The sequence below is a fragment of the Kogia breviceps genome, chromosome 10 (genome assembly GCF_026419965.1).
Source record: "Kogia breviceps isolate mKogBre1 chromosome 10, mKogBre1 haplotype 1, whole genome shotgun sequence".
NCBI lineage: Eukaryota > Metazoa > Chordata > Mammalia > Artiodactyla > Physeteridae > Kogia > Kogia breviceps.
The window spans coordinates 59,934,582-59,995,665 of NC_081319.1; the positions used below are offsets into that span (position 1 = coordinate 59,934,582).

A 61,084-nucleotide genomic window follows, 5' to 3' on the forward strand; every position below is an offset into this window, starting at 1 on the left:
CAAAGGATTCCATAGAGTAAATATTTAACTATTAATTCATTTATTCCAATGTGTATTACAATATGAGTGATTTTCAGATTGTATCTATTGAGAATAGCACTGGTATATAAATTCTAGAACTTGAGCTTTGGTGGTGGGTGTATAAATTATTGTTCAGTATACATGTAGTAGTAAAATTTTCGAGTCATAGCTTTCATGTGTTTATCTTTTTAGGTATTTGTAAATATTTTCAAAACACTTGTATGATTTTTCATCCTCAGCAACAGTGAATGAGATTCAAGGATTATACACATTCTTGTCAAACTTGATAATACCTGTCGTTTTCATTTGGACTTTCTGGTTGGTGAGTGATAATATCAGGTATCAGTTTTTTGCATTTAATTGACTACTAAAAAGCCAAGCATCTTTTGATATGTTTACTTAACATTCTGTACTCTCTTATTTGAAATACCTTTTGGTATATTTTCTGCATTTTTGCTATTACACTGTCTTCTTATTGAGGACTTCTTTTTTTTAACATCTGAAGACTTCTTATTTAGGAGTTTTTAATATATGCTTGCTATGAGTTCTTCTCTTTCTGTCTTTCCTTCTCTTTCTTTAGATGAGTGTCAGTTTTTAATGTTAATAACATCTAATTTGTTATTTTCCTCTTTATTTGTTTAGTCTTATTTCTATTTTTATGTAGTCTTCTTATCTGTAACAGAAGACATTATTTATTCTAAACCACAAAGATGTTTTCATTTCTTCAGTAAATCTAATTATTAAGCTTTAAACTTATGTTAACTTTCTAAACTAAATATGTTGTGTCATAATGAGTATTAATTTTTCTATGACAGCTGAAAGGTTACATTTATTCAGAAAATCTTGTATTCGGCTTTCTTTTCATTTGCTCCTACTTCTTATTGATTCACAGATGTAAACATCTCTTCATCCATGGATCTGACTTTTCTCTGATTTCTCATGGCCATTCTCACGAATTTGTCTTGCCTCCTGAAATGTTTAGCAATCCCATTATTCCAGAGAAGCAAAAACCTTCCTTGGGCCTTTTTCCTCAGAAGATTGATTATCCCACATGTTAAATGGGAGATTGCAATACCTTAGGAGTAAATGCCACAAGGGTCTCTCTTTTTTTTCACATCTTGTATCAGCCTCTGCTTGCACTCTGTGTTCAAAGAATTTTGTACAACACACTGATGGAAGATGCCAGTTGTTTGTCTCCTTGGGGCAAAAGACAGATTAATTACCTGACCAATAAAATAAAGACAGTGTCTTGCTCTGTTCAAATATTGGACAGGATTGCTTGCATCTTAATTTAAAATTTTCAGGTAACTGAAGCTTAAGATTCCTAAGCTTTAATGCATACTTGCACCATGCACAGCACCGAACAGGACTGCTTTACATAACCCCATGAGACTTTTGTGCACAAGTGGAACAGATAAAAATATAAAATTATTGCTTTCTTTGTGTGTCATAAAAATGATTTTTTGTCTCATTAAAATTTTTTTTTCTAAAATCCAAAAATGTGTCAGGCTAAAATATTGGAATTTCAAATATGGTAAAATCTAAGACCCTTCAAATTTCTTACCAGTTTTGTTGATGATGGGATCCCATCAGAGATATGACTTCATTAAACACAATAGGTAAGATTCCTTCATAGGCCTGATTGGGGAATATGAAAATAATCCCCGGAAAAGTCTGGACATTTTCTAGTTCTCAAGTATTGGTTAAGATGGTAGAAATTGCCCTTCATTGTGCTATATGTGCATGCAGATCAGTTGTGAGAGGTGGGGATAAAACAAGCAGCCTAAATATCCTTTCTGTTTGTTGTACTGCTAGTAGAAAGAGGAAGGGTCAACATGTCACCATGGTTGATATAGCAAACAATCTGCTTGAAACTATACAGAAATGTACCTGCTTGTATTTTCTGTGCAGTTACCCTCTCTTTTGGTGTGCCCTGATACCTCCCACAACTTATGTACCAACTCCAGAAGCATTAAGCAGTAATCCAAAGAAATGTATTCTTTGGAATTATGAGGAAGGGAAGAGTCGAAAATTTTATAGCATGCTCTATACAAGTATACACGTCACTATCCTTACCTGTGTCATGCCATGCATGGGGAGGGTCAGTAGGTTCAGGGGATTCTGGAAGCACCAAGGTCTGTGTGGTTAATCACAGCTGCATTCATGGGCAGTAAAAGCGAAGGGCCTTATCTTGGTCACGTTCTCAATGCTAGTAACTACAAAAAGAAGAGGACAGCAGACAGCTTAGGGAGAAGAGCCAACATTAAATGAAATGTCCTAATTACTCTAGGCAACCTCTCATGATAGCCTCCCATATAGCTCCTTGAATCCCTACATACTTGCACAAGGGATCGTGTAATATTCCTGGAGCATGTGACTGCAGATTAACATTATTTTTGTTGAAAAAAATTAAAGTTGGTTCAAGCGATAGGGTTTGCAAATGGTTCACAGTGCGAAGAAAACTACTCTAACAATGTGGACAGAACCCTTTGGATGGATTCATCATCTTTTCTGTGTGTGTGTGTGTCTTTGTGTCTGTGTGTGTGTGTGTGTGTGTGTGTGTGTGTGTGCTGCTTTAGAATCTGTGATAGAGATTGGTGTGTTTCATGATGCATTCCCGCTTCTTATAAGTTTTAGATGGAATACCCCATTAGGAAGAAGTGCACGTAAACAGATTAGTGAGTCAATCTCCTCTGCCCTCTGTCAGCAGTGGGTGCAAATGTATTTAAACCAAGTACTTTGATCCTTTGATGTGCAAAGTTTTCACTATATGAATGATGTTTTGTTTGTTTGCAGGTCAGGAGCCTTGGTCTCAATATCCCTGTTTAAAATGTGTTATCACATGTCTGCCAGAAAGAATTGCTGATGGTACTGGAAAAAATTGAGAGTTATCCTTAACAATTAACGGTTTTGTAGCAACATGGATGAACCTAGAGATTGTTAAACTGAGTGAAGAAATTCAGACACAGAAAGACAGATATATGATATTGCTTATATGAGGAATCTAAAAAAGAAAGAAGATACAAATGAACTTATTCACAGAACAGAAATAGAGTCATGGATATAGAAAACAAACTTACGGTTACCAGGGGATAAGTGGGGAAGGGATACATTGGGAGATTGGGACTGACATATACACACTAGTATATACAAAATACATAAGTATTGATAAGGACCTGCTTTATAGCACAGGAAACTCTACTCAATGGTGTGTACTGGTGTATATGGGAAAAGAATCTTTAAAAAAACCAAGGGTTTGGGGATTATATAATAAATATAAATGTGCAAACCTTTAATATGAAAGGAAAAATCAGTTAACTCTGGTCCCTGTTATGGTGTAAACATTTTGTACCTCTAATTTAAAAATTTTGAAACCCAGCTCCCATGTTGATGGTATTAGGAGGTGAGGCTTTTGGGAGGTGCTTAGGTCATGAGGCCAGAGACCCCAAACATGGGAGTAATGGCCTAATAAATGTAGCACACAGAAGATCTAATGCCCATTACATGATTTCATTGCCGAGCAAGAAGACCCAAATTATGAACCAGATATTTGTCCCTTACCAGACAGTAAGTCAGCTGTCAACTTGTTCTTTTTAAAAAAAAAATAATTAATTAATTTTTTGGCTGTGTTGGCTCTTTGTTGCGGTGTGCCGGCTTCTCACTGGGTGGCCTCTCTTGTTGCAGAGCATGGTCTCTAGCCGTGCGGGTTTCAGTTGTTGTGGCACACGGGCTCAGTAGTTCTGGCCTGTGGGCTCTAGAGCACAGGCTCAGTATTTGTGGTGAACGGGCTTAGTCGTTCCATGGCATGTGGGATCTTCCCAGACCAGGGCTCGAACCTGTGTCCCCTTTATTGGTAGGCAGATTCTTAACCACTGTGCCACCAGGGAAGCCCCTGGTAACTTGTTCTTGAGCTTTTCAGCCTCAGCAATTATGAGAAAACAGAAATATTCTGTTGTTTATAAAATACCAAGTCTCTCGTATTTTGTTTTAGCAGTCAAAGAGCCGGCTGAGGAGAAATATCTGTGAGCTTGAAGACATATCAAGAGAAACCTTTAAATCTCAAAAGAAAAGAGAAAATGGGCAGGAAAGAAATCAACAGAACAGAGTAGTCCATAATTGTGGAACAATGAAACTGCTGTGAACTATACATAATGGGTATAGCAGAAGGAAAATACAGATAACAGAACAGAAAGTATTTTTTTAAAATGACTGAGAATCTCCCCAAATGGATGTCTCACACTAAATCCACAACATCGAAACTTAGAGGAACATATGAATAGTAAAGAAAGCTGACCAATATCTCTCAGGAACCTCAATGCAAAAATCGCCAACAAAGTATTAACACATCAAATCCAACAATATTTTGAGAGAATTTTATATCATGAATGAGAGGGAATAATCCCAGTTAAGCAAGGCTGGTTCAACATTCTAAAATCAAATAATTATATCCATCATATCAACACCCTAAAGACAACATTAGCATATCACTAGATTCAGAAGACCTTTGAAAAAAACCTAAAACCCATTTTTCATAAAAACTCTCAGTTAAAGAAATAGACTGGAGGTTTCTCAAGTTGATAATAAAGATCTACAGGAAACTTTTATCTTACATCATGATTAATGGTGAAAAACATGAAGCTTTTTCACTAAGTTCAGGTAAAAGCAAGGATGTCCCCTTTCATGACTCCTTTTCCATATTTTACTCCAAGTCCTTACTAATGCAATAAGGTATGAAAATAAATAAAACAATACAGATTGTTTAGAAAAAAATGAAAGCAGCCTAAATAAAATGTGGACCAATACACTTTATGGGCACTTCACCAAAGAAAATAGACACTAGGCATATAAGTATACAGAAGAATAATCCAGATTACATGCTGCCATAAAAACAAATTAAAAATACAATTACATACCACTATGTAACACTTAGAATGGCTAAAATGTGAACAATGACAAGAACAAATTCCATAGGGGATGTGGATCATTAGGAAATGTCATTTGTTTATTGGTGGAAATGAAAAATAATACAGCTCCTTTGGTAGTCTGATTGACACTTGCTATAATATTGAACATTCCCTTACTGTACAGTCCAGCAAGTGTTCTCATGGACATTAACTGAAAGTAGTTTAAAACTTACTTCCAAATGAAAACCTGCATATGGATATTTATAGCACCTAATTCAATATTGCCAAAATGTGAATGAAACTGAGGTATCCTCCAATAGGTGAGTGAAATGATATAGTATTAATATATTCTGGGAGTGGGATAATATTGAGCACTAAGAAAGTAAGCTATCAAGCCATAAAAATATATGGGAATTCTTTTTTTTTCTTTTGAAATATAGGTGATTTTCTTTATTTTGTAATTTAATTTTTATTGGAGTATAGTTGATTTACAATGTTGTGTTCATTTCAGCTGCACAGCAAGTGATTCAGTTACACATATGCATATATTCATTCTTTTTCAGACTCTTTTCTGATAAAGGTATTCCCAGAATATTGAATAGAGTTCCCTGTGCTATACAGTAGATCCTTGTTGCTTATCTATATTATATATAGTAGTATTCATATGTTTACCCCAAGTTCCTGATTTATCCCTACCCCCCACCTTTCCCCTTTGGTAACCATAAGTCTGTTTTCCAAGTCTGTGAGTCTGCCTCTGTTTCGTAAGTTAGTTCACTTGCATCAATTTTTAGTTTCCACCTAGAAGTGATATCATACGATATTTGTCTTACTCTATCTGACTGACTTCACTTAGTACAGTCATATCTAGGTCCATCCATGTTACTGTAATCGGCATTATTTTCTTCTATTTTTTTTTTTTTTTTTGCGGTACACAGGCCTCTCACTGTCGTGGCCTCTCCCATTGTGGGGCACAGGCTCAGGATGCACGGGCTCCGGACATGCAGGTTCAGTGGCCATGACTCACGGGCCTAGTCGCTCCATGGCATGTGGGATCTTCCGGGACCCGGGCACGAACCCGTATCCCCTGCATCGGCAGGCAGACTCTCAACCACTGCGCCACCAGGGAAGCCCCTATTTTCTTCTCTTTTATGGCTGAGTCATATGCCATTATATATATATATGTATCACATATTCTTTACCTATATTCGTATGTTGATGGACATTTTGGTTGCTTCCATGTCTTCGCTTTTGTAAAGAGTGTTGCAGTGAACATTGGGGAAGATGTGTCTTTTCGATTTATGCTTCCCTCCAGATATGCGCACAGGAGTGAACTTGCTGGATCATCTGGTAGCTCTATTTTATTTTATTTTATTTCATTTCACTTTCAATTTTCTTGGAGTATAGTTCATTTTACAATGTTGTGTTACTTTCTGCTGCACAGCAGTGTGAAGCAGTTATACATATATCCAATCCTTTTTGGATTCCTTTCCCATACAAGTCATTACAGAGTATTGAGTAGAGTTCCTCAAGTGCTATAGAGTAGGTCCTTATTTGTTATCTTTTTTTATATATAGTGGTGTGTATATGTCAATCCCGATTTATCCCTCCCACCTCCCCTTACTCTGGTAACCTCCATTCTGTGCTCCATAGTGGCTGTTACCAATTGGCATTGCCACCAATAGTGTGTAGTATTGGTTGCGCAGCGGTTAAGAATCTGCCTGCCAGTGCAGGGGACACAGGTTCGAGCCCTGGCCCAGGAGGATCCCACACTCCTCAGAGCAACTAAGCCTGTGCGCCACCACTACTGAGTCTGCACTCTAGAGCCCACGAGCCACAACTACTGAGCTCACGTGCCACAACTACTGAAGCCTGTGTGCCTAGAGCCTGTGCTCCACAACAAGAGAAGCCACTGCAAAGAGAAAGCTGCGTACCACAACGATGAGTAGCGCCCACTTGCTGCAACTATAAAAAAGCTGCGTGCAGCAACGGGGACCCAAAGCAGATTAAAAAATAAGAATAAGTAGTAGATTTCTCTTTTTTCCACACCTTCTGAAGAATTTCTTGTTTCTAGACATTGTGAGGATGGGTATTCAGAGTGGTTCTAGGTGATACTTCTTTGTACATCTGATTTGCATTTGTCTAACATAAAGCAATGGTGAGCATCTTCATATGTGCTTTTTGTTTGAACAGTGTGAGTAAAATTTACCCCTTGAAAAAGGGTTATTGTAAGGTTGCCTTGTTTTGAAGTCTATTTCGATGACCTACCCCAAGACTTTTTTTTTTTTCTTTGCGGTACACGTGCCTCACTGCCGTGGCCTCTCCCATTGCAGAGCACAGGCTCCAGACGCACAGGCTCAGCGGCCATGGCCCACAGGCCCAGCCGCTCCACAGCATGTGGGATCCTCACGGACCAGGGCACGAACCCGTGTCCCCTGCATTGGCAGGCGTACTCTCAACCACTGTGCCACCAGGGAACCCCCCAAGACATTTTTTGAGGGCTATTGTCACAGCTCCCCAGGCATTGTGAATATGAAGTGCCTATAGGGTCCAGTTTTAGAATTTTTGTCATGGGAAAGAGAAGGTGGCAGGATTTCTCCTGCCCCTCTCTGGTTACTGACACAACCTTAGCTGTAGGGGAAGTCCTGTTCCTGGGTTTTAACTTAGAGTGGGATGTGCCTGACCGAACACGTAAGGGCTTCCGTCCCATTCCTCCTTCCCCCTTACCCTTCATCCCCCAGACAAGCATAAACCTCTGCAAAGTCACCTGTTGAGGGAGCTGTCTTGTAGAGTGCGATGACCCTAACAAAGGAGTCGGGAGGTCGGAACCCAAACACCGGGATATGTTGAGACCAGGTGAATTTCCAAATGGTGTCAGAGGGTTGGTTTAGTAGTATGAGGGCACACTTAGGTCTGGAGATTGTGATCCCAGGCAGAGGGGACCAGGTACTACATGTTCAAGGGGGGCGAATTAGCTGGCATATCCTCCCGAGGTCCTCAGGCCCACAGCAGTCCAGCCTTGGGACCAAATTGGGTCTGTGTCCAGGGATGTGACACTAGCACTTTCACCGTGACTAAACGAATTTAGTGATCATTTCTCTTTTCTATAATTTTAAATTTAGAATGGAGTATAGTGGATTTACCATGTTGTGTTCGTTTTTGCTATACACCAACATGATTCATTTATACAGAGATGACTATATATTCTTTTTGGAATTATTTTCCCATTGAGGTTACTAAAGGGTGTTGAGAAGAGTTCCAAGTGCTCTACAGCAGGTCCAGTTTGATTACAAGTTTCCTGTCTGTAAATATGTATATACTAACTCCAACCTCATGATTTATGCCTCCAACACACCTTTCCAGCTTGGTAACCATAAGTTTGTGTTCTAAGTCTGGGACTCTGTTTCTGTGTTGTAAGATAGTACCTTTGTATCAATTTTTAGATTCCACCAATAAGTAATATCATATGATAGTTATCATTGTCTGATTTACGCCACTTAGTATGAATGTATCTAGGTCTTTCCGAGTGGCTGCAAATGGCCTTATTTCATTCATTGTATGGCTGAGTAATATTCCATTGTACATATCTACCATAATTTCTTTATCCAGTCTTCTTTCCAAGGATGTTTAGGTACCTTCCAAGTAGAGGCTCTTGTAAACAGGGCTGCATAAATTTCGGAGTTCCCGGGTACTGTCAATTTACCTTTTTTTTTTCCAAGATACAGGCCCAGGAGTGGAAGCACAATATGCTCTGAAGCTGTTGTTTAGATTTGTAAGGAATCCCCACCCACTTCTCCAGAGTGCCTATTAGCAATTTACATTCCCACCATCAGCTTGTCAGGGTTCCCTTTTATCCACGCCCTGTCCTGCCTTTCAGGTTTTACACTTTGTGAGGTTGGCCATTCTGACTGGTGCGAAGCGATACCTCTTCCAAACTCTTCCCGAACAGACGGTGTACCATCCTCTGGATGTCCCATTCATGTTTTAGCTGTAGGAAGGGTCCTCTGCACCTGGAGGTATGGGACCCATGGAACGGGGGCCAGGCAGTGTTACTCTAAAAGTGCTGCATTTGCTGTCCCATCCTCAGCAAGCCTCTCAGACCCACGAGTGTAGAGCCTTAGGTCCCATCCAGCTGTGTGTCTAGATGTGATCAGCCCAGGTTGCATCACAGCCCTTGAACACATTTGGTAAGAATTTCTCTCCCTCTCACTGTCTTTTTTTTGGTTCTTGTTATTTAATTTTATAATGGGGTATAGCTGATTTTCAATGCTATGATTCTTCCTGCACTACATCTATCCACTTGATTCACTTAAGGAGAGACATCAATAAATTCTTTTACAGATTCTTACAGTCTTATATATGCTTTTCCGGTGACAGCAGTGTGCTGAGTCCAGCTGTTTGAGCTATACAGCAAGTCCTGTTGATTACGTATTTTGTTTATGGAACCGTATCTATGCTAATTCCAACCTCCTGGTTTATGCATCACCCCACCCCACCTTTCTCTTTTAGCAGTCATAAGTGTGTTTTCTAAATGTGTGACTGTGTTCCTGTTTTGTAATTGAGTTCATGTGTAGTCATTTTTACATACCACCTATAAGTGATACCTTATGATAAGTCTCTAGAATGTCTGACTTATGTCACTTAGAATGATCATACCTCAGTCTCCACGAGTTGCTGCAACTGGCCTTATTTCACTGATTTAATTGCTCAGGAATATTCCAGTGTACATAAGTACCACATCTTCTTTATCCATTTCTTCCTTACAAGGACATGTATGTTGTACCCAAGTCGAGGCATTTCTAAGCAGAGCAGCACTAAACGTAGGGGTGCCTGTGTCCTGTAGATTTTTGGTTTTACCAAGATATACGCCCAAGATTGGAAGTGCCGTATGGTCTGTAGCTCTAGTTTTTAGAACTTTTAGGAAACACCACACACTTCTCCAGAGTGGCCGTTGGCTATTTACATCCCCCCCCCCATCAGGGTAACAAGGCTTCCTTTTCTCCGTGGTCTGAGCTGCATTTCTGGTTTTACACTTTTCCAAGATAGCCCTTTGGACGAATGCGAAGTCAGAATTCTTTGTAGCACTGATTTTCATTTCGCGGTTGTTTGGTTCGCCAAAGGGCCTATGTGTTTTTCCTCAATATATTTATTTTTATAATGGGGTTTAGCTGATTTTAACTGCTGTGGTTATGTCGCTTTACACTAACGTGATTCACTTCCACAGGGATATCAATAAATACTTTTTACTATTCGTACTACTCAGATATATTCTTCTGCAGTGATTAGGGTGCGTTGAGTCCAGATCATTGACCAATGAGTAGGTCTTGACGATTCCATATTTGGTTTATGGAACGGCATCTGTGCTAATTTCAAACTCTTGTTTTATGCATCATCCCACCTCACCTTTCCCCTTAAGCAAGCATCAGTGTGTTTTCTAAATGTGTGACTCTCTTCTGTTTTGTAATTCAGTTGATCTGTAGCGATTTTTACAGCGATGTTTCCTGCAATTGTGCCTTGCTTTCAAATCCTCTTCGTTGCCTAACATCAATATATTTTTGGACGATAGTTATCATTTAGAACGCTGCAGGTATGTGAAGTGCAGACTCTGACGCTGCCCCTACCTGAAGCCCTGACACAGGTCCTAACTTCGGCCCTGATTCTCTAAGTAACTAAGGTTTTGACACTAATCCTAGGTCATTACTTGACACTAGCACTAGACCTTAACCTAAGGTTACATGGTATTCTTAGGTCTGCTTAGGAAATGGAGCCGTTTTCAGCTGACAGGGCATTTGCACTTAGAAATGTGAAGATATAAAACTATCTCTTGGGCAGCTCTATGCCCAACTCTGGAGCTCCTTTAAGCAGCGCACTTAATCCCCTCTCCTGGCGCACCCCAAAACAATGGTCTCTTCCCTCTTCCAGGGCTACAGACTTCTCCCAGACTCCCTCCCAGCTAGCCGTGGTGCACTCACCCCTTCAGGCTGTGTTCACTCTGCCAACCCAAGTCCTCTCGCTGGGATCCCATTGAAGCCCTAGGCTCAGCTCCCAGCCCCCGCCCGCCCTGGCAGGTGAGCAGACAAGCCTCTGGGGCTGGTGACTGCAGGTCAGCATGGATCCTCTCTGCGGCAGTCTCTCTGCTTTGCCCTCCGCACCCCTGTGGCTGCGCTCTCCTCCGCGGCTCCGAAGCTTCCCCCCTCCGCCACTGGCAGTTTCCACCTGGGAAGGGGATCCTAGTGTGTGGAAACCTTTGCTCCTTCACAGCTCCCTCCCACTGGTGCAGGTCCCGTCCCTATTCTTTTGTCTCTGTTTATTCTTTTTTCTTTTGCCCTACCCAGGTACGTGGGGGTGTTTCTTGCCTTTTGGGAGGTCTGAGGTCTTCTGCCAGCATTCAGTGGGTGTTCTATAGGAGAAGTTCCACGTATAGATATATTTCGGATGTATCTGTGGGGAGCAAGGTGAACTCCGCGTCTTACACCTCTGCCATCTTCCAAACTGAGTCGAGACCCACGTTTAATCGGGTGTCCTAGGTGTCGTTTCACAACCTTGCCCGCGGAGCCTAGGCATGGGCGCCCTCTCAGCAGAGGCAGCAGTGGAATCCTCTCTCTCCTGGAGGCTCAGTTCCATTTTCAGGGTTTTCAGTGATGAAGTTGGACCCCTTGGACTAAACCAGTCCTCTCACTTGGGATGTTAATTTCGTTGGTAAAATCCCTGCCCATTTGGCCCATAAGGGGACCTGCTTGTGGTGTGAAATCCCATTGTGTTCAGAAGTGTGCAGCGTGCGTCCCGGGGTCCCCTTAGAGATCTGCCTATCGTGCGTGGCATGAAGGGCAGTTAAGAACTTGAGTGCCTTACTAGGGGAGGTAGATTTGTGTGTTTTGGATAAAGAAAGGTACATTTTTATTCATAATTTTTCATACATGATTAAAAGCAGTAATCTCGGTACTCTAAATAGTTAGGTTACAAAGTGTCATACCCACCAAAGTGGGTGAGTACATTGAAGCCGTGTGTGATCCTGCAGGTCGTAGAGGCGCCTGGTGCCGCCAGATGCATTGACCCCGGGCACTCGAGCGTGACGCAGCCCGCCTCTGTCTACTGCCGCAGCGACCGTATCCTGAAACACGTCACGGCCACCAAGCACTTCCAGAGCGCAGGGAAAGGGCAGAAAGCAAAACCTAAAGAGAAACCCAAGACAAAGGCGGAAAAAATCATTCTTCGGAAATGTAGCGTTCAGGTAAGTTGACTGAGACCAACCATTTGTGTAGTTGAAACCAAAAGTGCCTGGAGGTTACAGCCTCGGTGGGTTGATGTGGAGTGTAGGGCACACAGGCCCAGACGGGATGCAGGCACCTTCACACTGCCCTCCGCCTTGCCCACCAGTGTTCTCCTCAGAATTACAAGCAGGCGCGTGTTCTCATGTTTTCCTTCTCCGCCTCTAGCTGAGGGATTAATTGCTAGAAACGTGGGAACCAGCTGCTGCATGGAATATCTCTACACCCACCCACCAGCCCCGCTAGGAGGAGAGCGGTCCCCGTTGGAGTCTGTATGGGGAGTTGACGCACAGGCAGCGGGTGGCTAGTGGGTTCTGGGGGTGCCGCACTGAGGACTTGGTGGGGTTCAGGGATGTCATTTGTATGCCTGTCCTTTCTCCACGCGCTACTGTGTATGCAGTTCCTGCCTGTCAGTGTTGCTTGGGCGTGTTCTCACACGAGGCCCCAGCGCACCGTGATCTCCACCTTGCTTCACTGCCTCACTCCATGGCCCCTCGGTTATTCTGGAGGCCTAGCACCTCATCAGGATGCTAGGATGACGGGTGATTCTGTCAGGGACCTTCTCATCGCTCGGATGTTGATGCGTGCCTGCTGGATGTGGGGGAGTAGCCCAGGCCTCTGGTGAGCAGATGCAGTGTATTGGGCTTAGGATGGGCCAGGAGCTGATTGCGTCGTGACCCTCACTGCAGAGTGAAATGAGCAAATTAATTTTGGAAATACATATCCCACATGAGCAAGTGTTCTTTGGGGTCCTCAATTTTTAAGGGTATAAAGGGACCTCGACAGCAAAAAGTTGGAGAGCTGCCTGGGAGGTGGTGGGCTGCTTCCTGTCCTTGGGTGGCCTGGGGGAACCTAAGGTTTCAAGGTATTCAGAGGTCTGCTTAGGAACTGGAGCTGTTTTCAGCTGAGAGGGCATTTGCACTTAGAAATGTAAAGATATAAAACTATGTCAGTGCATCATGTTCTCCTCCAGGTTTTCTTTTCCCCAGTTTCACGGTTGCCCACCCACCATTCTTTCCCTGTGGGGAAAAGTTGTTACCAGTACGGTGTGACCACTGTTTGGTGACCTGCTGTTGTGTGTGGACCCACATTTTAAGTTGTGTTAGGAACATAACACAATTTTTCTTTTTTAACTTTTGCCTTGATCATAGGGGTTTGTTTTTGTTTCATGACCTGAAATTTTACGTTAGAATTTCTGGAAAGAAATTATGAAAGCGATTTTGGAAATGTAAAATCAAAAAAAAAGAACCAAAATGAACCAGATTATATAAAATGATACGATCTATTCTGAATAAAGTACTTCATTCCACTTGACAGAAATAACTGGATTTTCCCTTTCTGATTATTCAGAACTCACATCCAGAGGCATGGGGTTTTGCAGGGGGCGGGGTTCAGAGTAACATAAATTTTAAAAACTTTTTAATTCCTGAGAACATCATAATTTCTTTGCTTTTATGAATGTTCACTGGGCTTCCCTGGTGGCACAGTGGTTGATCGTCCGCCTGCCATTGCAGGGGACGTGGGTTCCTGCCCTGGTCTGGGAGGATCCCACATGCCCTAGAGCGGCTGGGCCCATGAGCCATGGCAACGGCACCTGCGCGTCCGGAGCCTGCGCTCCACAAAGGGAGAGGCCACAGTGGTGAGAGGCCCGCATATCGCAAAAAAAAAAAAAAAAAATGTTCACTGTTGTGAACAGGTTCTCCTTAGATGTTTCTCATTTTGAGATGGGTTGACCACATGTGAGAGAGGTGGAGGCCATGGGGTGGGGGGCTGGGGTGACCAGAGTGAGATGGTGGCTGTCTCTTTAAAAGGAGGTGGGACAGAATGTTTGCTCTGAGGTCACCAAGGAGACCACAATTACAGGGGAGGCAGTTGGTGTGAGGTGAGGAAGAGGTAAGGTGCCCGTAGGGAGTCTTGGGTCTAGAAAGTGAAATGTGTTAAACTGTTAACACCGAGGACTTACCTAGAAACAGAGACACTTTGTGGAACGAACTAGGTATCGTGATTGAATGAGGGCACCGGAAGAGAAATGTTGTTTAAATGTGTAAATACACTTAGATGAGCTGTACCACAGTGATGGTCAATAGTCATAACGTTAGTCCTCTGAATTATTTCCTAGATTTTTTAACATCTTTATTTGAGTGTAACTGTTTTACAATAATGTGTTAGTTTCTCCTTTACAACAAAGTGAATCAGTTATACATATACATATGTTCCCATGTCTCTTCCCTCTTGCATCACCCTCCGTCCCACCCTCCCTATCCCACCCCTCTAGGTGGTCACAAAGCACAGAGGTGAACTCCCTGTGCTATGCGGCAGCTTCCCACTAGCTATCTAATTTACTTTTGGTAGTGTGTATATGTCCCTGCCACTCTCTCCCATCGTCACCGCTTACCCTTCCCCTTCCCCATATCCTCAAGTGCATGCTCTAATAGGTCTGTGTTTTATTCCCGTCCTACCACTAATCTCTTCATGACATTTTTTTCCTTAGATTCCATATATATGTGTTAGCATATGGTATTTATTTTTCTCCTTCTGACTTACTTCACTCTGTATGACAGACTCCAGGTCTATCCACCTCATTACAAATAACTCAGTTTCATTTCTTTTTATGGCTGAGTAATACTCCATTGTTTTTTTTTTAAATGTTTTATTTTTTTATTTTTTATTTTTTAACATCTTTATTTGAGTATAACTGTTTTACAATAGTGTGTTAGTTTCTCCTTTACAACAAAGTGAATCAGTTATACATATACATATGTTCCCATGTCTCTTCCCTCTTGCATCACCCTCCGTCCCACCCTCCCTATCCCACCCCTCTAGGTGGTCACAAAGCACAGAGGTGAACTTCCTGTGCTATGCGGCAGCTTCCCACTAGCTATCTAATTTACTTTTGGTAGTGTGTATATGTCCCTGCCACTCTCTCACATTGTCACAACTTACCCTTCCCCCTCCCCATATCCTCAAGTCCATGCTCTAGTAGGGCTGAGTTTTAATCCCCATCCTACCACTAACCTCTTCATGACATTTTTTTTTTTAGATTCCATATATATGTGTTAGCATACGGTATTTGTTTTTATCCTTCTGACTTAATTCACTCTGAATGACAGACTCCAGGTCTATCCACCTCATTACAAATAACTCAGTTTCATTTCTTTTTATGGCTGAGAAATATTCGATTGTATATATGTGCCACATCTTCCTTATCCATTCATCTATTGATGGACACTTAGGTTGCTTCCATGTCCTGGCTATCGTAAATAGAGCTGCAATAAACATTTTGGTACATGACTCTTTTTGAATTATGGTTTTCTCAGGGTATATGCCTAGTAGTGGGATTGTGGGGTCACATGGTAGTTCTAGCTGTAGTTTTTTAAGGAACCTACATAACTGTTCTCCATAGTGGCTGTATCAATTTACATTCCCACCAGCAGTGCAAGAGGGTTCCCTTTTCTCCACACCCTCTCCAGCATTTATTGTTTCTAGAGTTTTTGATGATGGCCAATCTGACCAGTGTGAGGTGATATCTCATTGTAATTTTGATTTGCATTTCTCTAGTGATTAATGATGTTGAGCATTCTTTCATGTGTTTGTTAGCAATCTGTATATCTTCTTTGGAGAAATGTCTCTTTAGTTCTTCTGCCCATTTTCGGACTGGGTTGTTTGTTTTTTGTTATTGAGCTGCCTGAGTTGCTTATAAATTTTGGATATTAATCCTTTGTCACTTGCTTCATTTGCAAATATTTTCTCCCATTCTGAGGGTTATCTTTTGGTCTTGTTTATGGTATCCTTTGCTGTGCAAAAGCTTTTAAGTTTCATTAGATCCCATTTGTTTATTTTTGTTTTTATTTCCATTTCTCTAGGAGATGGGTCAAAAAGGATCTTGCTGTGATTTATGTCATAGAGTGTTCTGCCTATGTTTTCCTCTAAGAGTCTGATAGTATCTGGCCTTACATTTAGGTCTTTAACCCATTTTGAGTTTATTTTTGTGTATGGTGTTAGGGAGTTTTCTAATTTCATACTTCTACAGGTAGCTGTCCAGTTTTCCCAGCACCACTTATTGAAGAGGCTGTCTTTTCTCCACTGTGTTTCCTTCCCTCTTTTATCAAAGATAAGGTCACCATATGTGTGTGGGTTTATCTCTGGGCTTTCTATCCTATTCCATTGATTTATATTTCTGTTTTGTGCCAGTACCATACTGTCTTGATTACTGTAGCCTTGTAGTATAGTCTGAAGTCAGGGAGCCTGATTCCTCCAGCTCCATTTTTCATTCTCAATATTGCTTTGGCTATTCGGGGACTTTTGTATTTCCATACAAATTGTGAAATTTTTTGTTCTAGTTCTGTAAAAAATGCCAGTGATAGTTTCATAGGGATTGCATTGAATCTGTAGATTGCTTTGGGTAGTAGAGTCATTTTCACAATGTTGATTCTTCCAATCCAAGAACATGGTATATCTCTCCACCTATTTGTATAATCTTTAATTTCTTTCATCAGTGTCTTATAGTTTTCTGCATACCAGTCTTTTGTCTCCTTAGGTAGGTTTATTCCTAGATACTTTATTCTTTTTGTTGCAATGGTAAATGGGAATGTTGTTTTAATTTCACTCTCAGATTTTTATCATTAGTGTATAAGAATGCCAGAGATTTCTGTGCATTAATTTTGTATCCTGCTACTTTACCAAATTCATTGATTAGCTCTAGTAGTTTTCTGGTAGCATCCTTAGGATTCTCTATGTATAGTATCATGTCATCTGCAAACAGTGTCAGCTTTACTTCTTCTTTTCCTATTTGGATTCCTTTTATTTCTTTTCCTTCTCTGATTGCTGTGGCTGGAACTTCCAAAACTAGGTTGAATAAGAGTGGTGAGAGTGGGCAACCTTGTCTTGTTCCTGATCTTAGTGGAAATGGTTTCAGTTTTTCACAATTGAGAACAATGCTGGCTGTGGGTTTGTCATATATGGCCTTTATTGTGTTGAGGAAAGTTCCCTCTATGCCTACTTTCTTCAGGGTTTTTTATCAAAAATGGGTGTTGAATTTTGTCAAAGACTTTCTCTGCATCTATTGAGATGATCATATGATTTTTCTCCTTCAGTTTGTTGATATGGTGTATCACGTTGATTGATTTGCGTATATTGAAGAATCCTTGCATTCCTGGAATAAACCCCACTTGATCATGGTGTATGATGCTTTTAATGTACCGTTGGATTCTGTTGGCTAGTATTTTGTTGAGGATTTTTGCATCTATGTTCATCAGTGGTATTGGCCTGTAGTTTTGTTTCTTTGTGACATCTTTGTCTGGTTTTGGTATCCGGGTGATGGTGGCCTCATAGAATGAGTTTGGGAGTGTTCCTCCCTCTGCTATCTTTTGGAAGAGTTTGAGAAGGAAAGGTGTTAGCTCTTCTCTAAATGTTTGATAGAATTCACCTGTGAAGCCATCTGGTCCTGGGCTTTTGTTTGTTGGAAGATTTTTAATCACAGTTTCCATTTCAGTGCTTGTGATTGGTCTGTTCATATTTTCTATTTCTTCCTGGTTCAGTCACGGCAGCTTGTGCATTTCTAAGAATTTGTCCATTTCTTCCAGGTTGTCCATTTTATTGACATAGAGTTGCTTGTAGTAATCTCTAATAATCTTTTGAATTTCTGCAGTGTCAGTAGTTACATCTCCTTTTTCATTTCTAATTCTATTGATTTGAGTCTTCTCCCTTTTTTTCTTGATGAGTCTGGCTAATGGTTTATCAATTTTATTTATCTTCTCAAAGAACCAGCTTTTAGTTTGATTGATCTTTGCTATTGTTTCGTTCATTTCTTTTTCATTTATTTCTGATCTCTGATCTTTATGATTTCTTTCCTTCTGCTAAATTTGGGGGTTTTTTGTTCTTCCTTTTCTAATTGCTTTAGGTGCAAAGTTAGGTTGTTTATTGGAGATGTTTCCTGTTTTTTAAGGTGGGATTGTATTGCTCTAAACTTCCCTCTTAGAACTGCTTTTGCTGTATCCCATAGGTTTTGGGTTGTTGTGTCTCCATTGTCATTTGTTTCTAAGTACTTTTTGATATCCTCTTGGATTTCTTCAGTGATCTCTTCGTTATTAAGTAGTGTATTGTTTAGCCTCCATGTGTTTGTATTTTTTACAGATCTTTTCCTGTAATTGATATCTAGTCTCATAGCGTTGTGGTCAGAAAAGATACTTGATACGATTTCAATTTTCTTAATTTTGCCAAGGCTAGATTTGTGACCCAAGATATGATCTATCCTGGAGAATGTTCCATGAGCACTTGAGAAAAATGTGTATTCTGTTGTTTTTGGGTGGAATGCCCTATAAATATCAAGTAAATCCATCTTTTGCAATGTATCATTTAAAGCTTGTGTTTCCTTATTTATTTTCATTTTGGATGATCTGTCCATTGGTGACAGTGGGGTGTTAAAGTCCCCTACTATGATTGTGTTACTGTCGATTTCCCCTTTTATGGCTGTTAGTATTTGCCTTATGTATTGAGGTGCTCCTATGTTGGGTGCATAAATATTTACAATTGTTATATCTTCTTCATGGATCGATCCCTTGATCATTATGTAGTGTCCTTCTTTGTCTCTTGTAATAGTTTTTATTTTAAAGTCTATTTTTTCTGATATGAGAATTGCTAGTGCAGCTTTCTTCTGATTTCTGTTTGCATGGAATATCTTTTTCCATCCCCTCACTTTCAGCCTGTAAGTGTCCCTAGGTCTGAAGTGGGTCTCTTGTAGACAGCATATATATGGGTCTTGTTTTTGTATCCATTCAGCCAGTCTGTGTCTTTTGGTGGGAGTATTTAATCCATTTACATTTAAGGTAATTATCGACATGTACGCTCCTGTTACCATTTAGTTAATTGTTTGGGGTTTGTTCTTGTAGTTCTTTTCCTTCTCTTGTGTTTCTTGCCTGGAGAAGTTCCTTCAGCATTTGTTGTAAAGCTGGTTTGGTCGTGCTGAACTGTCTCAGCTTTTGCTTGTCTGTAAAGGTTTTAATTTCTCCATCAAATCTGAATGAGATCCTTGCTGGGTAGAGTAGTCTTGGTTGTGGGTTTTTTTCCTTCATCACTTTAAATATGTCCTGCCACTCCCTTCTGGCTTGTAGAGTTTCTGCTGAAAGATCAGATGTTAACCTTATGGGGATTCCCTTGTGTGTTATTTGTTGTTTTTCCCTTGCTGCTTTTAATATGTTTTCTTTGTATTTAATTTTTGACAGTGTGATCATTATGTGTCCTGGCGTGTTTATACTTGGGTTTATCCTGTATGGGACTCTCTGTGCTTCCTGGAATTGATTGACTATTTCCTTTCCTATATTAGGGAAGTATTCAACTATAATCTCTTCAAATATTTTCTCAGTCCCTTTCTTGTTCTCTTCTTCTTCTGGGACCCCTATAATTCGAATGTTGGTGCGTTTAATGTTGTCCCAGAGGTCTCTGAGACTGTCCTCAGTTCTTTTCATTCTTTTTTCTTTCTTCTGCTCTGCAGTAGTTATTGCCACTCTTTTATCTTCCAGGTCACTTATCCATCCTTCTGCCTCAGTTATTCTGCTATTGATCCCATCTAGAGTATTTTTCATTTCATTTATTGTGTTACTCATCGTTACTTGCTTCCTCTTTATTTCTTCTAGGTCCTTGTTAACTGTTTCTTGCAATTTGTCTATTCTATTTCCAAGATTTTGAATCATCTTTACTATCATTATTCTGAATTCTTTTTCAGGTAGACTGGCTATTACCTCTTCATTTGTTAGGTCTGGTGTGTTTTTATCTTGCTCCTTCATCTGCTGTGTGTTTTTCTGTCTTCTCATTTTGCTTATCTTCCTGTGTTTGGGATCTCCTTTTTGCAGGCTGCAGATTCGTAGTTCCCTCTGTTTTTGGTGGCTGTCCCCAGTGGCTGAGGTTGCTTCAGTGGTTTGAACAGGTTTCCTGGTTGGGAGGACCAGTGCCTCTGTTCTGGTGGATGAGGTTGGATCTTGTCTTTCTTGTGGGCAGGTCCACATCTGGTGGTGTGTACTGGGATGTTGGTAGCCTTATTATGATTTTAAGTCAGCACCGATCATCTGTGGAATCTCTCTGCTTTGCCCTCCACACCCTGTTGCTGCGTTCGCCTTGGCGTCTCCGAAGCTTCCCCCTCTGCCACCCACAGTCTCCGCCTGCGAAGGGGCTCCTAGTGTGTGGAAACCTTTCCTCCTTCACAACTCCCTCCCACTGGTGCAGGTCCCGTCCCTATTCTTTTGTCTCTGTTTATTCTTTTTTCTTTTGCCCTACCCAGGTACATGGGCAGTTTCTTGCCTTTGGGGAGGTCTGAGGGCTTCTGCCAGCGTTCAGTGGATGTTTTATAGGAGAAGTTCCACGTGTAGATGTATTTCTGATGTATCTGTGAGGAGGAAGGTGATCCCCGCACCTTACTCTTCCGCCATCTTCCTAGATTCTATTTCCTAGATTTTTAACTAAAAGGGTGACATAGGTATAGTGTTCTAGGCTTCCCTGGTGGCACAGAGGTGAAGAATCCGCCTGCCAAGGCAGGGGACACGGGTTCGATCCCTGGTCAGGGAACGTAAGATCCCACATGCAGCGGAGCAACTAAACCCATGTGCGACAACTACTGAGCCTGTGCTCTAGAGCCCATGAGCCACAGCTACTGAGCCCACGTGCCACAACTACTGAAGCCATGTGCCTAGACCCCGTGCTCCACAACAAGAGAAGCCACCACAATGGGAACCCCCTGCTCGCTGCAACTAGAGAAAACCCATGCACAGCAACAAAGACCAACGTAGCCAAAAATTAAATAGATTTAAAAAGAAGAGTTTCTAAATAATGACTTTCATGTGTAATTTTTCTGTTCTTTTCATGGTTTCTTCCTTTCTCTCTGTCTCTGGTGTTTTATTGACCTGGGTCCATCTCAAGAGTAGGATTGTAATTGGAAAGCAGCTTGTACCAGTGATCAGTTTTGAAACCCTCTTTCCCACTGAGGCCTCTGCCCGCCGCCCACCAGCTTCCTCCCCACCAGTGTGCCAGCCGTAGCCTGTGCAGCCCCCTGCTTTCAGAGTGTAGTGGAAGTATCTTCCCTTCTTTCAAAGTCCTTAAGGAAGCGGGGCACTTTGTTTTGTGGATTTTGTTTGTCGACTCGCCGAATGTCTTTGTAGGTCACGTAATGTACATTCAAATAAGAGGTTGTTTGGAAAGCTTCATGCCTTTTTTCTCTTAAACATGATTTTAGTTATAGTTGCTTTAAATCTTTAAACTGTTTTGTTGTTTTCTTTTAGGAGCTTACTCCGTGGTGACAGTCTCGAGATAATCTGCATTGTCATCTGTGAATAGTGACCAGCAGCAGCAGAGTGGTTTGGGGCTTGGTGATTCCCTTGGACCCGCAGTTGCATCGGCCAGGTTTTGGTTGTTTTTAGGAAGTCGGAAGAAGCGCCCAAGATTCTGTTTGGGGCAGGTAACATGGCAACAGTGTTAAAGGCCAGCAACACAAGTTTAAGTTTTGATGTCATGTTTTCTATTTCAAAAGTGGCATTGTATGTAAATAAACTGATGTAATGTTAGTATTTGTTTGAAATGGTTTAAGCTTTAGCCCAAGATTTCTTGAAGAATGTCTAATTGTGTGTTAAGAATTTGATTCAGAACATTCGTTTATTGTTACATGGGTGGGTTTTTTAGTGCATTTACGATGACGTTGTATATTCTCTCTGGTGAGAACTGTATTTTGTAGAGGAGAGTCCTTCCTGCAGAAAGCCTTGGGTGACCAGGACAGTGGCATGGTCCTTTGTGGCACAGGTGCTGATGTCACAGCTACTCCTGCAAGCTTCCAAGTGGCCTGGGACAGTGTGGGCCTAGGCCCAGGGTCGGGGAGTTGCAGAGCTGGACATGGAAATGGGAGGTGGGAACCAAACGTAGTGGGAACCAAAAAGAGAATTCAGTTGTGTGTGATTTTGAATTTTGTGTATTTTCTGTTTGAAGGTTCTCATTCTGTACTAGTCCTTCCCCTGGGATGGAACATGGCATAAAACCTGAGTCATCGTTAGCATTTAAATGTAATTGAAGCCTGCACAGCTTGGAAACAAATTCTCAAGGTATATACTATCCTTTTGAGGCCTTTTCATTTTAAACAGGAGTGAAGTCTTCACAAACACGACCCTTTAAACAGTCTGTTAGAAAGAGGAGAGAAGAAATATACACCAAAGGTGCTGTGTGGTCAGTATTTTCTCAGTGTCCCAATCGTCTGCTGCTGCAGACCCTGCACGCAGAGCTGGATGGGCCCATCTTGTGTCAACACAGTCGTGGCTTGGGAATCTGGGCAGGGTTCAGCGGGGGCTGGGTGTGGGTGTTCAGGGTCCGAACCCCCCATCTCCACGTGATCCCTGCAGGAGCGTGGTCAGATGTCTTACACGCAGCTCGGGGCTTCCAAGCTCTAGGCCCAGAGCCAGCACGGCGCTCTGTCCACCGAGCTCTGCGGGGAGAGCCCAAGGCCCCCGCCACCCTGTCCTGTCCTGTCCGCGCTGCTGCTCACTTCCTCTTTCCACGCTACCTCTTGTACAAATCCTCGTCCTCAGCAGTTGACAAATTCACAGATTTGGTTTGCTAGCTGTGTTTTCCTACTGAACGTTAGATACAAAACTGTTACAGTTTTCTTCAAGAATCCCTTTGAATCCTCTCAGCGCACTTTAGGAAACGCCTTCAGTTTTTGTAGGTGGAGAATTGTTGCGATTCACCGTGTCTGGGTTTCCTCCATGCGGGTGGTGCCCCTTCTCGTGTGCTCTCGTGGCTGGTGGGTGCCGGTCGTGGGCCTGGACCACGGCCCTGGCTGATGCCTGGCGTGGTTTGGTTGCATTCCCCTGTTAGGTATGGACGAAAAGGGTGACCCGAGTGGTGAGGACGCACCCAAGGCCATCAAGCCCACCAGTAAAGAGTTCAGGAAGACGCAGGTGTTGCAGAGGACTGCCATCGCGAAGCGCGAGGGCGCCAGGGATGTGGAGGTGGATGCCCTGGAGCCGCTGCCCCGGCAGCAGCAGAGCCCGTCGCTGCGACACAGCGGAAGGCCGCCGAAGCGGACTGAGCGGGTGGAGGAGTCCCTGACCACGGTATGGTGCCGGGGCCGGAGGGGTACCCCCATGTCCCTAGAGGACTGGGCGGAGCCGGCGTCCTGTCCGGTGACAGATGAGGGGAGCATGGAAAGCACCTCAGACGGGAAGAGCGGTGCCGGGTCTGGCTCCACAGGTGGTAAGGAACGAATGGCCTCCTGGGCAGAGGTCAGAGGGCGTGGTGACGAGGATGACACCTCCCATAGTGACAGTGACTGGTCAGCGGTACAGGTGAGTGTGGAGCTGTCATCGGCCGTTGGCAGAAACCTCAAGACAGAAGCGTTTGTCTTCTGAGATAAGTGAGCTTTTCCCAGGAGTGGCATTGTGTGCAGGTCTGGGCTCCACCAGCTCCCAGGTCCATGCACCTGCTCGAGGCTGGCAGGCCTATCTCTTCTTTCTCTGTGTTTGTTAATCATATCTATCTCTTATGCTGTTATTATTGACTTAACATTTTCCATCAGTGGGCTCACTTTTTAAAGTCTTCCCGTAAGTTTTCTCATGAATGGATCCTGAGTTTGAAGTACATATGTGAGCAAACAAAATTATTTTTGAGTCACGGGGGCACGTGTGCACCTATATTGCCCGTCACTGCCTTGAGAGAACCCGTGGTCTTGTCCCTGCCTCGCAGCAAGGTGCCAAGGCCAGCGGTGGTGACCGCACGGCTCCCCAGGATGACAAGACAGCTGCGGCTGGCGTGCCCTCTGTGATGGTGTTCTCCCGCTCACCAGTGCTCGTGCAGCTCGATTTTCTCCTTTCCCATCTCTGGTCACTCGTGTCCCCTGCCCAAGGGCCATGATTCTTTGTCATGGTTTCCGTGCATCTTGAGAGCCGTCTCAGGCTCTCATGATTGTCCTACTCAGAGCACGTTTTCACCCCAGGCCTTCCTTGAATTGGGGCCCATGCCGCCCCCACAGCCCATTCTCTAGCCAGTGTTGGGCATGCAGATGGCTTTGCCGTGGCCGTGTCATAGCTCCCCACCATCTCTCCCTTGCACTGAGGTAGCCTCGCGGGCTGGACCGTTTAAATTTTACCTGCCGTGGGGGTATGAGGAGGCACCGAGTGGAAGTATGATAACTGGTAAGGAAGAAGAATTAATGGAAATGTAAGTCAGTAGGAAACGTCATGTTATTGCTGATGGATTTGAGACTACACATAAACTTAAGTATTTCTCTGAGTAAACCTTGGATTCTGCGGAGGAAATACAATTAAGTGCATAATTATATATATATATGTATATATATATATATTTGTTTTTTTTTGCGGTACACGGGCCTCTCACTGCTGTGGTCTCTCCCGTTGCGGAGCGCAGGCTCAGCGGCCATGGCTCATGGGCCTAGACGCTCCGCGTCATGTGGGATCTTCCCGGGCCAGGGCACGAACCCGTGTCCCCTGCATCGGCAGGCGGACTCTCAACCACTGCGCCACCAGGGAAGCCCTTAAGTGCATAATTTGAGATATAAGATTTTGCTTAAGTACATTCGAGGGGTATGTTCACGTATGTTATTAGTCTCGACCATCAAAACATTCTCTAGAGATCATGGACAGCTGTGTGTAGCCCTTGTAGTGAACCAGGTTCTTACTGCATGGCAGGCAACCACAGACTTGTTTAGCAGCTTAAACAAAACACACGTATTAGCTCAGAAATCCGGGCCTGGCTTAGCTGGGCCCTCTCTGCTCTGGGTCTTACAAGACTGCCCTCTAGGTGTCGGTGGGGGCTGAGGTCCCATCAGAGGCACAGCTGGGGAAAGATCCACTTCCAAAAGCTCTAATTTGATTTAGCATGTAAAATATGTCCCAGGCAATTTTTGTGGCATGGTAATTACGAAAAAGTTACCTGTTGTTTCTGAGACCCACGTTTTTTTTTGTTTTCTTCTTGTTGTGTTTTGTTTTGTTTTTAACATCTTTACTGGAGTAAAACTGTTTTACAATGGTGTGTTAGTTTCTGCTTTACAACAAAGTGAATCAGTCATACATATACATATGTTCCCATATCACTTCCCTCTTGCATCACCCTCCCTCCCACCCTCCCTATCCCACCCCTCTAGGTGGTCACAAAGCACAGAAGTGAACTCCCTGTGCTATGCAGCTGCTTCCAACTAGCCATCTATTTTACATGTGGTAGTGTATATATGTCCATGCCACTCCCTTACTTCGTCACAGCTTACCCTTCCCCCTCCCCATATCCTCAAGTCCATGCTCTAGTAGATCTGTGTTTTATTCCCATCCTACCACTAATCTCTTCATTACATTTTTTCTTAGATTCTATATATATGTGTTAGCATACGGTATTTGTTTTTCTCCTTCTGACTTCACTTTGTATGATAGACTCCAGGTCTATCCAACTCATTACAAATAACTCAGTTTCATTTCTTTTTATGGCTGAGTAATATTCCATTGTATATATGTGCCACATCTTCGTTATCCATTCATCTGTTGATGGACATTTAGGTTGCTTCCATGTCCTCGCTATCGCAAATAGAGCTGCAATGAACATTTTGGTACATGACTCTTTTTGAATTATGGTTTTCTCAGGGTGTATGCCCAGTAGTGGGACTGCGGGGTCGTATGGTAGTTCTAGCTGTAGTTTTTTAAGGAACCTCCATACTGTTCTCCATAGTGGCTGTATCAATTTACATTCCCACCAGCAGTGCAAGGAGGGTTCCCTTTTCTCCACACCCTCTCCAGCATTTATTGTCTCTAGAGTTTTTGATGATGACCATTCTGACCGGTGTGAGATGATATCTCATTGTAGTTTTGATTTGCATCTCTCTAATGATTAATGATGTTGAGCATTCTTTCATGTGTTTGTTGGCAATCTGTATATCTTCTTTGGAGAAATGTCTATTTAGTTCGTCTGCCCATTTTTGGATTGGGTTGTTTGTTTTTTTGTTATTGAGCTGCCTGAGTTGCTTATAAATTTTGGAGATTAATCCTTTCTCAGTTGCTTCATTAGCAAATACTTTCTCCCATTCTGAGGGTTGTCTTTTGGTCATGTTTATGGTATCCTTTGCTGTGCAAAAGCTTTTAAGTTTCATTAGGTCCCATTTGTTTATTTTTGTTTTTATTTCCATTTCTCTAGGAGGTGGGTCAAAAAGGATCTTACTGTGATTTATGTCTTAGAGTGTTCTGCCTATGTTTTCCTCTTAAGAGTTTGATAGTATCTGGCCTTACATTTAGGTCTTTAACCCATTTTGAGTTTATTTTTGTGTGTGGTGTTAGGGAGTGTTCTAATTTCATACTTTTACATGTAGCTGTCCAGTTTTCCCAGCACCACTTATTGAAGAGGCTGTCTTTTCTCCACTGTATATCCTTCCCTTCCTTTATCAAAGATAAGGTGACCATATGTGTGTGGATTTATCTCTGGGCTTTCTATCCTGTTCCATTGATCTATATTTCTGTTTTTGTGCCAGTACCATACTGTCTTGATTACTTTGGCCTTGTAGTAGAGTCTGAAGTCAGGGAGCCTGATTCCTCTAGCTCCATTTTTCATTCTCAATATTGCTTTGGCTATTCGGGGACTTTTGTATTTCCATACAAATTGTGAAATTTTTTGTTCTAGTTCTGTAAAAAATGCCAGTGGTAGTTTCATAGGGATTGCATTGAATCTGTAGATTGCTTTGGGTAGTAGAGTCATTTTCACAATGTTGATTCTTCCAATCCAAGAACATGGTATATTTCTCCACCTATTTGTATCATCTTTAATTTCTTTCATCAGTGTCTTACAGTTTTCTGCATACAAGTCTCTTGTCTCCTTCGGTAGGTTTATTCCTAGATATTTTATTCTTTTTGTTGCAATGGTAAATGGGAGTGTTTTCTTAATTTTACTCTCAGATTTTTCATCATTAGTGTATAAGAATGCCAGAGATTTCTGTGCATTAATTTTGTATCCTGCTACTTTACCAAATTCATTGATTAGCTCTAGTAGTTTTCTGGTAGCATCCTTACGATTCTCTATGTATAGTATCATGTCATCTGCAGACAGTGACAGCTTTACTTCTTCTTTCCCTATTTGGATTCCTTCTATTTCTTTTCCTTCTCTGATTGCTGTGGCTGGAACTTCCAAAACTAAGTTGAATAAGAGTGGTGAGAGTGGGCAACCTTGTCTTGTTCCTGATCTTAGTGGAAATGGTTTCAGTTTTTCACGATTGAGAACAATGCTGGCTGTGGGTTTGTCATATATGGCCTTTATTGTGTTGAGGAAAGTTCCCTCTATGCCTACTTTCTGCAGGGTTTTTATCATAAATGGGTGTTGAATTTTGTCAAAAGCTTTCTCTGCATCTATTGAGATGATCATATGGTTTTCCTCCTTCAGTTTGTTGATATGGTGTATCACGTTGATTGATTTGCGTATATTGAAGAATCCTTGCATTCCTGGAATAAACCCCACTTGATCATGGTGTATGATCCTTTTAATGTGCTGTTGGATTCTCTTTGCTAGTATTTTGTTGAGGATTTTTGCATCTATATTCATCAGTGATACTGGCCTGTAGTTTTCTTTCTTTGTGACGTCTTTGTCTGGTTTTGGTATCAGTGTGATGGTGGCCTCATAGAATGAGTTCGGGAGTGTTCCTCCCTCTGCTATCCTTTGGAAGAGTTTGAGAAGGATAGTTGTTAGCTCTTCTCTAAAGGTTTGTTAGAATGCTCCTGTGAAGCCATCTGGTCCTGGGCTTTTGTTTGTTGGAAGATTTTTAATCACAGTTTCCATTTCAGTGCTTGTGATTGGTCTGTTCATATTTTCTATTTCTTCCTGGTTCAGTCTCGGCAGCTTGTGCATTTCTAAGAATTTGTCTGTTTCTTCCAGGTTGTCCTTTTTATTGGCATAGAGTTGCTTGTAGTAATCTCTAATAATCTTTTGTATTTCTGCGTGTCAGTTGTTATGTCTCCTTCATTTCTGATTCTGTTGATTTGAGTCTTCTCCCTTTTTTTCTTGAAGAGTGTGGCTAATGGTTTATCCATTTTATTTATCTTCTCAAAGAACCAGCTTTTAATTTGATTGATCTTTGCTGTTGTTTCCTTCATTTCTTTTTCATTTATATCTGATATGATCTTTATGATTTCTTTCCTTCTGCTAAATTTGGGGGGTTGTTTGTTCTTCTTTCTCTAACTGCTTTAGGTGCAAAGTTAGGTTGTTTATTCGAGATATTTCCTGTTTCTTAAGGTGGGATTGTATTGCTATAAACGTCCCTCTTAGAACTGCTTTTGCTGTATCCCATAGATTTTGGGTCATCGTGGCTCCATTGTCATTTATTTCTAAGTATTTTTTGATATCCTCTTGGATTTCTTCAGTGATCACTTCGTTATTAAGTAGTGTATTGTTTAGCCTCCATGTGTCTGTATTTTTTACAGATCTTTTCCTGTAATTGATACCTAGTCTCATAGCGTTGTGGTCAGAAAAGATACTTGAAATGATTTCAATTTTCTTAAATTTACCAAGGCTAGTTTTGTGACCCAAGATATTATCTATCCTGGAGAACGTTCCATGAGCACTTGAGAAAAATGTGTATTCTGTTGTTTTTGGATGGCATGTCCTATAAATATCAATTAAGTGCATCTTGTGTAATGTATCATTTAAAGCTTGTGTTTCCTTTTTTATTTTCATTTTGGATGATTTGTCCATTGGTGAAAGTGAGGTGTTAACGTCCCCTACTATGATTGTGTTACTATCGATTTCCCCTTTTATGACTGTTAGTATTTGCCTTATGTATTGAGGTGCTCCTATGTTGGGTGCATAAGTATTTACAATTGTTATATCTTCTTCATGGATCGATCCCTTGATCATTATGTAGTGTCCTTCTTTGTCTCTTGTAATAGTTTTTATTTTAAAGTCTATTTTTTCTGATATGAGAATTGCTAGTGCAGCTTTCTTCTGATTTCTGTTTGCATGGAATATCTTTTTCCATCCCCTCACTTTCAGCCTGTAAGTGTCCCTAGGTCTGAAGTGGGTCTCTTGTAGACAGCATATATATGGGTCTTGTTTTTGTATCCATTCAGCCAGTCTGTGTCTTTTGGTGGGAGTATTTAATCCATTTACATTTAAGGTAATTATCGACATGTACGCTCCTGTTACCATTTAGTTAATTGTTTGGGGTTTGTTCTTGTAGTTCTTTTCCTTCTCTTGTGTTTCTTGCCTGGAGAAGTTCCTTCAGCATTTGTTGTAAAGCTGGTTTGGTCGTGCTGAACTGTCTCAGCTTTTGCTTGTCTGTAAAGGTTTTAATTTCTCCATCAAATCTGAATGAGATCCTTGCTGGGTAGAGTAGTCTTGGTTGTGGGTTTTTTTCCTTCATCACTTTAAATATGTCCTGCCACTCCCTTCTGGCTTGTAGAGTTTCTGCTGAAAGATCAGATGTTAACCTTATGGGGATTCCCTTGTGTGTTATTTGTTGTTTTTCCCTTGCTGCTTTTAATATGTTTTCTTTGTATTTAATTTTTGACAGTGTGATCATTATGTGTCTTGGCGTTTTTATCCTTGGGTTTATCCTGTATGGGACTCTCTGTGCTTCCTGGAATTGATTGACTATTTCCTTTCCTATATTAGGGAAGTATTCAACTATAATCTCTTCAAATATTTTCTCAGTTCCTTTCTTTTTCTCTTCTTCTTCTGGGACCCCTATAATTCGAATGTTGGTGCGTTTAATGTTGTCCCGGAGGTCTCTGAGACTTTCCTCAGTTCTTTTCATTCTTTTTTTCTTTATTCTGCTCTGCAGTAGTTATTGCCACTATTTTATCTTCCAGGTCACTTATCCGTTCTTCTGCCTCAGTTATTCAGCTATTGATCCCATCTAGAGTATTTTTCATTTCATTTATTGTGTTACTCATCGTTACTTGCTTCCTCTTTATTTCTTCTACGTCCTTGTTAAATGTTTTTTGCTATTTGTCTATTCTATTTCCAAGATTTTTGGATCATCTTTACTATGATTACTCTGAATTCATTTTCAGGTAGCCTGTCTATTTCCTCTTCATTTGTTAGGTCTGGTGGGTTTTTATCTTGCTCCTTCATCTGCTGTGCGCTTCTCTGTCTTTTCGTTTTGCTTATCTTACTGTGTTTGGGGTCCTTTTTGCAGGTTGCAGGTTTGTAGTTGCCGTTGTTTTTAGCGGCTGTCCCCAGTGGCTAAGGTTGGTTCAGTGGGTTGTGTCGGCTTCCTGGTTGGGAGGACTAGTGCCTATGTTCTGGTGGATGAGGTTGGATCTTGTCTTTCTGGTGGGCAGGTCCACGTCTGGTGGTGTGTTTGGGGATGTTAGTAGCCTTATTATGATTTTAGGCAGGCTCTTTACTAATGGATGGCACTGTAGTCCTGTCTTTCTAGTTGTTGGGCATAGGGTGTCCAGCACTGTAGCTTGCTGGCCGTTGAGTGAAGCTGGGTCTTGGTGTTGAGATGGAGATCTCTGGGAGATTTTCGCCATTTGATGATATTGCGTGGAGCTGGGAGGTCTCTTGTGGACCAGTGTCCTGAGGTTGTTTCTCCCACCTCAGAGACACAGCCCTGATGCCTGGCTGGAGAGGCAAGAGCCTTTAATCCACACGGCTCAGAATAAAAGGGAGAAAAAATAGAAAGGAAAGGAAAGGAAGGAAGGAGGGAAGGAAGGACGAAATGAAGGACAGAAGAAGGCAAGGAAGGAAGGAAGAGAGGAAGAAAGGGAGCAAGGAAGGAAGGAAGGGAGGAAGGAATAGAGGAAAGGGAGGGAAGAAGGAAGGAAGGAAGGGAGGGAGAAAGGAAGGGCAGAAGGAAGAGAGGAAGAAAGGGAGGAAGGAAGGAAGGAAGGAAGAAAGGAAGAACGAGGGAAGAAAGGAAGGAAGAAGGAAAGGAAGAAGACAAAATAAAGTAGGATAAAATATAGTTATTAAAATAAAAAATAATTATAAAGAAGTAAATTTCACTTAAAAAAAAACAAAAAAAAATGCGTCGGTCTAACCCTAGGGCAAATGGTGAAAGCAAAGCTATACAGACAAAATCTCACACAGCAGCACACACATACACACTCCCAAAAAGAGAGAAAAGGGGAAAATAATAGTATATCTTGCTCCCAAAGTCCACCTCCTCAGCTTGGGATATTTCGCTGTCTATTCAGGTATTCCACCGATGCAGGGCCCATCAGGTTGATTGTGGGGCTTTAATCCGCTGCTTCTGAGGCTGCTGGGAGAGACCTCCCCCTTTCCTCTTTGTTCGCACAGCTCCTAGGGTTCAGCTTTGGAGTTGGCCCTGCTTCTGCACGTAGGTCGCCCGAGGGCCTCTGCTCTTTGCTCAGACAGGACGGGGTTAAAGGAGCATCTGATTCGGGGGCTCTGGCACAGGCCGGGGGGAGGGAGGGGCACGGACATGGGGCGAGCCTTCGGCGGCAGAGGCCGGCATGATGCTTCCCCGGCCCGAGGTGCGCCACACGTTCTCCCGGGAAAGCTGTCCCTGGATCCCGGGACCCAGGCAGTGGCGGGCTGCACAGGCTCCCTGGAGGGGCAGTGTGGAGAGTGACCTGTGCTCGCACACAGGCTTCTTGGTGGCGGCAGCAGCAACCCTAGCTTCCCACGCCCGTCTCTGGTGTCGGCGCCGACAACCCGGCTCGCGCCCTTCTCTGGAGCTCCTTTAAGCGGCACGGTTAATCCCCTCTCCTCTTGCACCAGGAACCAAAGAGGCAAGAAAAAGTCTCCTGTCTCTTCGGCAGCTCTGCGCCCATCTCTGGAGCTCCGTTAAGTGGCACGCTTAAACTCCTCTCCTCACGCACCCCAGAGAAATGGTCTCTTGCCTCTTCGGCAGTTGCAGACTTCTCCCGGACACCCTCCCGGCTAGCGGTGGTGCACTCACCTGTTCAGGCTGTGTTCACTCTGCCAACCCCAGTCCTCTCCCTGGGATCCCATTGAAGCCCTAGGCTCAGCTCCCAGCCCCCGCCCGCCCCGGCGGGTGAGCAGACGAGCCTCTCGGACAGGTGAGTGCAGGTGGGCACTGATCCTCTGCGGGAATCTCTCTGCTTTGCCCTCCGCACCCCTGTGGCTGCGCTCTCCTCCATGGCTCCGAAGCTTCCGCCATTCGCCACCCGCAGTCTACACCAGCGAAGGGGCTCCTGCTGTGTGGAAACCTCTGCTCCTTCACAGCTCCCTCCCACTGCTGCGGGTCCCATCCTTATTCTTTTGACTCTATTTATTCGTTTTTCTTTTGCCCTACCCAGGTACGTGGGGTGTTTCTTGCCTTTTGGGAGGTCTGAGGTCTTCTGCCAGCGTTCAGTGGGTGTTCTATAGGAGCAGTTCCACGTGTAGATATATTTCTGATGTATCTGTGGGGAGCGAGGTGATCTCCGCGTCTTACACTTCTGCCATCTTCCAAACTGAGTCGAGACCCACGTTTAATCGGGTGTCCTAGGTGTCGTTTCACAACCTTGCCCGCGGAGCCTAGGCATGGGCGCCCTCTCAGCAGAGGCAGCAGTGGAATCCTCTCTCTCCTGGAGGCTCAGTTCCATTTTCAGGGTTTTCAGTTGATGAAGTTGGACCCCTTGGACTAAACCAGAGTCCTGTCACTTGGGATGTTAATTTCGTTGGTAAAATCCCTGCCCATTTGGCCCATAAGGGGACCTGCTTGTGGTGTGAAATCCCATTGTGTTCAGAAGTGTGCAGCGTGCGTCCCGGGGTCCCCTTAGAGATCTGCCTATCGTGCGTGGCATGAAGGGCAGTTAAGAACTTGAGTGCCTTACTCAGGGGAGGTAGATTTGTGTGTTTTGGATAAAGAAAGGTACATTTTTATTCATAATTTTTCATACATGATTAAAAGCAGTAATCTCGGTACTCTAAATAGTTAGGTTACAAAGTGCCATACCCACCAAAGTGGGTGAGTATATTGAAGCCCTGTGTGATCCTGCAGGTCATAGAGGCACCTGGTGTCGCCAGATCAATCGGCCCTGGGCGCTCAAGCGTGGCGCAACCCGCCTCTGTCTACTGCCGCAGCGACCGTATCCTGAAACACGCTAAGGCCAGCAAGCACTTCCAGAGCGCAGGGAAAGGGGAGAAAGCAAAACCTAAAGAGAAACGCAAGACAAAGGCGGAAAAACTCATTCTTCAGAAATGTAGCGTTCAGGTAAGTTGACTGAGACCAACCATTTGTGTAGTTGAAACCAAAAGTGCCTGGAGGTTACAGCCTCGGTGGGTTGATGTGGAGTGTAGGGCACACAGGCCCAGACGGGATGCAGGCACCTTCACACTGCCCTCCGCCTTGCCCACCAGTGTTCTCGTCAGAATTACAAGCAGGCACGTGTTCTCATGTTTTCCTTCTCTGCCTGTAGCCGAGGGATTAATTGCTAGAAACGTGGGAACCGGCTGCTGCATGGAATATCTCTCCACCCACACACCAGCCCCGCTGGGAGGAGAGTGGTCCCTGTTGGAGTCTGTGTGGGGAGTTCACGCACAGGCAGCGGGTGGCAAGTGGGTTCTGGGGGTGCCACACTGAGTGCCTGGTGGGGTTCAGGGATGTCGTTTGTACGTGTGTCCTTTCTCCACGCGCTACTGTGTATGCAGTTCCTGCCTGTCAGTGTTGCTTGGGCGTGTTCTCACACGGGGCCCCAGCGCACCGTGCTCTCCGCCTTGCTTCACTGCCTCACTCCATGGCCCCTCGGTTATGCTGGCAGCCTAGCACCTCATCAGGATGCTAGGATGGCGGATGATTCTGTCAGGGACCTTCTCATCGCTCGGATGTTGATGCGTGCCTGCTGGATGTAGGGGAGTAGCCAAGGCCTCTGCCGAGCAGATGCAGTGTATTGGGATTAGGATGGGCCAGGAGCTGATTGTGTCGTGACCCTCACTGCAGAGTGAAATGAGCAAAGGTTAATTTCTGACCTCGTTAATGATTGGGGCTTTACTGATTATCCAGGCAGGCGTTAACATCTCTTCTGTGCACAAGAGACTGGCTTCAGAGAAGAAGGAGAACACAGTGAAGTAGATGGTGGTGGTCCGTCCGAGGAGTGAGGTCCTTGCTAAGGAGCCGACCTGTGAGAGCAGCACGCCATCCTGGGCCAGCGACCCCAATTACAATGCAGTAAAGCCAGAAAAGACTGCTGCCCCCTGGCCGCCACTGTTGTATAAATGTATGTATCACCCGGGGGGAGCTCTGGATGCTTCCCGGTCTTTCCGGAAGGAAAGAAATGGTGAGGTCGGAGAGACATCTTTTATCAGCTCCATGAGCTGTTTTTATCTGTCTCTTCCAGATCTTTAGTGGCAAAACAATGTGGGTGGGACAAAGCAGCCTTGTACATCTCACCATTCTCCTCCCCCCATTTGGAGAGAGAACCAAAACTTGTCCTGATAAGGATTTACCTTGACAGCTGTTTTTAAAGTTATCCACATAGCTGGAATTTTCTTGATCATTCGACATTCTCTCATATTTTTAAGTGTTTTACTTTTTACAGGTTTTTTTAAAATAGCCAACTGTTCAGAAAATTAGTGCAGGGACGGTTTCGCATGTACATGTACTTTTTCTGACAGAGACCCTCAGATGTACCCTGGCTGCCGCCCTTAGTTCTTGTGCTTTAGCGGGGGTGGGGGTGGGTAGAAGTTTCTTGCAGGATTGGTCCTGCTCACCTCACCTGCACTTTGGCCTTCGTGTGGCCTCTGGGGCTCTGCATCTCCTATGGCACTGCTCACAGACGGTCCCGCGGCAGAGTCCCTTAGGTGGCATCGAGTCCCAAGGGTTCTTTCTGAAGGTGCAGCTGTAAGCCTCCCACACGGTGGAGGAGTCTCAGGTGTATTTGAAGCTGTAAAGTAATGTTTTTGATTTTGTGCGCGTTGCACATGACCGTGCACGTAGTCAGTCTCACCTTCTGAAAGCTAACGAAGTAAACCTGGAAGATCGGTAAGAAGGGTTTCCACTTTGATTTCTGTCAAAGAAGGTCGGGGCGTTGCCGTGCACCTGGAGGCGTCCACAAGACAGCACAAAGGTAACGGCCGCTTAACCCGCTGTGGTCAGCAGGTGCCGCAGGCTATGAGCCCCAGAGTCTTAACACACCCCCGGCCCCCTCATGTTGCTTGAAGTAGCAGATGATGCAGGCACAGACAACTGTTAAAGTTGAACCTTGTCAAAGTGGTGAAAGTGCCTGTTGGCGGGTTTTGGAGGTGAGGGAAAGCAGCAACTCTACTTCCAGCTGAGTCTCAGATCTGGTGGCCAGTCCCCTCCAGTCCAGTTGGCGTAGACAGGAGATTGGAACGCCTGCCTCACACACAGCCTCGGCCCCGTTTCCTTCTCGTGGTTCATGCTGAGGGATGATGTGACCATTTTTTTCATATATTACCAGTCCAACATGAATTGGGTTTTGGTTTTCAAAAGCTGAAACTCAAAACAAGGAAGGGTCCATTTGCCTCCAGAGGTGTACTTGGTTTTTTGCAAGCTTGTTATGGCCAATTCTCTGCACCTCTCTCTTGAGGTGTAAGTCGCTCAAATACTGCACATCAGTAAGAAAAAAGTCAGTCTGGACAAGCTTTGTGTAGCCCCAGATCATGGCAGTTTGGCTTTGGACCCACATACAGACCCCTAGCGATAGAGAGCAGCTGGTGCGAGGGCCCCAGAGATGGAGATCAGGCCTCCCGAGTCTTTGATGGGGATTCTCTCTGTTTCTGTATAAGCATAACTTTACATGTATAGGAATAATTCAGTGCAGAATATTTAAGCAAAGGCACAAAAGCAAAATGGTTCTCTTTTGCTACTTGGATTTTCACACTAGGACAAGTCTTGACAGCCAAGAAACAAAGTTGAAATGAGAAACGTCCTCGTACACGTGTCAGGCTAAGCTGAAAATAGAGCTGATGTCACAATGAGCAGAGCCCACTCCCCCCAACCCCTGCTGCTGCTCCACTGTGTCCTCTGAGCCCTGAATGGTCCCCTTAACGTGACCCGGACCTTGTGGTGGTAGCTGCCTCAGCCTCACCCGAGCCTGGGTGGATCTGGGGCCCTGTGGGAATGGTAGGGGGAGGGGACGCTCCGACCTGCACCACGTGGCCTTGCTTGGCGCCTGGTCACATGGGAAGCTCTTTGATTCCTTTGGCATTTACAGCCAATCATTCTGAGTAGTGTCTCCCCCACTAGCCCCTACCGTGTCAGTGTGACAAAGCCCCATATCTGGGGCTTTTCAGGGTAAATTGGCACCTCTTTGGCACAGGACAAAAGGTATAAAGCAGTGACCGTCCCTCAGGGTTTCTCACTGGTCCCTGTGAGGGGCCGCCCCGGCAATGGCTGTCACTCAGCTGTCACTGGGCTGGGGCCGCGCAATGCCCTGCGACTGGGCTTCTGGCCCGGCGCTGGTTCCTCTTCCTGCTGCACAGCACTGTCTGCTCCCAGTAACCCAGCTTCCACTCCCCTTTCCTCCTGTCCCCACCAAGGCCCACCAGTGCCACCCAGTGGCCTGCGATGCCATAACACGACGGCCCACCTTGCCATGTGACAAGGCCCCCAGTTTCATGCTTATTGGGAAGTTAGCCAATTAGAGTGTTGCAGGTCCCCGAGCACACCAGCCTGCCTGGTTCCTACGGGGCTTCACCACAAACAACTCCTTTCCAGTATAAACCAATGGGCAGAGCCAGCAGAAAGGACGTCATCTGGGGCGGTGGCTTGGCTACCGGCCAGCCTTTCCTCCTGTATCTGCTCCCCAAGACAGCGCCTGGCCTGGAACGTGGGCCACTCTTTTCCCCATAGGCAGCCCCCGGGATGGCCCAGACTGTGTGTACACCCCCACGAGGCCGTCTCTGTCCAGCACATGGGCAGGTGGTCACCCTGCCTCGAGCTGGCAGCACTGGGGGCCTGCCACTGCTGGAGCCACTCTACCGTGGGGGTGTGCTGCTTTCCTGTTCTAGAACTGGTGCTTCGTGGTTGGTTGGTTACGCCTTGCTCTTCTGTGAATGTATACACAGAATACAGTTAAAAGGGAATTTGGATGAAGAATTTTGCAAATCTGAGTTTAGCTCGACTCAGAAGTAATGCTTCTGTCACTGTCAGACACTTGAGCACTACACAGTGTCACTGCCATTCCAGCAGCAGCTAACCCACATCCAGCTGATGGTGGGGCCAGACGCAACTGTTTTCTGTTTTGAGCATTTTTCCTCAAAGAAGTGGAGGGATAGAGCTGACTTGCTGTTGAGGGCCACCAGTTTCCACATCTTACCAACTTTTTATTTACATAATTATACTTACATATGCTCTGAGATGCGGGTGAGGGATAATGAAAGTTGACTTTTAAAAGCCAGAAGCAGCTAATTGTATAGAAGAGCAGCATAATGGTTAAGGAAAGCCATCCCCTGCTTTTTAAATAGATGACGTTCATTTACCGTTACCACTCTTCGATAGCAGGTCACTTTAATCACCTGTACTGTGAGTGCCCTAAAAATAAGCTCCTGTCTTCTGTTTTCCCTGAACGAGAGAAAACCCCGGTTAGACCTGTAGAAGCGTTGATTTTAGGGAGTGAATGTTTTCGAAGTCAACAGGAATTGTCACTTGAAACAATGTAAATGTCACATGATAAGATTTGATTGAGGCCCCATCATGGGCGCCTCATTGAGAATTCTGGAAGCACCTTAGGCCAGCTTTTTAGAGTTGCTTAAAAGTGTGCTACTAAAATAATCTCAGCAAAGTTTATAAAAAGTCAGTGACTGAGCTGGTTTTAGGACTCGATTTTAATCCTGACAGGTTTGTTCTTTCATCCCCTGCTGGCAGTCACAGCTGGCACCGGGTCCTGCCCCACTCTGCTCTCGTTCCTTCCCCCAAGAAGAGGGGCCTCTGTCCATTTCATTTAACCTAAGCTCTAGCAGTCCCCTCCCCCCAGATTAGGTGCTGTGGACCCTGTTAGCCAAGGCTGAGCTGGTAAAGATAACTTTCCATGTACTGAGGTCTGGTAGCGCCTTAGGAATATGGATTTGAGCTGATGAAATAATATACATAGAAACGTAGTTCTTAGCTTTAGTTCCTATGATGTTCCCAGTACCTACATTGTTAGACAGTTAGCTGTGACTTGCTGACGGGACATGGGTGACAGCAGGATGGATGTAGAGCACAAGCGGGCTGCCCAGCGGGGAGCGGGTTGTCTTGGGAAAGCCTGGACAGCCTAGCCTGGGGTTGCCGGCACACGTGGGGCCAGTGATTGGGACACCGTGGACAAGGGGACGTGAGGTTGGGGGGGGCTCTGTGAGTTGAAAATAGGAGATTTGCAGTCAGGGCTGTTGCTTGATGACAGTGAAGCACTTCTAACACGGGTCTAAGTTTTGGATGTGTGTAGCGCTGTTGCAAACTTTGTAAAATTAAGTAATTTCCCCTGTACTATGAAATGGAAAAATCTTGCGGTCCCTGTCCCCGGGCTTTTAACACCTGTGGCTGAACTGGCCTGACGAGTGCTGGAGGAAGGCAGTCCTGGGAGCAGCGCTCTGGCCCTTCGCCAGGATGGTCACGCAGGGTGTAGGCTGTGAACGCCTTGGGGGGCTCTTGTGGGGTCAGGCCTTATTTGTAGACAGGGTCCCACCTCTCTCCCAGGACTTCACATTTTCTCCCTGCTTCACTAGGACAGTTGCAAGAAGCTCCGGCAGCTGACTGGAATTGGTGGGTCTTCAAGCCCTGCGTCAAATCGGAAGGCTGCTAGAGCATCTCGAAGTGTCCCGTTTAGAATCTGGGGGCTCACTGCGCTGTGGGTAGTTTGAGAAAAGCCTGCACCTGGGGAGGTGGCTTCTCCGTCAGTCCTGTGTGACGTGGCCCTAGGTGGTGTCCCTGTGCTCTCCTGGCTTGCTCCCTGGACCTGCCTGCCCCCCACCCCCCAACCCGTTCTGCCCTGGGTCCCAGACGTTCTGGGCGGTGGGCCTGAGCAGGGCCATCTGGGAACACGCCCCTGCTCTCAGTCACGGCTGCACATGTACCTCTGGAGGGCCACATGCCCCTAAGACCGAGGGACTGGCCTTAGGATGAACCTGCTTGCTTGCCTCTGACTGTAATTCTGATGCTCTGATACAGGATTAAACGTCATCAGTCCATGCCCATGCGAAGTGCTGGCATAGAGACTCTCATTTTAGCTTTTGGCTGTAATCCTTGTTTGGGTTAAAAGTGCTAACCTACTGTCTTCCCCAATAGTGAGCTGCAGCTAGAGGGGCGCGAATGGGAACGTGAATGACAGCAGGTGGCATTCCTGCCACCCGGCTCCTAGTGTAAAAATAACTGGTCTCCCCCCCGTGTTGCAGTTTTCTGCCAACATTCTGTCTTTTATTAACGTCACCATGTCTGGTTGACATTTGTCCAAGAGGATGATGAGCACCTGTGAGCCCCGCCCCAGGGTGGGCTCCTGCTGGCCCTTCAGTGCCCCAAGGGCCCCCGGGTTGGGGCTTGGGTGTGCCTTTGAAAAGAAGTGTCTGATCCACCCTGGAAGGATTTTCTCAGCTCCTGTTGACCAGAAACTGCCCTGGGCCTCTCCACGAGAGTGGTCTTTGAAATCTGTACCTTTCTTGATAACAGCGAAATTTGCCCTTCGAGTTCCAAGCTAAGCTAACGGTTTAAATCAAGCCTTTGATAGCTTACTGGTTCATCGGTTGAAGTAAAAGTTTTAATAATGAAGCATTCCTTTCTGAAACAAAGTATATTCAGTATCATAAATGTTGCAGGTAGCCCTTTTGACACCCCTTTTCTGAATTTAACAGTTACTTTAAAAATGCTCTTTAAATCTGTCTCACAGTGATGCCTGGTTATTAGCTTTGCTGGTTTCGGGTGCACATGCTATGTGGGGTGCCCTGCACCCCTGCCTCACTAAGCGGGCCCCTCTCCGTTGCAGCCGTGAAGGAGGACCGACGCGCAGAGGCCAAGGCGGCAGTGGCAGTGGTGGCGAAGAAGGTTGCTCCTCCAGGCTCTTCTGGGGGCGGCAAGCAGCCCTCGCCCAGGAACCTCCTTCCGAAGAAGTCCCCTCCTTTGGCAAACACGGCAGCAGCCAAACCGGCCATCAAAAAGTCGCCACCGGGTTTCAAGGGCACAATCCCCAAGAGGCCGTGGCTCTCGGCCGCCCCCTCCTCCTGGGGCAGCACTCCCTCAGCCAAGCAGGCAAGGCTGGCACCTGTTGCTGCCACGTCTGCTTCCAGAAAGTTCCCCGGCTCCGCTGCTTTGGTGGGCGCCGTCAGGAAGCCTGGGACCACCTCGCTTCCCCTGGCCTCTCCAGCCCCGGGACGCCTGGGCCCCGCGAGCCCCGCCTCGTCACAGCCAGGTTGTCAAATGCGGCAAAACATAAGACGCTCCTTGAAGGAGATCTTGTGGAAAAGGTGGGCTGTTCCACTTTGTGTCTTACCTGTTAAAGTAGAAAGTTTTCCACGTAAAGGGTGGTTGTTTCATAGTGGCCTCACTGTTTACGAAAAATGTCACATGTGGGACTTCTCTGGCGGCCCAGTGGTTAAGACTCCGTGCTTCCGCTGAAGGGGGCACCGGGGTTCCATGCCTGGTTGGGGAGCTGAGATCCTGCATGGCATGTCAGTGCAGCAGTTACCGTGGGTCTTTTTTCATTCCATGTAGAGTCACTGACAGCGATGACTTATTCATGACACAAAATGAAGTCGGAAAAATTGCACTGCACATCGAGGAAGAGATGTTTAACTTGTTCCGAGCCACAGACAGTCAGTACAAGAGCAAGTACCGCAGCCTCATGTTCAACCTCAGGGACCGCAGGAACCAGGTGCGTGTCCCACCGTCAGGAGTGGGGGCTGTCCCGGCCTGGGTTAGGGCACCGGGTCCCCCTGCGGCCGTGGGGGAGTGGCACGCTGTTCCCGTGGGGCCAGGTGCTCGCCTGCTGAGGTTCTTGCCTCCTGCGCGCCTGCGTGCCTTCCAGGGCCCACGCTGTCTGGGTAGGCCTCTTGACCTCTTACCTGTGTTTAGAAGCAGGGCATGTACTCTGACTTTCCATTTCACCTTGTTAACCCCCTGGCAGAAGGGCTTTCTTCTACATTTGTCCCTAACACTGTACCTTCTTCGGTCGATTGTGTTTTCCATGAGGTGGTCTTTGTAGCAGGGTCAGTTCGGTGGGATTCTCGAGATGAGCTGCCCGACCTCGGAGCCCTTGTTCTCAGAGCATCAATGGGACACTCCGGGCCCTCGTCACGCCGCGGGGCAGGGGCTTGCCTTGCTGCCCTTCTCTACATCCTCTCTAGTATCTTAGAGGGTTTTGAACGAGTGAACGAGAGATGTTTGTTTACAGGGGCTCTTCCGTCGTGTTCTGCATGAAGAAATCTCGTTGGCAAAACTTGTGAGAATGAAGCCAGAACAACTTGTCTCCAAAGAGCTTCCCATGTGGAAAGAGAGATCATCAAAGCCTGTGAGTGCCAACGGGAGAGGCGGCTTCGGGTGCCAGAAGCCTGACACCAGCGCCCCCCCCCCCCGGAGTGAATGAATAGCCTGTTGGCATGAGAGAGTCCCCTTGCGAAAGAAGGGCTAAGGCTTCACGTTTGTATGTCTTTTTCATCTTACGTGATGGAGTCCAGAACTAAATTGCATAAGGAGACTAAGAAGCCTACCGTTAAACAGGAAAGTATTTCCAATATGGAAGATTCTATGCCAGTATCAGATTGTGATGTAAGCATTTAGGATTTCCAGTGACTAAGATGATCCCATTCCAGATGTTGTTAGGTGCCTGAATTACTGGGCAAGACACTGAGCTGACACAAGTGTGTGTAGTTGTATTGCTTCTCAAGTACTTGTATTCAGTAGTCCTTTTTCTCTTTTTTCAGTGCTTCTCAGTCACGTAAGAAGTTTTTTCCATGGGTACTGCTAATTTGGAGAGGGGGTGGAAAAGAAATGATCTCCTCCTTGTGCTTTAGGAACAGCAAGAATCGGTGCAGGCGGCCCCCGAGAGGAATGCAGCACCCCTGGTTGACCTTGTCGGCAGCGTGCTGCAGGACACGACCCCGCAGCACCGGGCGCACCTCTTTGACCTGAATTGTAAGATCTGCACAGGTGAGCAGATCTGGGGGGAGACTGTGGAGACCCTTGTTAGGACAGCTGCATTCAAAGCAAGTGACACAGTGGAAAGGCTAGAATCGTTTCTTCAAGCTTAGGAAGTGAGCCCCTACCTTTATAGTGTTGTCATTTTAAAGCGGTGATCGTCCGTCCACCCGTGGGCAGGCTTTGCTCTCAAACATGTGGGATTTCTCACGAAGGCCTTCCTTCTGTTCTCCAGGTCAGGTTCCATCGTCGGAAGATGAGCCAGCGCCGCAAACACGAAAGTGGTCAACTTCTGCCAAGAAAGAGGACTCAAAGTCCGAGCATGACAACTCTGCCTCTGAGCCCGCTCTCAGCTCAGCCGATGATGTGGCAGCAGAAACCCTGCCTGAAAACGCCTCGGAGCCAGACCTGGAAAGCGCTGCTCATGCCCATTTGGAGGGAAAGTCCCTCCCGGTGCCTCCAGAGGATGGCCACCCCGAGCCCTCTGCCCTGGAAGGTGCCCCCTGCCCAGCCCCAGGTGGCGGCGGAGTGCTCACCACAGTCACGGTGTCTGGCCGAGACCCCGGGACTGCACCAGGCGGGCCGAGCACGGGTACGGCTCCCTCAGCAGCCCGCCCAGGCAGCGCCCACCCAGCGGAACCCCGACAGGGCGTCCCGAAGCCTGTGCCGACTTCCGTGACGGTGCCTAAGTCTATCCTGGTCAAGCCATCCACGTCGCCCGAGCCCAGATACCTCCTGTCGGTCCCGCCGTCACCGAGCATCAGGTGCGGCCCCCGTGTGTGGTCTGAGCAGCCGAGCTGTGGCCTTTCTTTCAGATGGACAGAGGAGCAGTAATGAGCGATTCAGTCATTCGGCTCTGAAATCCACCCAGAAATACAACTCTCCTCAGTTTTCTATTTTAAAAAGGCGTTCTTTAAAGCTTCAGTTTTAGGATGACTAATTATCACCTTAGAAATATAGTTCTTGAAAACTGGAATTTGAATGTACAGCCATCCAGTTTATTGCCTAAATAGTGTATATCTCTTTGACCAGAATGTGTTTATATCATTATGATTAAGGTAATTAATTTGAAAAAGTAAGCTATCAAAACTTGCAGGAATTCACTTTGCTTTTATAAACATGTTAAATAAATAAATAAATGTTGGGGATTCTTTGGGCACAGAGAAAGATTCATGTATTTTCTGTGGTTTTGTTTTGCAGCATCTCAGAGTCCCGGTCCCCTCCAGAAGGAGATACCACCCTCTTTTTGTCTACACTCAGCACCATTTGGAAAGGATTTATGAACATGCAGAGTGTAGCAAAGTTTGTCACTAAGGCGTATCCTGTCTCTGGATGTTTTGATTATCTCAGTGAGGTTAGGAGCAGGAGGGAGAGAATTGTGTGTGTGCATGTGCGTGCGCGCGTTTTCCACAGGCGCTCTGAGCCCACACTGGAGTCAGGCGTGTGACCACCTTCCCTGCTGAGTGTCTGGACGCACAAGCACCTCTGCAGGCAAAATAGGGGTTGCTGGGCCACGTCAGCAGGTTATGCAGTTTGGACAGTGGGGAAACTTCAAATGAGAAATCAGACCCTCCATCTTTTCTGAAAAAGCTGAAGCTTGTCTTCCTTCTCCCTCTGTCCCGCTAGAGCTTGTGCAAAACCAAACCTGGGTGTGCATGTGCCCGCTGCAGGTGTGGCCAGACACACGTGACCTGCCTTGGTGTGGAGGGGCACACATGAAAGGTCTCTTATTTTTCAAAATGAACAAAAACAGCACTAGCATGTCAGACTTGACAACGAGTGCTCAGTCACTTCTGAGACATACCTGGATCTTTACTATGTGTGTATGTTCATAATTCCCTGGTGGCGCAGTGGTTGAGAATCCGCCTGCTGATGCAGGGGACACGGGTTCGTGCCCCGGTCTGGGAAGATCCCACATGCCGCGGAGCGGCTGGGCCCGTTAGCCATGGCCGCTGAGCCTGTGCATCCGGCGCCTGTGCTCCGCAATGGGAGAGGCCACAACAGTGAGAGGCCCGCGTACCACAAAAAAAAAAAAAAAAAAAAGACAACAGTAAAATATTGTGCTAAATGTCATCCTATTTAGCAGAAGCTTATCCTCCTACCACCCTTGGGTTTGGTCACTCATGATCCGGGATGTTAGTCAACTAAGCAACATTCGACACAGTTATTGCTGTTTTGTTTGGGATAGTTGCAGTTTTCTTAGTTGTGAATCTCGGGTAGTTTGGGGTCTCTCTGTGACCGCCACGGTTCCACTGGCCATTTAATCAGAGTTCATTTCACTTAGGTCCTGCCCAACATGATTCACATCGGCGGAAGGATTGCCCCAAAGACAGTCTGGGATTACGTCGGCAAACTCAGATCTTCAGTGTCTAAGGTACCTACCTGCCCACAGTCTGACCTCTGCACCCAAGGAAGAAGGGGTTTGTTTACACACGGCTCACTCTGGGATGTCTCGTCTGGCGTGTTAATACCTGAAACGTCTCTAGTTCATGAGATATTTGCAGCTGAACGTTTAAGTTGATAGCTGGCTAACCTGTGAAGGGGTGTCTGAGCAGCACGACGGTGGAAGCTTTGTGAAAGCGCATGTGTGGTTCGGAGTTAGAAATATGGATGCTCTGTCCCTTCTTGTCTGAGCTGATGGAGTAGAGGTCGGGGGAGGCGGCTGGGCTGGAGTCTGTGAACCCCTGAGATGCGGATGCAGCTGTGTGTCTGCGTGTGCAGTGCTCTTTGGGAGAGGGGCTCTTGTTTTCACTGGGCTCACAGAAGGGTTACGACCCTGGTCTAGTTCAGCCCTCCCATTTCGGAGCCGCGGGCAGCTCATCGCACGCTTTGTGGTCACTTAACTCTGTGTCAGACACTGCCCCAGGCTGGCGCTGCACACAGAGTACCCCATTAGTACGAGAGCCCCAGGAGGTGGGCTCTGTGTGGAGGACAGTGGGGCGAAGTAGTTTTAAAGCAGTTCCTCTGAAAGCAAGACCCAACCCAGCAGTCTTGAGACTCGGGCCTGTGTCCTCTTCACCAGCTCATTGTCCTGATGTGTTGGGCAGCGGGGCTGTGACAGTCAGAATCAGAGCTGGTCGCTTCTCTCCTCGCTTCCCTCCTGCTTTGGGGGCTTAGGTGCCAGGTGAAGCGGCTGCCTTCCCGAGTGGCCGCGGGTCAATGCTCCCCGCCCTCTGTTTGTTGCAGGAGCTGTGTCTGATCCGCTTCCACCCTGCGACGAAGAAGGAGGATGTGGCCTATATCTCTCTCTACTCCTATTTCAGCAGCCGCGGCCGCTTCGGCGTCGTGGTAAACAACAGCAGACACGTCAAGAACCTCTACCTGATCCCGCTGAGCGCCACGGACCCCGTCCCCTCCAAGCTCCTGCCCTTTGAGGGACCAGGTAGGCCCTAGCCTTTGGCCCACATGTTCCCCCATGCCCTGCGGAGTCCGTCACAGCGAGCTGCATGCCTCTCTCAGTCCCGGCCTTTGGCAGCAGAACTTGGGAGCAGGGGTGAAGCAGCGTCAAGCTGTGGGGCTTCCCGGATAGTGGAGGGTGGCACCGGAGGTCCCCTGAGGAAGGTGCGAATTGTCTTAGAAAAGTCCTGTGAAGAGGGACGAACCCGTCCGGAGCCCACCCGCCTCGTGTGAGCAGGGTGTTGGCGGCAGGAGCTGGGCAGTGCCGGGAGGCCGGGGCATGGGCCTGGCCTGTGGGCTTGCCTCTTGCAGGCGTCAGGCCGAGCCTCTGTGCTACAGGCCTTCAGTTTGAGGAGAAACGAGAAATAGCGTTGAGACAGGAACTAGTTCTAGAAATAGTCACTTTGAAATCTGCTGCTCCAATTCTTCTCTTTGGCAGACCACTTTCTGTTCACTCATTCCTTAGAAAGTGCTGCTTCTAAAGAATGACTTACATACAGGCTGACCGGAAAGAAAGTTCAGGCTTGTCAAGGGAGCTAAGTAAGGGTGATTCCAAGGGGGACGTGGTCTCTGGGGACCCAACTCGTCTTAACCCTGAGAAGGTGACGGGACTTAAGTCTCGCAGAAAGATGCCTAAATGGGAGTGTCTCCTTGGCCGTGGCTCCTCCCAAAACGGCTAAGCCTAAAAGATGCTGAGGGTAACCCACAGTCAGCGCTCTTGAGGCGCTTGCTTCTACAGGCGGTGGCTACGCCCACGCCCGGCGCCTCCGTGTCCACGGCCAGCGCCCCTGCGGCAGCCAGGCCCTTACACGGCCCGGCGGCCCTGCGGCTGGGCCCGGCGTCCTGCTCGGTCCCCATGACCGCGGGACTCATGTTCCCTGACACAACACACGGAGCTGTGTGCAGCCTCCGGTCAGTCACAAGGGCGGAAGCCTGTGCGGGGCCTAGTGTGAGCGTAGATCCTGTGACACGTACCCTCTGTGCGTCTGTGGCAGTGGGACCTGGGAGGGGATGAAGCCCTGTTTCCCCCGTGTTGGAGGCCCTCTCACGGCTCCACCTGCAGAGCCTGCGGTGGGGTCTTGCCCCACTCCACCCCGGTGCACCTTGTCACACGAGCAGGGGGCTGCCAGGTTCAGGGCCACAGACAGACCCTGAGGGGGCAGAGGTGGACGAGGTCCGGCGTGCTGAGGAGGCAGGGGGGTGGGGGCCACTGAGGAGACCCCCAGTTGGAGCCGCGGCAGGAGCCGGTGCAGTCCTGGGTTGGGGCCCGGCTGGCGGAGGGATGGGCCCACGCTGGGTGTTCCGGGGTGACACGGGGACAAGGAAGGCTGGGCAGGGCACTCACCCCGTCTGCTGAGTGACCACACTTGATGAGCAGCGGAGTGGACGTCACTCCTCCGCCTGCATTCCCAAGGCTATCACTTCCTAAAGTGGTTGCTCAAAGCCTGCAGGTTTTCACCCACGATAGAGAATGAATGTTTCATTAAAATAAAGTAGTAAGGGGGGTTTTGCAAACGTAATTGTGTGGGAAATTTTACCATAAACTTTTAAGACTTATTTTTTTAATCGGAGGGCTTCTAAATCTCAGCTTGTTTAATTTAGTATATATATTTTTAATTCTCCTGATACCTTTGTTTGATATTAACGTCTTTATGTGTTCTGTACACTTGCACATAAGTCAGACTCCCTTGGCCCCAGGCCACGTTACCTGCCTGAGCTGCTTCGCACGTTTGTCTCGTGACTCGGCGCTCCCTGGGTACAGACGTCCGTGTGTCCTAGGGTCATGGTGTGTGCGTCACGTGCATGTTGTGTGTGTGTGTGTGAGTGTCGGGAAGGTGGGCTGGGGGTGTTCCTCCTCTCTCTGCACGGCATCCTTTGACGGCACTGGTCCAGTCCGAGGGGCTGCTGTGTCCCTCGATGGAGCAGGCAGCGGGCTTGAGCACATGCTGCCCGGCAGCGCTGGCCCCGCAACCTGATGGGAGCGCCCTTGACCCCCCACGTCAGCCCCTCAGCGGGGAGCGCCCGCACTGCCCAGGGTTGCCGCTGCCTGAGGTTGCAGGGCCCGTAAGCGTGGAGACAGGGTCCGCCCCGGCCGCATCTCCATCCCAAGGCCTTGGTGGGGCACAGGCCTCCCACTTTGGGCAGCCCGCCAGCGGGTGGGCCTCTGGGAAGAGGAGGGCAGGTCTGTGGGGGTGGAGAGTGTCTGACTCGGCACATCAGTCTCTGGACTTGGGAGCCCCGTAGATTTTGACAGTATGGCTCACACTCGAGAAGCAGGCAAGGACGCAAGGTGTTGAACCCATGTGCGGAGCCGGGGAGGCCTGCACGGCCTGCTCATGGTCAGGCTGTGGTCCCCCGCAGCCCTGTTGCTGACACACCTGGACACAGATCCTGGTTTGGGTCTTGGCTCAGGAAATCCGCACACACCTTTCTTAAGCTGTCCCTCGTCCCTGGGTTTGTCCACTTCTCTCTCTGCACGGGTGGTCTGGGGCTGCCCCTTTCACAGTGAAGACTCGGGGACCTACATGCATCTAAGAAGTCTTGTTTAATCCACACGGGGCATTGTGGACAGGTTTGCTCCCGCAATTTGGAGGGGGTCGGGCAGTGGTGCCGACACCCCGGTGCTCAGTCTGATCAGTACCCCTTGTCTGGAAATGATAGTTCAGTGGCCCCAACCTAGTTCTCATCTACTTGATGAGTCATAAGCCTCACCACTACCCTCAAAGGGAGGTCGGTAAGTAAGCACCCCGCTTGTAACCGTGGGACAGAGACCCTGTGCGGAGCCGGGGAGGCATTCCGGGCCCTGGCGGGAGCCCTGTCCCTGCATGCAGCTGGCGTGCTCACTGCTGCTGCGCCTTCTCGGGGGGTGGCGCCCTTTCCTCTCTAGGCGTCACACTCAACAGTGGGCGCACCCGCAGGGGCCCCAGGCCAAAAATGGGGCCTTCGGGGGAAAGCTGCCCCTGCCACCACCCCTGTGGTAGTAGCCCTTCGACTGTGTCCAGCGTACCCTTGCCAGGCACCTGTCGTGAGGGAGCGGAGCGGGGTGGAGCCAGACGTTGCCCTCGTCTCCCTAACGGTCACTGCCGAGGCCCCGGTAGCACAGTGATTCTTGTTCTTCCACGAGTAAGTCATCTCCACAGTGCCACTTACATTTCAAGTCTGCATGCAGCCATAACGTGCACAGGCGAAGCAGATAAGAGTTGACTGCTTCAAAAACAGCCCTATTTAAATGTAAAATCCTCCTGAAGATTAGTGGGGAAATTCAAAACTAACACTCCTCGGACTCTGGAGCTTTGTTAGATTGCTTACGGTTGTGTGTAGATGAAGTAGTTGAGAGCTGAAAGCATTTAAAAATATGACTAGCTGCTTAGCTAGAGGCTGGTCTCCAGGTAGTTGTACTGTTTTCGAAAGAAATGTAAATGTTAAGTAATTTAATCATAACCTCCCCTGTGATGCCTGTGACCACAGAGGGTAGAGTCTAGAGAATTGCGCCGAGTCTGGGATATATCACTTTTGTTAGGAAGCATGTAAAGCCATTGCAAGTTGTAGGGCTGGCACACCTCCCAAGGATAGGACCCCATCCGTCTCCCTGGATTTAGCGCAGTGGCTGACCCTCCACAGAGAGCGTCTTTGACCTGAAGCGTGATTCACGCCGCAGGCCCTAGTGTTGGCACCTTAGAAGTTTAGCTCTTCAGAGGTAGCATAGCCTATCTGCACTGAGGACAGTCGAAGGCCCTGGGCTGCTGCGAGGACACCCCTGGCCAGGACTCCCCAGCCCTCCCCACCCCTGCGCACGTGGCCAAGCACATTCCTCCTCTGCTGCTGCTGCCTGCCAAGCTGGCCAAGGCTCTAGCTTGTGGCTCGGCCTGGGGACCTGTTCTGCCAGCTCTGGGTCCGGGTCATTGACAGTCGGTCCAGGAAGGGCCACAAGAGCCAGTTGAGCTATTGACTGTGCCCCACACTGGATATCAGTTAGCTGTAAATTATCCAGTAAGTGGCTGGTAACAGTGAGTGAGAGATTTACTATTTTAAGTTAAAAGAATTCATTTTGATTAGAACACGAACCTGCTAGAGTATCTTTTCACATCTGAGCAGAACCATCTGGGTGCCATGCCCAGTGCAGCGGCCTGGCCTTCCTGCCTCCACACCCTCCTTTGCCGGCTCCTCATTCCCCTGAGTCACCACTGTCATCCGAAGGGCAGGCAGAGGACATTCTGGCAGCCGTTCCTCTGATCACGAGTGGGTGTCTTCATGGGCACCTCAGCCCTTGAATGTCAGCCTGTGAAACGAGGCGCTGAGCACAGTGGGGAGGGGGGCCGGCAGTACGTCGCCGATCCATGCGGATGCTGGGCCAGCCCAGCTCACTGTGCCAGGCCTGGTCTTCCTCCTCCTTGCGGGTGGGATGGGACATCCGCCACCCATGTGCTCGGCATGTCAACCCATCTCTGTTGGAATTTAGGAAGGGTGACAGGCGCTCAGAACTACACAGTGGGTGTCCAGAGACAACTATTTAATCTGTGATCAATTTACAGTCACAGAAAGAACAGGAAAAACAGCGCTGCTTTTCTTTTTTAGTGAGTAAACAAAAAATATATAGCATGAGTATCTTTACACAGTAGTGATTTATGTGTAAATCGAGTTTATACAATTTGATTCATTTTAAATATGCTGTTGAAACAAAATTTTGGTCCCGTGTTTATCATTTCTCCCTAACTGACTGATCTTTGACTTGGGCTTTTCTGTTCCCCTGTTGGTATTCCGGGATTGTTACTAGTGTGAGGGTGGAGGAGCCGTACAGAAACAGTAGCATCCCTGGTACAGTGCACCACAGTCCAGAATGTTGGGAAGAATAATTTTTTTTTTGGGGGGGGGGGTTTGTGTGTGTGTGTGTGGTACGCGGGCCTCTCACTGTCGTGGCCTCTCCCGTTGCGGAGCACAGGTTCCGGACGCACAGGCTCAGCGGCCATGGCTCACGGGCCCAGCCGCTCCGCGGCATGTGGGATCTTCCCGGACCGGGGCACGAACCCGTGACCCCTGCATCGGCAGGCGGATTCTCAACCACTGCGCCACCAGGGAAGCCTGGGACGAATAATTTTTTAAGAAATAATTATTTTTGAAGAACTGTGCGATGTTCTGAAATTCCCAGCATGTTCTCCAGGTGGTGTGTCCTTTGTCACCCCTCTCCTGAACACCTTTGGGCTTTAAGCCGCATGTCCTGTGTTGACAGAGACCTGAGCGTTCGGTAGCTTTCGATAAATTACTGGTCATTGAGTGTCTTTCTAAACCTGCAAGAACATTTGTTTTACGCATTTTGGTCAGCTCCCTTTTCCCGTCAATTGTAATTTTGACACCAGTGACTAATGAACTTATCGAATGGTGTGTGCTATATTGATCAGTATAATTTTGTTGATCATTATAATTGAGTTGTAGAATTGGTCCTTAATTGAACCTTTAATTTTCGTATGACTAGCTTAATTGACACATTGCAGCTCATAAGTTAAAGTCGAAAGGGGGCACTGCCTTCCTGATTTGTAGCAAGAGGCAAAATAAAGGAGCACAGCTAAGAGTTTGTTTAGAAAACATCCTGGTACATATAGGCTTCATTCCCAGTAGGTGAACGGCTTGGAGTGTGTGCGTGCTGCCCTTCCCCACCTCCTCCTGCACGCCTCTACCCTAGCGTCGTGTATAATTGAAAATCTGTAATAATTTCAGCACTGGGCGAATGCACGTGTGCATTGGGCCCTTGGTTTTGTGGTTTGTGGGCCCGTCAGGCTGGGCAGGTGCGCAGTGCAGTCTGCATCTTTTGCAGCAGGTCTTCAAACACTTGCTTCTGTTCTGCCACAGAATTTCCTCCTCCTCCCTCTGGAAACCATCCCCCCTGCTGCCCTTCACACCCAGAGCTTACCCCTGAAGGACAAAAGCTACAATTCGATTCTAAAATTTGCACAACTGTTTTGTTTTTTAGGTCTTGAGTCCCCGCGTCCGAACATAATCCTGGGGTTAGTAATCTGTCAAAAACGAAAGCGTCCTTCAAATGCGGACAAATTAGACAAGACAGAGGAGAAGCGGCCCCGGCCTCAAACCCAAGAAGAAATGGATCCCATCCACCCCAGGGTGCCAGCAGCCCTGCTTCCTGAGAAGAAGCCCCACCAGTACCTGCTGTGCCCAGGGGAAGGGGCTGTTGGTACCACAGCCCCGGGGTCTCCCCCACACCCACCCCCTCCTCCAGAAGCACCGGGTGCACCGGCCTCATCTTCCGTGTTACAGATACTGTCCTTGCTCAAACCAGGAGCCTCGAACACTGTCACAGCATCACCTGCGTCAGTGACGGTTGCGGTGGCCGCTTCCTCTGTCACTGCCTCTTCAAAAACAGCTTCGCCCCTAGAATATATCCTGCAGACTCTCTTTGGGAAGAGGAAGGTGTTTGACCCCCCTACCAAAGAGCCTGCCGCGTCGGCCCCAGCCCCCCACCAGCACTCAAGAGCCAAAGCCGGCGGCGGGCTGCCGGCGGCGCTTCTGCTGGACCCAGTTGTCCAGCAGTTTGGTCAGTTCTCAGAAGACAAAGCTCTGGAGGAGGAGGAATACGACAGGCCATATGACCCCGAGGAAGAGTATTGTCCTGAGAGAGCCTTCGACACTCAGCTCGGAGATCACGGGAGACACCAGGACGCGGAGAAGGCCGTGGTGGCAGCTGAGCGGGAGGAGGTGGCCTATGACCCAGAGGACGAGATGATCCTAGAAGAAGCCAAAGTGAGGGTCGAGGACCTGCCCGGCAGAATGTGTGCGGCGGTGCACGGGGGGCCTGACCTGCCGGCACCCTCCTTGGCCGAGCAGCAGCAGATGATAGAGGAGCTCAACAAGGAGATCGAAGAGCGGAAGAGGCAGGTGGTGGTGCAAGAGGAGGCGCTCAGGCAGCAGAGGGCCGCCGTCGGGGCCTCCACGGCCCACTTCCCCGTGTCGGATGCGCTCACGTCGCCGTCGCCGCCGCCGCCGCACAAGGCCACGCCGTTGCCGCAGGAGCCGCCGGCCCCGGGCCCCAGCGCCGAGGCCGAATTCCGCGAGGGCAGGGGCCACCAGGACAGAGGCCCAAGCTTCGAGGGGCGGGCCCGGGACAAGGCCCCGGAGGAGCCCGAGGCCCCGCCGGCTGAGAGCCGCCCGGTGCAGGACCTCGAGGACCGGCGGCGCCAGCGGGAGCGTGGGAAGCCCTGGGAGTGGGAATGCAGCCGGACCAGGAGCCGTGAGCGGGACTGGGACCGAGGCCACGAGTGGGACCGACACCGCGACAAGGCCTGCGAGTGGGAGCGCCACAGCGACCGCAGTCGGAGCCGGGAGCGACCCCGGGATCCCAAGGCCGAGGCCTTGTGGGCCGCCGCCCCCGCTGCCCAGACCTAGGGCCGCTTGTGAAGCCACCCTCACGTGCTAAGCAGGTGCTCCTGGAAAGAGCTGGGAGCTCACGCACAGGACAGAACCTTCTGGACTGGAGAAATTACTGTAATTTTATGTAGGATGGTTTCCTGCAAAATTTCACCCCGTTACAATTCTGAGGCTTTTTCAATAAAAACAGAATACTAAGAACTCTTGAACATTTCCATTTAAATGTACTGAAATGGGAAAGTACCTACAAAATCATATTGCTTTTTCAGATTATGAAGTTATCTTTTCTAGTAACTTGACTATTGTACATTTTAAGGGAGTTTAGTGGACCTCGGGGCCATACCTTTCCTGACATCTCATCTGTGATATCTGTTTCCAGAAGCTGACTTCACAGGGTTTGTTCGGGGCAGGCGGCCACGTGTTTCTGTGCATGGCTGTGTCAGCTCGTCTGTGGAATGTTGAGAAACACCAAATTTACAGGTGCATCTTACTCTTGTCATGAAGAAATTTGAATTACAAATTTCAACCAGGAAACAAAAACACGTTTCTTGGTTTTTCCGGACCCTCCCCGCCCCCGCACCAGTAGGTCCAGGGCCAGGGAGACAGCAGGGCGAGGGCACGGCGACGGGGACCAACTGGCTGTGCCCTTGAAGGGGCCTGAGCAAGGGTTGGGGAGGCAGTTGCACCAGGGTACGAGCCCCAGCCTCCGACCCAGGCCCCTCAGGGCGGGGATGGGAGCTGCTGGCTTGGGATGGCTCTGACGCCTGCTTCCCATCAGACATTTAGGAAAGCGGAGGCCCTCCAACACCACCCACACTATCTACCCAGCGGTCACCATGGGCAGCCGTCTGTATCTTTTCCCTTAATCTTTCTTTCCATTTTTTCTTTTAAAAAGTTGGGATTCTGTACATTCTTGTATCTTTTCTTCACTACTTATAACCTGGGCAAGTCCCTAAGGTATCAAGTACTCATCAAAAGCATCATGTAGAACTTCCCTGGTGATTCAGTGGTTAAGAATCTGCCTGCCAATGCAGGGAATACGGGTTCGAGCCCTGGTCCGGGAAGAACCCACATGCCATGGAGCAACAAAGTCCGCGTGCCACAACTACTGAGCCTGCGCTCTAGAGCCCTGGAGCCCGTGCTCTGCAACAAGAGAAGCCATTGCAATGAGAAGCCCATGCACCACAACGAAGAGCAGCCCCCACTCGCCACAACTAGAGAAAGCCTGTGCGCATCAATGAAGACCCAACGCAGCCAAAAATTTAAAAATATAAATACATTTATTTTAGAAAAAAGCATCATTTACATTTTTCACATTGTTTAAAAGTTTCTAACTTCTGCTTTCCAGAGAATGTGGGCTCCCTGGAGATTTGTGGGGTCGTGTGTGTTCCCAGAATGTGGGAAATGAAAGAGGTGTACCAAGAAAATCAAGACCTCCCAAATGCCGCCATCTGGAGACAAGTGTTCTTAATGGTGTTTCTGGCCCACTTTTCCTGCACCCATGTTGCTGGTGTTCAGGTGGGGGGGTCACCAAGGAAGCACAGAGACTTTTTCCATCTTCGAGCTTCACACGAGGGTGGGGCAGGCAGCCCTGGTGGCTGGAGCGGCTTGCCAAGTCACTGAGGGTCCCCCATGCTCTGCCGTCCTCAGCTCATGACTCTTGTGCTCGTGTTTGCAAGAAGGCTGCCCCTGCAGCCATCACGTCATCACCTCACTGTTCTAGGAGGAAGCCAGCAGGAGCGACAGAGCCTCTGTTCCCCTTTTAAATGTCTGGTTGGACCTCATTGGCCAGGTTGGCACGCGGCCACCTCTGGCTGCAAGGCAGCAAATCGGGGTATCATGGTCTGCCAGAGAAAAAGAAGAAGAAATCAGCCACTGTGGACACCACCCCAGGGTGTCCCTTTCTCCAGGGTGGCACCGCCCTGGAGAAGAGGTGCGGCTTTCCAATCAGTGACTTGTCATTAAATTCCACAAAAGCCGGCCACCCACCGCTAGACATTCACCCTAAAGCACGCAGCACCAGTGAGGGCAATGTCACCCCAAGGGGATGAGAACTCAGGTACATATAGTGATTTATTCACATTTGCCTAAAGCAGGAAACCACCCAGGTGCCCTTCAGTCAACACGGGGGTGGATCGTGGCCCAGCCACGGGGAGGAGGGAAGTGCATCCAGTGAGAGAGGCCCCAGACTAAGGCCACTGGCCGCAGGACCCTCTGAGAGGCATGCTGGAGGGGGCAGAGTGCAGACATGGTGGGGTGGGGGGCCTCTAAGGGGCAGCACGAGGGAGGCATCTGGGGGGCGGGGGCGTCCTGTCCGATGGCAGCGCTGCAGGCACCGCTGTTTGCACCTGTGACTTTGACCGTGAGTCACACCCAGACACACAGGGAGACCAAGTGCTGAGCTGGCAGCTCCCAGGGATAAGCCCCAGCTCCCGCGCGCACATATGCACACGGATACGCACACACTGGCACACACGCACACACGTGTCAGGAACGAAAAGAAAGCAGCTTCAGTCTGGAAGGCGCACCGGCCATGGTCACGCTTCTCTCCTTGAACGATGTGCATCCTTTCACGTGTGGTGGCGCGCTCTTGGTTTTCAGAGAAGATCCCCACCCGTGTAATCAAGTAGTAAAGGAACACTTTCCTTTTGTTTAGAAAACAAGGAGTGGGGAGGGAGGAGAAGGGTCCGAGGAAGGAGAGGAGCCCGTGGAGCAACCTCGGGTCCTTCTGCCAGGGGTTTCCTCGGCTGCACTACCACCCCTGGTCAGGAGGGCCCTGTGCATCCCTGGCTCTGGCGTCCTGCTGCATCGTGCCTTTTTCTCGGCCAGTCCTGGCATCTCTCCACCCTGCTGGGCATTCGGACCCGATTCTCTCCAGCACTGGGTCCGCCACTTGCTGCTTTTAATGTGTTGTGTTGTTGCAGTTTTAACTGAAGACTCATCCCTTCCCTGCCTCTGCTGGCCTCTGACTCCTGCTGCCCTGCCCCTCGTCACGGGAGTGTTCATCTCTTGACCCCGCGAGCTCAAACTCACGTTAATTTCCTTGGAAGTTCAAAAGCAGTTGCCTTAAACTTTCCTTTGGTTTGTCTTTCCTTCTGTGTGTGCACGTGCGCGCGCACGTGCATGTGTGTGTGTGTGTGTGTGTGTGTGATTAATCAATACTTTAATAGCTGAGGAACTTTCGAGCAAGCAGAAGGAAACTCGTATTTTGTTCAGTGTCCTATTTCTCAGTCCTATAAATCCATTAAACAATATTTTTAGAGATATTTAAACAATATCAAACACCTAAACACCAAATTAAATACTTAACAATTTTCCCAAATATGTAGAAATCGGTCACAAAAGTATTTAATCGAATTCTCCTAATCCGCTGATTGAAATCACATCTCTAACAAAGGTTTCTCCGATTCTTTTACTCCTTAAGGAGCAAATAAAACAAATCACAGCAATAACAAGATGCGCAGCAAATGGTTTACAGACGCCGGTGCCGTGGGTTTCACTGTCTCTTCGTTATCTGGGTCAGAGGGAGACAGGGATGGGGCTTGGTTTGCAGGCTGAGTTCCGGCTGTGGGAGCTGCTGCGGCCAGAGCTGGACGGGAAGGACGGGCAGAGCGGAGGGTGTGGAGGGCGAGGTGAGGCCAGGCCGGGCCCCACGAGGATGGACTAGCCTCTCCCACGTGTTTCTCTCTACCTCCAGCCTGGGCGGTGCGGACATCCGGCCTGAGAAGCTGGCGCACTTTGTCATAAAGGTTAGAGGCACACCTGGCCCGAGGGAGGCCGAGCGGATTCCCACGAGGAGGCGTGGCCAGTGGGGACACTGCCCCCAACAAGGAGACTGCCACGCGTGTGACCCCAGATCGACTCTCCGAGTTGAAAAATCGGTGCGGCTGTTGCGCCTCTTCTGGTCTCAGATCTCGTGCAGAACTGTCTCAGCTGATCCCCTCAACCGCGAACACGCAGCAGAGGGGCTTCCAAGAAAAGGGGCCCGGCTAGCCGCCCCCCCGCCCATCATCTCAGGCCCCCGCACACCTCCAAGCCTTGCTTACAGCTGCCCTATGAGCCAAATTCCCAAAGGAGGACAGGCACAAACTCACCTCCCACCCAACACGACGGCCCCATCGCCATTGTCCCCTCCCCCAGGAGAGGGTACCGGACCTCCCGTCACTTCTGGGCGGGCTTCCCGGTCCTGCAGACTATGGGAGTAAGGCCGGCCATTCTCGTCACATCCTAAGCGAGCAGGGACGAGCAAGGAGGAGAAAAGAAAAGCGTGCGGTGGATAAACACGCAGGCACGTTTCCCTCAAAAGCAGGACGGGGCACGGCTGTCACAGCCGTCACTCCTGGTGGCAGCCGTGGCGCTGGTACTGACAACGACCCCCTCCATGACACTGTCAACGCTCCCTGGGCCCTCGAGCAGCTGCTGGGGCTTCGTGGCCTGGTGGGTGACCCAGAACTTTGCTCCTGCCGGGTCTAAGCCACAGCCGTTGGGCCCGAGGGCATCGCTGTGGCTGTCCACCGGCTTGGAGGATGAAGAGGACCTGCGTTCTCCAGCTCCTCACCCGTGAGTGTCGGACCCTGCCACCCCTGCTCTGGGCCTGAAGAGTCCCAAGTGGCCAGGCCACAGCCTCCACCGAAGGCCCCCCTGAAGCCTCACTGCGTCCCCACGAGGAAGCTCTCTTCCCCTTGGGACTGAGACCTCTAGAACTGAGAGTCACAGAACAGGAAGCAGAACAGATTCTGTGGGGCATCAGGAGAGGTAATAGGGAGAGGGGCCACCCCATTCGCACCCCTTGATTCCAGATCCAGCAAACCTGGAGCGAGAGCACCACTGGTTGCAGAGCCCAGACCGTGTCCCGGGAGACATCGCCCCCGCCCTGCCCCGCACGGGGTTGCCACCTAGCTGGCACAGTAACTGAGTCTTCAAAAGGCCATCAAGGGGCTTCCCTGGTGGTGCACTGGTTGTGAGTCTGCCTGCCGATGCGGGGGACACGGGTTCGTGCCCCGGTCCGGGAGGATCCCACGTGCTGCGGAGCGGCTGGGCCTGTGAGCCACGGCCGCTGAGCCTGTGCTTCTGGAGCCTGTGCTCCGCTGCGGGAGAGGCCACTGTGGTGAAAGGCCCGCATACCACACACACACACACACACACACACACACACACACACACACACAAAAGGCTGTCAAGCACACCTCTTAGACTGCCCAAAGCATGCAACGCTGACAACACCAGATGGGGCTGAGGATGTGGAATGACAGGAGCTCTCGTTCACGCCAGTGGGAATTCAGAATGGTGCAGCCCCTTTGGAGGATGGTTTGATTATTTCTTACAAAACTAGGCATCCGCTTACCATACGCTCCAGGAGCACACTCCTTGGTACTTACCCAAAGGAGCTGAAAACTCATGTCCACACAAAAGCCTGCACACGGATGTTTACAGCTGCTGTATTCATAGTTGCGGAAACTTGGAAGCAACCAAGATGTCCTTCGGCAGGTGACGGATAAATAAACGGTGGCCCACACAGACAGTGAAATATTATTCAGCACTAACTGAAATGAGCTATCAAACCACGAAAAGTCACAGAGGAACCTGAAATGCATTTAACTAAGTAAAAGAAGCCAATCAGAAAAGGCTGTATGATGCCACCTCTGTGACACTCTGGAAAAGGCAGAAATGTGGAGACAGTAAGAGGATCGGATCGGTAGTTGCCAAGGGGCAAAGGGGCAGAGGGACGGGTAGGCAGAGCACAGGGGATTTTTCGGGCAGTGAGACCACCCTGTATGCTATTCAACATGCATGTCCTATACGTATTCTGTGAAACTCACACCTCGGCGTGTGCTTGAGTGATTGTAGGTGCTATTGTACTTTCATTGCAGGGTCTGCATGTCCACCGCTAGGGTATAGGAGCATGACTGGTATCAGTATGTTGTTATGTTCCCCGACCTCGCTGAACTCACTGGCTTTTTTGTAGGTTCTGTAGGATTTTCTCCCTAGGTCTTCGTGCTGCCTAGGGAGGAAGTAGACAGTTCCACTTCTCTCCTCTCCACCTGCATATGCTCTTCTTTCTCTCGCCCTCTCACGTTGAGTAGACCCTCCAGCACAATGCTGAACAGAAGTGGAGACAGTGGGTATCTTTCCTTTTTCCTTATGGAGAGGGTAAACATTCCGTCTTTTGCCATTTAAGTATGATGTGAAGTGTGGTAATTTCATATACGCCCTTTATCAGGTTGAGGAACTTGCCCTCCATGCTTGGTTTGCCGAATTTTTATTGGGAATGGATGTTACATGTGCCAGCCACTTTTTTTTTTTTTGCATTTTTGAGGTAATCATATGGTTTTTCACTTTGCTCTATGAATATAGTAATTTACATTGGTTGATTTTCAAATGTAAACAAAACTTGCATCCCTGGAATAAATATCACTTGGTTATGATGAGTTATTCTTTTTAAAAAATCTTGTTGGATTCAATTTGGTAAGCTTTTGTTAAGAATGTCTGCCTATCTGTTCATGTCCAATATTGCTTTGTAGTTTTATTTTCCTGTAGTGTCTCTATGCTCTATCTGGTTCTGCTCTCCAGCCCTGCTGCTTTTACCGAATCCATATATTTGTACAGCGGTGTCATGTCCAACGCTTGCCCGCATTACTTGACGTTCACCGGGATGCTGTGCTTGGGTCTCCGGCCGTTAGTCCAGAGCCACTAAACTGACTTTGCCACCCACTGGGGGGTCTCCCCCTACACGATGGCCTGTCCACAGAGCAGCTCCTCCTGTTCTCGAAAGCCAGCCCTTTGCATCAGTCCATGATGCTGTTTACTTATTCATTTATTTATTTTTTTGCATGTTTAGTTCTTAGCTCACGGTAGCCAAGGTGGGGCCTTTCTCTCGCCCTGACCTGCTCCGCGGGGCTCTGCCTGACTCTTCAGCTAGGGTCCTCAGCTAAGGAGGGCTACCCCTGGAGGGCTAGACCACAACCACACTTCATTTATAAAATAAGTCCCACTAAAGCCAGATCTTTCTCACGTTTCATGTCTAAATAAAAGAGGGCTCAAAAACTGTTATCTGCGGGCTTCCCTGGTGGCGCAGTGGTTGAGAGTCCGCCTGCCGATGCGGGGGACACGGGTTCGTGCCCCGGTCCGGGAAGATCCCACATGCCGCGGAGCGGCTGGGCCCGTGAGCCATGGCCGCTGAGCCTGTGCGTCCGGAGCCTGTGCTCCGCAACGGGAGGGGCCACGACAGTGAGAGGCCCGCGTACCGCAAAAAAAAGAAAAAAAAAAACAAAAAACAAAAAACCTGTTATCTGCAAGGAATCCACCCAAATCAGGAAACACAAAAAACCATGTAGGTGCCAATGGTCTTTATGTCCAATAAGCGAAAAAACAAGTCACATATAATCTTGATTTTATTTTCTTTTTAAAACATTGTAAATTTCACCATACTCCGTGATTTTGCTGCTCAAAGTGGGGTCAACTGATCAGCGGCACACACGTCAGCTGGGGGCTCCTTAGAAAGGTGGCATTCGGGGTTCCACCTAGGCCTGCTGAATTAGAATGTGCTTTTAAACAAGATACCCAGGGCGAGCCTGTGCACATTACGGTCTGTGTTGATGTCACGCTTAGAATCTTCTCAAAGATTTTATCGATATCATCCTATATATTTAGTAGTTGTATAATTTTCTTTTTAAATTTAGGTATTTAGATGATTTGAAACTAATTTTTATGTTAGGTGTGAGAAAAAGTGCTCTTATTTTTCCCCACACCTGATACCTTTTATTGAGTAAGTGGTCCATCATTTTCCTATTGGGGACATATCAAGTGGACAAAAAGCAAAGCAAATATATATATATTTTTTACTTTTTTTTTTCTAAGTTTTTTGGCTGTGCCACGTGGCATGTGGGATCTTCGTTCCCCTACCAGGGATTGAACCTTCACCCCCTGCAGTAGAAGCACAGAGTCTTAACCACTGGACCTCCAGGGAAGTGCAGGATGATCTTATATTGTTCAAAGAAAAGATACTGCAGAAGAAATGAATAGCACTCTATAGATGTCTGAGCTCTGACAGAATGGGAGATTCAGAGCCTGATGGAAGAAAACTGTGCCCAAATCACAGGCCTTTCTTTAAACCACGTGGTTCCTATACAGAAAAA

General features: G+C 47.6%; 1 protein-coding gene across 1 annotated transcript; it reads left to right on the forward strand.

Annotated features, from left to right (window-relative positions):
* The first annotated feature begins 23,037 nt into the window (after positions 1-23,037).
* LOC131764147 (death-inducer obliterator 1-like) lies at positions 23,038-52,967 on the forward strand. The gene is given in 14 exon segments (XM_067043196.1): positions 23,038-23,505; positions 23,903-24,007; positions 33,117-33,329; positions 34,119-34,332; positions 40,033-40,510; positions 40,758-40,917; positions 41,437-41,551; positions 41,704-41,810; positions 42,056-42,191; positions 42,415-42,943; positions 43,380-43,533; positions 44,464-44,553; positions 45,366-45,561; positions 51,541-52,967. Coding segments are annotated over 14 exon segments (4,392 nt in total).
* The last annotated feature ends 8,117 nt before the right edge of the window (positions 52,968-61,084 follow it).